We start from the raw sequence: 72089 nt of genomic DNA on the forward strand, positions 1-72089 counted from the left end.
CTCGCAGCAATAAAACAGAAGCTGAAGCCTTCTGCGAGTAGTTTAAGAATATTGTTTACTACTGTCGGAAAATAAGTGCCTGCGACTCTTACCGGGTAGCCAAACGTGGAGCTGAGGTCAGTACTGAGATTGCCAAGCAGCGAGATGTAGAGAGACCCTGGGACAGCTACCAGGTATGGAAGTGATAATAGAAAAAAGTTAGGACAAACTTCTCTTTGCTATATTTTAAGAGAATTATTCTCTGGGGCCTTTTGTGTGAACAATTGTAACAAGATACTCTAATTGCTAGGAATCCCTCTTTGGCTCCTGAGCTACTCTTTTAATGAGATCCCATATTGTGACTAGACCACTAAACTGCCTGTCTTCCTGGAAATAAATGTGCAAGGAAATCCATGAGGTTATTAAAATGAATAATTTACCTTATCATCCCAATAGACCCAGAGGCTTCCCTTCTAAGAAACTTCTATTTTTATTTTTCTCCTTCTACTGAAAATAGATTCTTTTCTCATGCAGTATGCTCCTTGGGCCCATTTGCATGGAATATCTTTTTCCAATCATTTACCCTGGGATAATGTCTAACCTTGATGTTGAGTGTATTTCTTGAATTCAGTAAAAGGACGGATCCTGTTTCCCCATCCATTCTGTTAGGGTGTGTCTTTTTATTGGGGAATTCAGACCAATTGATGCTGAAAGATATCAAAGACCAATGACTGTTGATTTCTGTTATTTTGTTGTTGGTAGTGGTGATGGTATGTACGAGTGTGTATGTGTGTGTCTCTTCTTTTGATTTTGCTGGTCTGAGATTATTTATTCCCTATGTTTTCATGGCTAGCACCTTCTGTAGGACTGAATTTGTAGATAAGTGTTGCTTAAATATGGGTTTGTCATGGAATATTTTATTTTCTCCATTTATGATGAATGAATGTTTTGCCAGGTCTGGGCTGGCACCCGTGGTCTATTAGATTCTCCAGGACATCTCTTCAGGCCCTTCTGGCTTTTAGAGTCTCCACTGAGAAGTCAGGTGTAATTCTAATAGGTCTGTCTTTATGTGTTACTTGGTCTTTTTCCCTTGCAGATTTTAATATTCCTTTTTGTGTTTGTTCTGTATGCTTAGTGTTTTGATTATTATGTGGTGAGGGAACTTTGTCTTCTGGACTAATCTGTTTGATGTTCTGTATGCTTCTTGTACCTTGATAGGCATCTTCTTTAGGTTAGGAAAATTTTCTTCTATGATTTTGTTGAAATTATTTTCTTGGCCTTTGAGCTGGGATTTTTCTGCTTCTTCTAGGTCTACTTTTCTTAGGTTTAATCTTCTCGTGGTGTCCCATTTCCATTTCCTGGATGTTTTATCTTTACCAATGTTTCCATTTCATATCTTCAAGACCTAAGATCCTCTCTTAGCTTGTCTCTGTAGAACCCGTACAAATGCCTAACTTTTTCATTCCCAGAATTCCCTCAGTTTGCATTTTCTCTACTGAGTCTATCTTCCATTTTCAGGTCTTGAACAGTTTTGTTCCTTTCCTTCTACTATCATAAATGTTTCCTTTTGACCTACAACTGACCCCATAGGCAGACAGACAGATCAACAGAAACACACACACACACATTGAACAGGACTGAGGACGTTTTTCATTTCAGTTTTGTTCTGTGCTATTGCTATGTTGCATTCTTGTAACAATCTTTCTGACTCAGTTTCCTCTACTAAAATAAACGAGATGTCAAGAGTCCACTGTGGACCCAGGGTTTTGCCGGTTGCTCTTTCCCTCATGACCACTAATGCTAATCTCTGTGACACTATGAGGAGTCTTTAGTCCCTCTAGGGAGACCAGAGTGCTACGCTCCCTGAGCTCTCTGGAGCCCAGATCAGAAGCAGGTTCGCAAAGGGTAGAGCCTGCTCTCCTGCCACATTTACCTGTCTCCTGAACACCTTTACTTAACTAAGGCCTCATTAAATTCTGTGGAGTCCTCTTTTTGGATGCTTTATGGGGAAAATGAGAACAAACCAACAGCCCAAATCATAAAACTACAGGTCTTTATTTTAGGTCGACAGGTTCCAAAGTCCTAAAAAGAAGGAGGTTGGAAATGAGTTCCCCTAAGCCGAGTTCCTGCAGACTTTTATACAACCTCATGCTTAACCTTTCTTGCCTGAGATGATGTAACTGCCCCATAGGAGTGAAGATATTCTAAAGAGAGACACTTCGGTGGATCCCAAGACAGTGCATGCTCAAGAAAAACTCTGTGACCTCCAAATTATGATAAAGTTGGTTATGCCCTTTGGGGCCTGCTCTAACTCTCTGGTCCACTTGCATTCCCCACATCATCATGCTCTTTCCTATTAATCTGTCTCTATCTTTATGGTTACCTATGCATCTCTGGTCCAATTCTTTGTTCCAGGATGCAAGAACCTGGAAATCTCAGTGAGTGTTCTCTGGAGTCAGGTCCATGATTATAACAGGACAGTTTTATTGCAAGTCTGAAGGGCTGGGAGCCTTACAGGTGAGTCTCAACTTAGGAACAGAAGGCCAGTGTCTCAACCCAAGCAGCTGAAGAGAGACTCCACCCTTCTTCTGCCGTCATATGTTCTTCAGGCCTACAGAGAATTGCATGGTGCCCATCCTCTTCAGGGAAAGCTGTCTACTTGACCCAGAGTCACAGTGCCAAAGCTCATCTCTTCCAGAAATGCCCCCACAGAACCATCCAGGAATAACGTTGAACCAGATATGATTGGTTATCATACTTTAAAAACCAATGAGCAGGGCAGCTATGCTCCACAAGAATTTCCAGGTGTGGGTTTTGTTGATCTCAGCTCAAACCGGAAGGCACCAAAGGGTACAAAATGATTTGCCATGTTCTGAGGACTGATAAAGATGAACCACAGCTTGTGAAACTGAACGGACCTGTGCTCAAAGATTTGAGCCAATTCCTCACAGACAAATCTTCTAAAATTAACCTGTTTCCTCTCTCTAACAGAGAAAACACAAATAAGCCATATAAAATAAAAAATAATTGAGAATAAATTCTGGAGGCTGAGAGATGTTAGTGGTAAGGAATACTGGCTGTTCTTCCAGACGATCCTTGTCCAATTCCCAGCACTCACATGGCAGCTCACAACCATCTGTTACTCCAGTTCAGAGGATCTGATACTCTCTTCTTGCATCCGTGGGCACCAGACAGACAGACAAGCAGACAAAACGCACATACACACAGCAATTTACAAATAATTTTTAAGAAAGAGTAAATCCTGTTTCACTTTAGGACTTGGTCCTAAATTAATATTAAAATTCTAGTTTCTATATGCATTCCAGAGTACTGTTCTTCATACAGATGTCTAGTCATTAGACTGGTCCCCTTAGTCTTCCACCCACATCCCCTACAAAGCATCAAGTGCTCTTAACCACTGGCCCATCTCTTTGCCCCTTTAATTGTCAGTTTTAATAAGGAACTCAATTATTGACTAAACATTCAATAGGAAAAATACATACATTTCAGCGTGATAAAGTGTGAAGAGACTAACAATAGCAAGAAAACATAAGTTACTACCATGCCCCTTTGAGAAATGAATTTCCAAAGACAAGAAGTAAAATACAACCACACCTTCATATTCTTGGTGGCTTAGCTCCAGGACTCCACCAAACCCCAGATTCTTAGGCCCCTCATATAAAACAGAGTCATGTCTGTTGATGGCATTTAGGCTGAATTATGGGTGAGGAGATAGGAAAATACGTGGGGAGAGGAAGTAGAGAGGGCAGACTAGAAAGAGAAAGGTTCTTACGTGGAGGGCTTTGGGGGGGGGAATGAGGGGGTGGAGGAAGACTTAAAACTGAAAGGCGAATGAAAAGGCTGTACAGAAACCTATGATCTTGCAGCCCAAGGAAAAGATACAATTAGAAGGAGCAGCAGGACACAGGGGGCATGAAAGAACAGCTGGAAGGAATACTGTGGGTTAAAGGGTTAAGTGTGGGTGGGAGCAGAGGAAGAGGAAAGAAGGAAGGGTGGGAATAGATTGGTCAGAATAAGGATATATGAAGAAGCTTCATGGAAATCCATTACTTTGTAAGATAATTAAGAAACATTATAAAACAAGGAAGTCTGATCATCAGTAGCTGCCTGGTGGACAATACTGCTTCCAGGAATAACGTGAAATTGAGATTCATGATCTCTGTGGTCAGAGAAATGTGAAGGACCATGGCAGGACTAATCCAAAGCTTGCTTCTCACCATCAGGAGTAAGAACAGAAACCACCATTTGATTCTCCTTTAGCTCATGTCTTTATTTGAGTGAAATATTTCATTAATAAAGAATGGATGATGGATGGAAGCTTCTCGTCAAAATGCGCCACAGCATTATAGTCGATTGTTAGAACATTAATTTACAGCCTTGATGGCACCAGTGAACGCGAAATTCAATCGGTCATTGGCGCCCCGGGAGACCTGTACAACAGTCTGCTGTCCCCTAACCCGAGGTTATACAAAGGAGTGAGGAACTCTGGGAGTCAGCCTAGCTGGGCTGCCTCTCCAGTCATGTGACACCAGCTCACACTGGTGACTCATGCTGTAGGTTGTCTTTATGGCCTGTACATCCTGTTGTGTCTACCCACACTTGGGATGCGGAGGCACGGGGAGTAAGAGCTGGTGGTCCACGGGCTCCCCAGAGACATCACTCAGCTAACACACCAGAGACTTCTCCATCTTCCCATGGCCAGCAGCTTACTTCTGGGCTGTCTCTTTTCAGCGCCTCTGTAGATGTTCATGCTCTTGCTACCTTAACATTAGAATGTTAAAATTCCTATCAGCGTTACAACAAGTTCCTTCTCGGTGTGTTTCCCTTGTGACTTCTGTTAGCTTCCCTCCATCTAGGATAAGAAGTCAGAATGCAGCTCTCTCATCCCCATATTCCTTGGGCTCCCATTTTCCTCTGACCGAGCCTCTATTTCCAAATGGTTTTCTAGGTAAAGAGTGAATTCTGGGTAGAAAGTGATCACAATGATCAGGTCTACCTGTCTCCTTTCCTAACTCACTCCCCACCCCCACTCACCACTCCCCCACTTCCCTTCCTTGCTAGTTCAATACCCTTTCTATTTAAGAACAAGCTGTTCTCAAATCCAAAGCCGCATTTTTGTTACTCAACACAGTTATAAAGAGGTGTCAGTCCAGTCCTGGCCCCCACTGAAAAAGCATTTACACAACAAAAGTCCTTTCTTCTACTTGAAGATTTTGTTTATTTCTTTGAAGAGACACCTAATCTCTCGAACAAAAAGAGCCTCAGGGTACCTGGCCTTCACTTTGGCAAACAGACTTCTATTTTTGTCTCTTTTTCTCAGAGATGTTTTACCCCAGTAAGCGGATTTTTCCTGGTAACCTTTCTATTATTCTTATTCCTTTAAAAATAGGAAAGTTGATTTGGAGGTTTCAATTTAATTTTATCTTAATTTTCATTTTATTTCAGCAGTATGCATTCACAAATTATTCAGTCTGGCAATTACTGAAAACAAACATCCCACCCTTCTCCCCGCATTTTCTCCCTAGCGCTAGACAGCATGCTGTGTGGCTGTTTATTGCTCCCCAGCTTTGGTTAGCATGAATTCTCCCTGGTGGAAGATGGCAAGGCTTCTCCCTACGTGCATTTCCACCCCACTCGTTTTCTGAGAGTTTATCCTAGTGTTTCTGTTTGCATCGTTCTCTGTGTAAATATTCAACTACGCGGTGAGAGCAAGTTATTATTCATGTTCCTAGCTAACACTTTTCTTCTCTAGTGCAATAGTGACTGCATTGTGCTGTTCATCTATGCATTTGCCACTATTTCATCCCAAGCTCTCCCTCTCCATGTGTGTTCCTCAAGTGTAATGCTCTGTCCTGTCCCTTTAAGAGACAAGCCCCACCCACTCCCTCCTCCCCACTTCTCCGCGGAGGCACCTTCCTGCTTGTAGCCCAAGTTCCTTCCTTTCTGTCTCTCTCTGAAGAGGCAGCTTCTGCCTCTCTCCTCTTCTCCCTTCTCCCCTTCCCCCTTTCACTTTCACTTTCCCCTCCATAACCCACTAAATAAATATCTAACTGTGTCTCTGTCTCTCACCCACCGGGTGGCTCCTGCCCTGGACCAGCTACCTTCAGAGACCTGCGGTGTGGTCTTGTGGCACGTCTATCCATCTCTGTCTCTCACCCACCGGGTGGCTCCCTGCCTGGGACTTGCCCTCTGCCCAGGACTGGCTGCCTTTGTGGCCTGCTGAGGTCTCAGTACCTGCTGCCCACTGCCTGCCGCCGCTGGGGTATCCGCAGCATTTTACTTAAACCAAAACACAGTGGTTTTTTATTCCTGGCGCTATCCCTCCTGGAGTCCCCTGGCATTCCTGCCCTAACCTATATGCGTTGCTTTCTAACCCTCCTAGGAGCTGTCTTCCCCTTTGTCGGATTCCTGTTTTCTTGGTTGCCTGTCTCCTCTCATCTGGGAGTAGCACATCAGTGCTTTCTGAGTCAAGTGTTAGAGTGATAAGTGCTGGGCCCTTTCCTACTGATGTCTCCCTCTGTGCTCTTCCTTTTTGGTGCCTTCCGTCTTAGGGGTTTTTCATTGGAGGTGTGTGGTCATTGACTCTCATGGTTAAGGGTGGGGCTGGATTGAGATAGCCAGATGCTTTCTGGGAATGAAGGGGGTCTATTTGATTATCGGCTTCACTGTCATGTAAATGATAGGGCAGATGCCAAGATTTGGGGTTGGAGGATTCCCAAATATCTGTTAGCCTTTTCTCTGGGATAGGGGAGTTTTCCTTTAGGCAGATGTTCCAGGGCCTCCTCTGACATCTGTCTGTCATCATTCTGGTAGCTGAATAAAGGAAGATCCCAGAGTCTTCTCCTTGTAGAGCCCTCTGACTCCAGAACCCAGCCTTCCTTTCACCCTCCACTGAGCCAGGGGGCAACAGCTGCAAGGAGATAACCTTAGCTTTGCTTTTGGGTGTTGTTTTTAAGAATTTTTACATGTATGAATGTTTTGTCTGTCTGTGCACCATGTGCACGCCTACAGAGGCCACAAAGAGGGCATTAAATCCTGTGGCGCTGGAGTGACTGATGGCTGTGAGTCTCTCTGTGGGTATTAGGAACCAAACCTGGGGGCCTCTGCAAGAGCAACAAGTGCTCTTAATCCCCAAACCATCTCTCCAGCCCCCAAACCTTGGTTTTCTTGTAAGGATGAGAATGGTTTTGCATGTGCCTGACCAAGAGACAGAATTTTCATCCACACTTCAGAGCAGGGTTTCTGGAGGTTCACAGGGGTGATGGGGGGGGAGCATTCGGTCAATATTTCTGTTTAAAGCTCTAATTAGCTGTCTAGACGTGGGCCCACTTCTCAATTTCTCTGAGCTTTTATTCCTCCATCTGTGAAATGTCTGTGCTTTCTTGTGAGTATGACGTGGTTGTAGAGCACCTGCTCAGGCTTCTCAGCCTGGGGATAGCACTTGACTGCTGTGGTCAACACACTGTGCATGTGATTAACTGGTAGTATCTGCAGCCAGTTTCTGTGGCTAGAAAGCGTCTTTTTCTGATATCAAGGGCCTTTTTTTTTTTAAATACCACTTCTCCTGTTCTGCCCAACACTTTTCCCCAAAGACCCAACTCAAACCATAGCACCACCTCCTGTATCTCAACTGTCATCCCAGGGTGAGGGGGAAGCTCTGTTAACCAATCACCTTTAAGAAGTGGAGCCTGGTTAAGGCGTGGCTACCTGGAGCCCAGGAAGAAAACTGGGACAGACCAGGTGCTCGTCCTCTCTGGGCAATTCCAGCCAGACACAGAGGAATTCAGACTTCCCATTCTTGTGGTGTGAGTTTCCCTTTATAACAATCTAAAAATATAATTGTTTATATTTAAGCTGGCCTGGTTATTTCCCCAGTCGAGCTAGCCCCAACACTTGGCACCCAACACCACGGCATAGAATTCCCACCAGCGGCCCTGTTTGGCCACTACTGGCTGATTTTGGGGTCTAGTTTTTCTGCGCTTGCAGAAGCTTAGGCAGGGCAGGGAAGCAGGAGGCAAGGGCAGAAAAGGCAGAGGAAAAGGCAGAGGAACTCGACCTATCCTAGCTTCGCCAATGCCTCTGCAAGGCAATGGCTGAGGAGCTTGCACCCAGCACCAAGCTCTGTAGCTGCCCTGTGCACTACCCCCTAGCGCACTTCCGAGACTGCAGACCCTGTCTATATAAATAATGCTTAAGTTTTCCACAATGAACAATGAATTTTTCTGCAGTAACCTTTGAAGTTTCCAGGAAGAAGATGGGGCCCCCACAACAACAACTCCACCTGATTGATATGACATCATGACACTAATAGCACTACTACAAGACCTGTTTTGGGTACCAGCGGCACAAGATGGTTCCAACTTGGTTAGCTGAAATAGTGCATATCTTTACAACATTCTGGCCAGACCTCCACAAAATACTTAGAGACTATTTGCAGTCTTACCAGACATTAATCTTGAAACTTAACCTTCATTTTACTTTCACAGAATCCAGTAGAAACGTCATCCCCATTACAGCTGGAAGTAATTCTAGAAGACGACGTCCCCTCTCCTAGGAAAGTTTGTCCTCAGGGTTAGAGACATCATTTAGGGGTTGATTATAATTGGTATACGGTTGAGGGTTGGGGTAAAATTTTATAAGCTCAGGGATCCTTTTGTAAAAAAAGAGGGGGGGAGTTGATGATGGGATAATAAATTGGTTTGTGAGTTATTATTTATAAACAATTACATCGGTATAGATTCTTGTATATTTATACAAAGTTAAATAATATTGTACGCATGCATGCTTCTGTTTAAAACATTATATATATATATATATACACACACACACACACACACACACAATATTACAGTGTATATTTCTACCTCTGATCAAGATACTTATACATTGTTTACATTTGGAGGTCATTGTCCTCATTTATTACGCAGTTGTTTATTGTCTTAGTCTTTAAGTTATATAGGTATTAAGAATTATAGATCAATAGTCATCTATGCTTGTCATACTTATAGTTAGACTAATGAAGTTCTTTAGATACATAGAGATTATATTCTGCATAGATAGATAATCCTCAACCACTTCAAAGAACTGTAGAAAATGGCATTTAAATAACTTAGAGTTCTATTGCCGTGAGACATAATTGCTCCTGGCAGCACGGACCTTTTCCAGAGAAAATGTTGAGCACCAAAGACATTCCACCCGGAGCTTGTTTTCTTCTTGGCAGAACTGGCCTTTGGGCAAAGAAATGCCCATACCTCAACCTCCAACAAAGATACATAGTATCCATAAATGGATAAAACAGGACTGTCAAATCTTGCCAAGACAGGGTAAGATAGTTTTAAAAAGTTTCTTGCCTTTGAACATGGTCTGTCAGTCATTTTAGGTCTTAGCCAAAGTTGGTTGCTTCAACATTGCAAATGAGACTTTGGGTGATTGCCCAGGTAGCCAGTTGTCTCTGTCATTTGTTGCACGATTTGGTAGTTGCTCAATTGCACTTCCTGCTTACTCAAGTAATATTATTTCCCTTCTTAGATCATTGATGGGGTTGAAGACTGGATAGTTGAAGTTACCTTCCTCATCGTTTAGCCAAGCTTAATTTCAATGCAAGATTTAGACTCCTTAAAATAAAATGTTTAGTAAAACTTTTGTTATGTGTTTCTTGCTTAATATTGTTTATATTGTTTGTAATTTTATATTTGGTATCTGTTCCTATTGTATATGGTTGTATTGGTTTTGGATAGATCTTGTTTAGACAAAAGGGGGAGATGATGGGGAAGCTCTGCTAACCAGTCACACCTAGTTAAGGCGTGGCTACCTGGAGCTCAGGAAGAAAAACTGGGACAAACCAGGTGTGCACTCTCTCTGGGCAATTCCCGCCAGACACAGAAGAACTCGAACTTCCCATTCTTGTGGCATGAGTTTCCCCTTATAATAATTAAAAATATAATTGTTTAATTTAAGCTGGCCTGGCTATTTCCCGAATCAAGCTGGCCCCGACACCAGTGGGTCAATAAGAGGGAGCGATGACTACATTGATGCCAATCCAAACCCAGGTCTAAAAGTAAAACTGAGATACAAGTCCATGACTCCACCTCTTTCCTTTTCCACACACGATCCCTGTATCCCCTAGAGAAGTGATTCCAGCCCACTCCACTCATTGGTCTTCCAAATCCCTGGCAAAAAAATACACAGCAGGCACATTCCTCTACTTGGTTTGCTCTTGGGGCAACATGAAATTACTCTTTACCTCTCTGTATCATTCACTCTCTTTTCTGTTAGTCCTTCTCCTCCTTTTCCTCTCACCAACCTTGTCTGGACTTGCTTTGTTACAGGGCAGTCTTCCTCTTCAAAGCAAAGTCTGCTCCTGAGTTCTTAGGATGTTCTCCATGCTACACGGAGGCCCCCAGTAGGTTTGGCTATGTCTCAAGGGGTTTAATAGGGGAAGGAGTTGAGAAGCTGGGGTGCTTGAGGATGTCTTAAAGTTGGGAATTTAGACTGCCTGGACCAGAGACTTAGCATAGCATGGCTAAGCTGACATGACTGTGCTTGGCCATTTTCCCCAATGTCATGTTTCAGTGTGCAAGATTCCAGGAGAAATACTTCCTCTACATTTCTCATTTAGTCTCAACTATTACAAATGCATCCAATGACATCTCTGAAATAGGCTTTATTCGCAAACGTTGTGGTCAGTTCAATGCTGGGAACCAAGATGTGTTGGTTATGATGTAAATACAAAGTATTTGGAGACCATGAGGGAATGAAGGTGAACACCAAGAGTCACGAGCACACCTGCATAACAGCTCCCCGAACTCTTATTTCTGCTCTTCAGCTATCTGAGGAAGACAGCACTTTGTCTTTGCCTTCCGTAGACAATCTTTGTTGACTACATCCCTTAATCGCTCTTTGAAATTCTCCCCAGCAAAGTAGTAGAGAAAGGGATTGAAGCAGCTATTGGTCGCAGCCAAGGCCAGCGTGATGACCGTGGCCTTATGCAACGCGTCTCCACAAGCACCTGCTTTCCATGTGACCAGGTGGAGGGTCCGCAGTGCATGGTAAGGCAGGAAACACAGGAGGAAGATGACCATGGCAATGATGATGGTGACCAAGGCCTTCCTGTGAGAAGCCCGCAGACCCGATTCTGGAATCTCCACCTTTAACAAGACCCGGATGATCAGTAGGTAGCAGATGGTGAGTATGGCAAATGGGAGCAGGAAGCCCGCCACCAACGCAATGTGGTTCATGATCAGTAGCTTCTTAAACTTCAGGGGACTCATCTCCAGGCACAGTATAATGTCGTTCTTCTTCTCAGAGCCATTCTTCAGAAGCATGGCTGAGGAAGCCATGATAAAAACCCATATGATCCCACAGAGGATCCAGGCGGTCTTGACGCTGGTGACGTGGAGCTGCTGGAAAGGGTGGACAGTGGCCAGGAAACGCACAACACTCAGCACAGTTAGGAAATAAATGCTAGTGTACATGTTGACATATAAGGAATAAGACATAACTCTGCAGGTCAGATCCCCAAATATCCAATTGGACTCTCTTAAGTAGTAGTCAGCCCTGAAGGGCAGGGTACTTATGAACAGGAAGTCTGAAATGGCCAGGTTGAGCATGAAAACATTTACAGACGTGGACTTCTTATAAGTCTGTAGCAAGACATAAATGGAGAAGCCATTTCCCAAGGCTCCCCAGACGAATATTACCAGGTATACGATGGGGTAAAATTCCTTCTTGAAGTTTTCTATTGTACAGTTCCTGTCACTATTATTGCTTGAGGCCTCAGTTGGTTCCATTTCTGATACGGAGTTGGACAGAGGCTAGGATATAAGTTTTCTCTCTATATTGGGTTAAAAAGAAATTAACATAAAAATTACTTTGTTCAATTTCAGTTTTCTTCCTGATCATTGATCAAACATTTGCAGCATTTATTCTCCCTTGGAGAGAAGCAAGTTCCTCTGACCCTCGCTTGTAACCTCTACAGACATCAGGCATACCCACGGTGGACCTACAGGCATGCAGGTAAAACATCCATACCATAAAATAAAAATATACAAATATTTTTTAAAAGGATACCTAAATAAAATTCCCCAAATAGAAAGCAACAAATAAAAAGTAACCTTAGAATATCAGCAAAAGGGAAAGAACATTTGAGCAAAAGAATGCAAGGACAGCAGCTTCCCTTTGCCTTTTCAACTCTAAGGTATATTTGATGCTTGAAATAAAAACGATAATACTGTTTGATGTGGTTTTAAATGGATGTAGAAGAGCTATTGACTGGTATATTCTTTATAAGGGAAAATAAGGATATATGAAGGGGGTTAAGATTCTATACCCCACTTGAACTGACAAAATTGTGCTGAGAGATTGTGATAAGAATATTTACATAATGTGATAGCATACACTAAAAAACTGTACAAAAGCTCATACTAAAACACTAAAGATGAATTAAGATGATAATTTAAAAAATTCAGGTAACCAACATGAAGACAGTAAAAAGAAACCAAGTAATATAGACAGAAAAAAATATTCGTAACCCCAATACATCAGTAAGTACACTAAATATCAATGGTCTAAATTTACAAGTAAAAAAGGCAGACTGAAAGTTTGAAATGTGAAGACAAAAGACCTATTTAGACATTGCCCTCAAGAAACTCACGTCAATTAGCCATATTGACATGTAGGAAAAGGAAATAAAGTAAGTTACCAAATCAGAAACGGCTTCAGATTTAAGAGCCAAGAAAATTACCAGAAAACAGAATATTCTCTACTGATAAAATAATTTCTCCACTATGAAGACATACGATTTCTAACAGGATACACCAAGCAACAGAGCTATGAATACGTGACGCAAGATAACAGACTTGGGGAGTGTGACTTTGATGAGAAAAAGGGACTACACTTAGGGGAGAGATGACCAATAAGAAGAGTGGGGAGCTAGGTCTAAGTGTTTCTGAGCCCTGGCTATCAGGAGAATTAGCATTTGTAAGCCATGAGCCAGTGCTAGCTTCCTATGGTCTCATAGGAACACCAGAATTTTTTGTTTGTTAATTCTGAACTTCCCAAAAGTAGTTTTGACAGGACATGAATCCCATGAGATGCTTCGTTAAAGGAAAGGCCATGGTACTCAACCCCAAATAGGATATCAGAGCAAATCCAGTTACATTAGTGACCTCACGACCCTCTCCCCTCTCAGCCACTGATAGGAAGCAAGGAGGCAAACACGAAGAACACCAAGAAACTGAAAGCATCTAAACCAACTGATGGAACTGGATCTACAGAACAGTTCATTCAACAAGAGCAGAACATACTCTCTTCTCAGGTACCCACGAAACATACACTTCACTCCCACAAGGGCCCCATCTACAGTCTTCCCATTTGTGACCCACAGATTTGAACCAGGATCTTTGTGTGACCACTGGGTTAAACCTGGAGGCTACACAACTGAAGACCACAGGTTCCCTCACCTCTAAGATCCACCAGTAGCTAATTGTGCAGCAGAGAGAGGTAGGCGCTTGTGCCCCTGTAGAAGCTATGGCTGCCTGTTGACAAACCCAATCTATTGCCCTGGGCCCGTTCACAGCTGCTGTAGGCTGGTGTTTCCAGTGGCTTTGTCATGCCCAGAAGAGAGTACTTTGTAGCCCTTCCCCCTTTCTTCCTACTCTCACATTGCCTCATCCCGTGTTCCCTCCTCTCCCCAGCTCCCCTCCAAGCTTCAAGTAGATGCTCTGATATCATGGACTCAGCTGTGATGTACTCTCGGCATCTAGAAGACATGGAGCCCTGCTTTTACTGCAAAGAGAAGCTTCTCTGAGTAAGGATGAGAGTAGCATCTCTCTGTCTAGCGCACGTGGCTGGTAGGGTGGTGGCAGTATGCCAAACATTTTCAAAATACCAGTTATTTGAATTTACATTTAGATAAATAAACATATTAAGAAAACATCTGTTGCCGGGCGGTGGTGGCTCACGCCTTTAATCCCAGCACTCGGGAGGCAGAGGCAGGCAGATCTCTGTGAGTTCGAGGCCAGCCTGGTCTACAAGAGCTAGTTCCAGGACAGGAACCAAAAGCTACAGAGAAACCCTGTCTCAAAAATAAAAAAAAAAAGAAAGAAAACATCTGTTGTAAATTGTTATACAGATAATGTACAAAGCAAGTCAAATTAGAATGTGGGTCTTTATGTAAAATAATTCTTATTTTATGCCCGTGAGTAATTTTTATCAATAAAACACTGTTATTTTTGTCTGTAATATCCTTTTAAGCTGTTTTCAGAAAGATCCCTTGCTTTCCCAAAATTCAAAGTTAAGCTCCTAGCAACTACTGCTAATTATGATTCTACAATGTTGTCAGAATTATTTCTTGATTCCAGTTAGGTAGGACTTACATCTTGTGTCTTGACCAACTCTTCTTGATTCTTGCTTTCCCAAATTCAGGCCTGAAAATCAGAAGAAGGTCATCATATGTCTTTTGCAGCTTAAACTGCCTTCAGGTTGCTACAAGTGGCCTCTAACAGATGGTCCCCTTCATCCTGTGACAAGGACAACATGGATAATCAGATTGCTAAATATCCTTTGACTTTTGATTAATTTAAAACTAACATGAGCTCTCTTTTGCCTATTGAACTTAGTCATAAAAAGATGATAAGTTAAAATAAAAGCTGACTTTTTTCATAGTTAACCATATTTATGTAAAATATGTTAATAAAAAAGTATTCCAAGGGTTATACTTTTGTTTTAGGTTGTAAAAAAGCATGCTTATTGGGAGGAGAAAGAGTTCACAAGGCCCCACTCCAGAGCTAAGAGCTACGGGCAGTTGATAGACTGAAGGAGGGGGGCTCAGTTTTCTTTTTAGGTTCCTTCTAAGTTGCCCAAGCTCTTGTGGATGGCCTTATATACATGTGCAGATGGTTCTAATTGGAGTTAATAGGCTGTAAAGAAAAAAAAATTGAAGTTGGGAGGGAGATGAGGAACTTCTGGGAGGAGTGTAAAGTGAATATGGTCCAAATACATTGTGTATGTTTATCAACTCCTCAAAGAATAGATAATCAAAATTAAATACAAAAAATAGAAGCATGTTTATGCTTAAACAACAAACTTATCATAACAGTTACGTGCCAAAAGATTTTTTTTCTTTTAAGAGTCTAGGCTTACAACACCACTTTTCTTTTCAGCCATACAAAGTCTGAGCAAGTTGACAAAGGTGTCAGCTCAACCATAAAGACCCGTTATGCACTTTGGTCTTTCCTTGGGTCTAGAGTCCCCTGTTTGCCTGTCTTAGTTAAGAGTCATATCCACCACAGCAGGGCTTTTAGAAGCCTTAAGCCAACTCAACTGAGTCAGCCCTAGAACCCCAACTAAACTCAGTAACTTCCCTGCTTCTTTTATTGATGGTGGCACTCAGCCACCCCTCCTGTGCAGCTTTCTTGACTCTCCTCAGTCAAGAACACTCTAAAGTCTGGGATCATGTACCCTCGTGCTTAGAAAAAGACGTCCGTGATCTGGTAATTTGGGTATGAGATCATCATACCCTCTGCAAACCTTCTAGTATTTTCTCTGATACTCCTGACTTAATTCTTATATGTAGCTGATTCAAAAGTAAGATGATAAACTAGAAACGGCTAATATTATATTATTGCCACTGGCTTGAATTTACTCTTGGAATACAAATTTTCTTCTAGAAATAAAATGTTTGGACGACTGAATAATCTGCCCTCAGTTAGATATGCCAGCTGAGAAAAGATAAAAGATATTTACGCTGCTATAAAGTGTATGAATTTGGGTGAATCCATGAATTCAAAATGAGATCCTTTAGGCTAAGATGGGCTATACATCAAATCTCAGATTCGGAAGGCTATACTGGGGTAATTTCAGGACAACCTGGGCTACATAGTAAGATAGTAGAAAAGGGTGGGGGAGAGGGGATGACAGGAAGGGGAAGAAGACTCTCTAGACACTCTAAGAACTTCCATAAAACAGCAAATGAACTGAAGAACTATGAGGTAATTTGCTATTATAGAAGGAGCTATAATAAAAGTTCTATTTGGGAAAATTGATTCCATATACTCCCAACAGCAGTGGTCAGTTAGCAGTGATGTTAAGCCAGAATGATGGGGTAATTTAAAGGATTGTCAAAAATACCCCCATGTGTGCCCTAACTACAGTAACACCCCCCTCATGCAGCCATAAGTGCAGACCGTGGACAGTCAAAGCCTTGAGATCTGAGAATCCATGCTCTAAAGGTCCATGGCATTACTCTGGTCCTTGTTTCTATCCAGATTGCATAAAGCCTTGTCTTCACAAGGAGAGCTTTGGCTATGACAATGGAGACTTTCCCAATTCAAGAAGCTCTAAGTCTTCTCTTCAGTCAGAGACACATCCTTCCCTGGTAGGCCTGCTAGTTTTGTCTGTTACATAGAAACTTCTCTGTTGTCATCATCATCCACAAACATCAGCAAAGGTACTAAGAACCAAGGGAATTCTAAAACCCTCAACCTGGTGGTGGTAATGGTGGCACACACCTTTAATCCCAGCACTCAAGAGACAGAGGTAGGTAGATCTCTGTGAATTCTAGAGTAGACCAGCCTGGTCTACAGAGCGAGTTCCAGGACAGCCAGGGCTACACAGAAAAATTTTGTAAAAAAAAAAAAAAAAATGCAAACAAAAAACAACAAAAAGAGGGCCGGACTTGTAGCTCAATCGTAGAGTGCCTGCCTAGCTTGCATGATGTCCTGGGTTTGAGACCCCAGTATAATAAAAGAAAAAGAAAAGAAAAACTAAAACTCTCCACCTGCAGCTGTCGCCTGCTGTGACGGTTTGAAGGAAAATGGTCCCCATAGGTTCACAGTGTAGTAAGAGGTGTGACTGTTGAAGTAGGCGTGATTGTACTGGAGGAAGTGTGTCACTAAGGGTGGGGTGAACTTCGAATGCTCAGAAGCTCAAGCCAGACCCAGGGGCTCACTCTCTTTTGCTCTCAGCTACTCTCCAGGACTATGTCTGCTTGCACACCCCCGTGTTTCCCACCGTGATGATAATGGACTAAACCTCTCAACTGTGAGCCAGCTCCAGTTAAATGCTTTCCTTTAGAAGAGTGGCTGCGGTCATGGTGTCTCTTCATAGCAACAGAACACTGAATAAGACTCCTGCCGTGCCACTGGCCTTCTCCTGAAGAGTAACTAACCACCTCCCTCCAAGTTCCTAAAAGGGGCTTATGTGGGGGTTGCTTCCAGCCCTGGAATCTATTCTTTTATTCCCAATGGAGGACTACAAGAAACTGGTGCCTTCAAAGGGTAGCTTCCATGTAATCTGAATGCTAGACATCTGGTCTTTTGGAAAAGGCATCAGGAAAAACACTCATGAATCTCTATGGAAAAGACCTCGGGTAACTGTGAGAAACAAACCCAGCCAAAAGACTTCATTTTAACCTCGCACCATGCTACTCAACGAAAATGGTGCTTGTAGCCAAATATTAGGTGTGTGCTATTTAAAGAATCCTTGCTGGGCAGTGGTGGTAAATGCCTTTGATCCCAGCACTTGGGAGGCAGAGGCAGGCAGAGGTCTGTGAGTTCAAGGCCAGTTTGCTCTACAAGAGCTAGTTCCAGGACAGGCTCCAAAGCTACAGAGAAAACCTGTCTTGAAAAAAATAAGACAAGAAAGAGGGGGGGGAGGGAGGGAGGGAGGGAGGAAGGGAGGGAGGGAGGGAGGGAGGGAGGGAGGGAGGAGAGAGGAGAGAGAAGAGAAGAGAAGAGAAGAGAAGAGAAGAGAAGAGAAGAGAAGAGAAGAGAAGAGAAAAAGAAAAGAGAAACAAACAAACAAAAGAATCCTTACCTTGAATGTTGTGGGAGTTCACAGTTCCTAAGTTTCAGAAGCAGGCCGCCTCTGCTATAACTGTGAACAGTCACTGGTTGTAGAAATAGGTAGCTTCAGACAAGATGTAACAAAACATGCGTTCTCATCTTCCGTAGTCACCCTAGAACCAACATGTCCATTCTTAATTGTGGCCACCTCTATTATCTGATTCAGTAACCCTTCTCTCCCTCTGTCATTCCGAACCAATATGGTCTTTTGCTGCTCAGGGGGAAGAAAGTTAATTTCTTTGTAATCTTTTTTTTTAACATACACCATAAATGCTGTTTTGAATTTAATTGATTGCTCACAAAGCTTAATAATTCTTAGGAGAAAAAGCATTCTAAAAATAAATTTTCTTTCCATATCCCACTGATGCTTAAGTATCTGTTGCATAATTAATTCCAGACATCAGTCTTTTAGTTTTTAAAATTACATGTATTTACTGTATGTGTGTACAACTGTGCAGTCACAAATGAGGATATATGAAAGTACCTACATACACACACACACACACACACACACACACACACTCACACTCACACACAGAGATGTCATACTGTGTGTGTACAAATCAGAGGGCATCCTGATGGACTTTGTTCTGTCCTTCTCCAATGTGGGTCTCAGGGATTAGACTCAGGTCCTCAGGCTTAGCTACAAGCATCTTCACCAACTGAGCCATATAAGCAGCCACAGACATCATCTTATAAACATCATACACTGACTTCACATCAGCAACATCCCATTCCGCCAAGGTCTTTACACCGCATCGGAAAACCCAATCTTCAGAAATGTAAAGCAAAAAATCCATCCTCTACTGGGGGAAAAAAAGACATTTCAATTCAACAGTACCCCCGCCCAAAGCTGATTTGTGTCATAATCAATGACTGTAAAATGCCCCTAATAATACAGTCTGTCCCACTGGGACAGTCATATTGATGCACAAGAACTTGTCCCGAGAAGCTCAGTTGGTCTAAATACCACCCCTCTGTGAACCATGTTTCCTCCTCTATTCCCAAAGGATTCAAAGAAACCTCCAGAAGAAGCAAACATGGGACACTTAAACAAAGCACTGGCGAAAGATTCAGATCCCTATATTATATATGATATGAGCAGCAGCTAGCACAGCAGGGATGACAGAGTTAGGGATGACTGTCCAAAATTAGTGTCTGACCCCAGAAGAAAAGGCATATTTTTTTCCTGTTCTTGTTTTAAATTTGACTTCATTAAGCAGACCTGTCACGAGGAACCACATTAACCTTAGTGTTTTCTTAGCTAGAATAAAAATTTCAGGTTGCATCTGCATAAATGACACACAACAGTCCCTGAGTGGGCAAAGGCCCCTGGATGATGAGGAAGAGCACACACACACACACACACACACACACACACACACACACTGATGAGGAAGAGCACAGGCACATGCATGTGCATGCACACGCACACACACACACACACACACACACACACACACACACACACACACACGGATTTGAGGAATGTATACATATTGCCTGGGTTCTAGCCTCCCTGCTCCCAAAGTCTATTACAGAAGTAATGACCACGTTTACTTCCAAAGACTCTTGTCTTCTTAACTCTATTCTCCAAAGACCTCACAGCAGCACAAAGCCTGTAATAGGTCCTTTCTCACACTTTCTCCCTGAGACACTCATTTTCCAGTTGTTTGCATGTAAGATCTTGAAGATGGAAGCACCCCTTCAACAAGTAAGAGATACACAAAAGAGAAATAAAAAGATTTTCTTACTCACAGGTCCTGGCAGGTACAGAGCTTGCCTAGAAGCTATACACACCCAAGTCGGAAAGCGTAGGTAGGGAAAGAGACAGGAACTCATGGAGGAGTGACTTTATTGGGGCCAGGCCTCCCATAGTGGAGCTATGGAATCAGACACAAGATCAGAAGTAGCGCTGTGTATCTTCACAGTGTACGTGGGGTACAGAGGCCAGGAAGGACAGCCAAGGAGGGTGTATTAGCTTTTCCACAGGAAGCTGTCTCCAGGAGGTGGGAGAATATGACAGCCACGTAGACTGAAGCCATCTGGACCAATCACACTGAGTACCTCTGGGAAGGTGCTAGCACCAGAAACTCTCAAGAGTGACTGAGTCCTAATTCTGGTATGAAAAAAAAATAAATGTATGTATTTATTTTTATTAGTTCAATTATGTGTTAGGGGTATAGATGTATGCACATGAATGCCCCAAAATCCCAGAGGTATCAGATCACCTGAAGTTGGATTTACTAGCAATTGTGAGCCACCCAACATGGATGCTAGGAATCTGATTCTCTACATAAACAGTATGTACTCTTAACCAGCTCTCTAGCCCTTGCAAGTGAATTTAAAATATATGCTTAGGCAACAGTAAATGATAAGAAGTCAGCACAACAATAATGTGCACTCACCCTCAATACAAATCCACTCACCCAACTTTGTTCAATTATAGGCATTTTCATAATGACTTTTGACTAGATGGCATTGCCCCTGAGAGTTCATATAATAATCCAAAGAATAAGAAACATAAAGCAAAGCACTAGTTTATGCTACCCAGCGATAAGGAAATCAATTTCAGATGCCACAGGCATGCTTTCCAATTTTCCCTCAGACACTCGTGTAAAAATATGACTCACAAAAATAGCTGGTTTATTATTTTTAAAAGTACATGGTATACATGGAATAAATTATCTTTATGAAACTCATCATCATGTGCAATGAATAAACACCAATAAACAAACTTAAGTACCAAGAAAACTATCTGATCTAAATATTGTCTTGGTTAGGGTTTCTATTGCTGTGAAGAGATGCCGTGACCATGGCAACTCTTATAAAGGTGGTGGCTTGCTTACAGTCCAGAGGTTCATGCAGGCAGACATGGTGCTGAAGAAGTCAGTTAAGAGTTCTTCATGTTGCAGGCAACAGGATATGGTCTGAGGCACATGGAGTAGTTTGTGCACAGGAGAACTCAAAGCCCACCTGCACAGTGACACACTTCCTCCCACAAGGCCACACCTCCTAATAGTGCCACTCCTATGAGCTTATGCGGGCCAATTACATTCAAACTACCTCAAATATAAAATTTTTAAAAATGGTTTTATTTTCCTGCTTGTTTAATTCTGAACTTCCCAAAGTAGTTTTGACAGAGCATGAATCCCATGAGATGCTTCGTTAAAGAAAAGGCCATGGTCAGATCAGCCTGGGAAATATAGTACTCTCTAGTCGTCTTTCCTTTGAGAATTCACAATATATTCCACGGGGCCCTCCAAAAACCACAAGACTGGTTTAGGCAGAGTTTCTCTCCTTCAGTTTTGTTTTGAGTTTTTTCCTATGAAATATTTCTTGAACATTCTCCAATTCCCACAGAACAGCTCGTGTTGTGGTGCAGCTTTTCTAGAGTGTGACTTTGGTGAGAAAAAGGGAGTACCACCTGGGGGAGAGTTCAACCCATAAGGAGTGGGGAGCTAGGTCTAAGTGTTTCTGAGCCCTGGCCATCAGGAGAATTAGCATCTCTAAACCGTGAGCTGGTGCTAGCTTCCTAGGGTTGTCTTAGTAAAGTACCATAGGCTTGGTGTCTCAAAACCCCAGAATTTATTCTTATTCTCTTATAGTCCTGGGGGCTACATGTCTGTACTCAAGTCGTCAACAGGACTATGCCTTCTTCAAATACTAGACAGAGGAATTCTTTTTTTGCTGTCTAGCCTCTGGTAGATACCAGCAATGCTTGGCAATTCTTGGTTCACAGATATGTCATTCCAATCTGTGTGATTAGAAGGAGTTGCTTGTTTTTGCTGTTTTTCTGTATCTTCAGATCATCTTTCCGTATGTGTCTATGCCTCCGGCTCTTCTCTTCTTTGAGAAGCTTTGGTCATATGGAGCTCACTTTACCTGGTATTTATTACCTTGTCCTAACTTACATTGTCAATGGTTCTATCTCCAAATAAGGTTGCATTTCCAGATAAATGGAGTTAAATATGTATGGATGCTGGTGTGCAGGACATAATTCACCCAACAACAGGGATCTATGACATCTGCCTCATGCAATGAGTGTAAGGAATTACAGAAGAGACAGAAAGGATGTAGTGCCGATGCCTGCTGGCCCTGGGTGAAGTGCTCCCTCACTCCTCCACCCTCGTAAATGGGTGTAGAAATGGGCTGACATCAATCCCCGTCATCTCACTGGTCACGTGGATGAACTGTCCGGCTCTCACGCCGACTTGGGATGTTGAGAGTAGATTCTCCTTGGTATTTTTAGAATGGTGAACTCCAGGGAAACACTGGTTAATCTCAGATTAGTCTCGTAAGTTTTCCAGAAGAAGTTTCTCAAAAACACTCCTCCCTTTACCCCAAGCCTATTAGGCTGATGCTGGAGTCAGGATTCGGCCAGAAACAAAACAAAAGCTAATACCTCAGAGACCAGATAGAGGTCTAAGAAGGTAGAGACAGATGTGCATGCAATTGAGTCCTTAAACTCCTTTACAATATAAACCTCATTCCATCTTACGTCCCATAAAGTTAGAGAGCATGAGGAGAAGTGCCTGGGTTAGGCCACAACCCTGGCCTCTTTGCTCATAGAAGTGAGGCTGGGCTTCCGGGACAAAACTAATTACAGTTGTTTCAGGGAAGAACTTATCATCGGTGTGGCATGGGAGCCAGCAAATGTGACCACCTGCAAAAGATCATCAAAAAAGATGGATCCACATTCTCTTTGGAGGGATACCTTGCTCAGCCTAGATAGAGGGTGGAAGGCATTGAGCAATGTGACTTTGTTGACTTTCCATGAGAAGCCATATCCTCTGAGGAATGGTTGGGGGGTAGAGTGAGAAGGTGAAGGGAGCAGGAGGAGGGAAGGGCGTGGGAACTGGGATTGGTATGTAAAATGAAAAAAAAAAGATAGTTTTAAAAAAAAAAAACAATGAGTCCACCAAGGAACAGAAGCAACAGATAGATTCACCATTGACCCTAGCCATGGGAACTCCTTGAGCATTTAGGAGAAAATGCAGAGCCCACAAGCAGACTTAGTATCATATCAGACCACAGTGGAAACAGCGAGTTAGGAAGAGGTCTGGTCAGTGCAGGCAGGCCATGAGTGCTAAAGGGTGTGCCTGTAGACAAAGCCTTAGACACAGAGATTCTGGCCTATGGTGGATATGGGGGACCATATCCACTGGTGAATTGGGGAAAACCATCTCAAGAACAAGAAAGAAGGTTACTTCTAGAACCATAGAGGGCACAATGTTCTCACACTCACAGATAAACACCAGGGAAACCAGGAATATTAAACATGCAGAGTTGTCTCCTCAAGAGAGGAGATGCATATCTGTTTTCCACCCAGAAGGCTGGCTGGAAAGGCTAGAAAGATGTAGTTAATAGCCAGGTAATCTGTGCTCTGTGTGGGGGCAGGTAATCTGTGCTCTCTGTAGGGCCAGGTAATCTGTGCTCTGTGTGGGGGCAGGTAATCTGTGCTCTCTGTAGGGCCAGGTAATCTGTGCTCTCTGTAGGACCAGGTAATCTGTGCTCTGTGTGGGGGCAGGTAATCTGTGCTGTCTGTAGGGCCAGGTAATCTGTGCTCTCTGTAGGACCAGGTAATCTGTGCTCTCTGTAGGACCAGGTAATCTGTGCTGTCTGTAGGACCAGGTAATCTGTGCTCTCTGTAGGGCCAAGTAATCTGTGCTCTCTGTAGGGCCAGGTAATCTGTGCTGTCTGTAGGGCCAGGTGATCTGTGCTCTCTGTAGGACCAGGTAATCTGTGCTGTCTGTAGGGCCAGGCCACACCTGAATCTCCCCCAGATTATTCTGTTTCTCCCAGACCTTTCCCCCTACACCTTTATCCTCACCATTGTTCCTTAGTCAATAGAACCCATTCTTGGAGGACTTGTCGCATGTACATCTTGGTGCCCTCTGTGCTATCTGTATGACCTTGGCCACACCAGGTCCTTCCCTAGGCCCTTAAGTTATAGAACCCATATTTATGGAAGCGGTCACATGTACTTTGCAAAAGAGTTTCGGTGCAGTTGTGCCTTAAGTTTGACTTGTCCACATGGGATTGAGATCATGGTTACCAGGAAACTTTTTCTCAAATTTGTCCTGGATTTAAATGTTTGCTGTCTGGTGTCAGACTCAAGAAGTCTGAACCAGCACTGGCTAACAAGTCATGTTGAACCGATTCCCTTTTTGTCTCCTGTGGGTTGTTGCTCTGCCATCATGGCATCTGCAGGGATGCCCACATAGAACCAGGGCACAAGACAGGATCGAATCAACACTAAGGGAACCACTGAGTCCCACCACTGCTCTGATTCCTCTGCCTGAATTGGGTGGGCTTAGAACACCACATTGCAATAACCTTTCACTATACTGCTAATAAAAATAAAGAGGAGAAGAGTGGGTGTGGGAGGATCCGCCTGCTAGATGTGACTGTAAAATCATCGTCGTTATCATCAGCCAGTCCAACAAAGTGACAGGAAGCTGAGAAATATATGAAGAGGTAAATGGAAGAGAAACTGGGAAATCATTTGGCAGCATAATTTCCACTTTCTCACCTGAGATAGTGGAGGGAAAGCAGGTCCAACTTATTCTACTGAGAGAAGAGATCAGAACTGAGAGAGAATAAAGCTGACTCCCACAGCCCCACTGGCAATAAAACAGCAAAGAGAAACTGGTCAGGACGGCAGCAGATCAGCAGACAGAGATGGCAGATATGGGTCAGGAAAACAATCAGACATAGTGGGTGGCCAGTTAAATGTTTATGAAGTTAGTAGCTTACAGAGGCATAGAGAATGTTCTCACAGACCTAGCAAAGCTGCAACTGTTCAAAAGCTCATAGAAGTTGCTTTTATTTATACATAGAAACTCTTCTACGTAAATGGAGTTTTCTCCCACCCACCTGTTCCCAAATACCCAATGGCCACTTCCCAAATAATTGACTCGAAGGTTTAATATTATTTATAAATGCTCAACTGATAGCCAGGGCTTATTACTAACTAGCTCTTACATTTTAGGTTAACCCATATTCTTTATTTACGCTCTGCCATAGGACAGCACATTCATCTCCTGCTCCCTCCGCATCTCACTGGTGTCTCTTGACTGTGCCCTTGTCCTTCCCATCATCCTTAGTTTGGTTGCCCCACCTATACTTCCTGCCTGGCTATTAGCCAATCAGCATTTTAGTAAAGCAATTTTTAGTGACAAATCTTTACAGTGTACAGAGGATTGTTACACAGCATTTCCCCATTTTTGTTTAATTAAAAAGGAAGGTTTTAACTTTAAAAAAGTGATATTATATACAACAAAACAGTTACCAAGTAATAATTATAGTTACAATATTTAGTCTATTTGTATTTGACAAAATTTGAGAAAATAATTCTCTATCTTATCTTGGTGAGTCTGTTTTTCTAATTTACTTTCCATTATAACTAAGTAAAACTATAATTATGACTATTTAGTCTTCAAGTCCATCAAAGACTCCAGAAGGATAAAGTGTTACCTAATGACAGGGACATCAGGTCACCTGGACAGTCACCATGGGTTCCTCTCCAATGTTGGGGTATCTAACTAGAATGTCTGACAGACTTTCCTGTGAAGCCGGGAATTTTGAAGGACTTTCCTACCTTGTCTTAGCCAAGTTCAGCAGTTGTGTTTCTTGTGTCCTGCTCGTCCAGTTTGGGCAGTAACTGTCAGTAATTGAGACAAGGGCAGTTTCTTTGTCCAGTGGCTAACTTTTGCCACAAACAAAATGAACTCCATATGGCGTTTCTTCAATGCCCATCATCTTCTTTGAAGTAGATTGTTGCTGCCAGGGCAACAATGAGACGTGTTTCACTGTCATGAAAAGCCTTAGGTTATTAAACATATTAAATGTTGTATTCTGTAGGTTTTTGAAATACATCTCTGTATGACCTTGAAAACATATCTAACATGACTATAAGTCTATTATATATGACTATTAATCTGTGTTTCTTAATTATACATTACATTTTAATGAACTACATAAACATAATACCTTAAACAAGAGTAGAAATATACATACAGTCAAACAAAATTAACATTAGATTTCCAACAAGAAACCAAAATCCATACCAATGTAAAAATATGTAAAATTAAAAGCTGGGTTTTGGATTAAAGTAGGTTCAATAATCTGTCCTTTTATTCTATTATTTTTATATCATATTGCCCTTTCTTCTTTTAGAAAGAGCTCCCTGAATTTAACTCTTTTGTTTAGTCTTTTTTTGACTATAGCCAATTGAAATTTGTAACCAAGCCCCTAAACAAAGACAAACACCCATAATCCATTTTTTGGGAATGTAAGCATAGTTTTCTAGACTACTTCCTGCTTATTGAGGATGCTGATATTCTTTGCAGGGCACTGAGAAAATTTAGGATTATGGTCAAGTCCTGACTGGAGTATTCTGTGAGGCTGGATCCACAAGACTCTCGGAGTGCCTGTGGATCCCTGCCTCGGCTTCCATCAGTTACTGGATAGAGTATCTTTGACGGCAATTGGGGAAGTCATCTATTTACAGTAGATGGCCAGTTCAGGCACTCTCTCTACTATTGCTAGGAGTCTTTGTTCTCTCTCAAGCCCACATATATTTTTAAACATTCTGTAACCCGTTTAGAGGTTTTACTTCTGCTCTTGTTTTTGTTTTGTATGAATCTGTCTCAATTGCCTGTCAGTATCTTTTCTCACTGCATGAGTCTTTAAACTGATAAGTGGCATAGGTTGGAACAAAGTGTCAGCTTTGGCCACTGACTTCATTCAACTCCTTGGTCTGTGAGAGTTTAGCTTCATAGCAAAGGTATGGCCTAGAGCTATGCTTACTGCCCCAACTCTGGAGAATTTCTGGGTCCATGCTGCCACTGAGTAGCATGCTACCCACTTCTCATAAATCATTTAGTGTTTGGTAGCAGGACCTCCCAAAAAAGCCACACCTGCTGCCAGCATGAATCAAGAAGTCACATCTCAAAGGAGCTATATTTCTGCTCATAGCCACCTAACAGACCCCCTAGAGAAAAGGTAGCTACCAAGGAGCCATGCTTGACTCTGTTCTTGTGTGTCTTGAATCCTTTTTTAAGCTTTGTCAGGTTTCATATGGAAATTTTGGCCCAACGTAGAATCCCATACATAGTTGGATGTTTCTCTCCTGCATTCCCCTTCCTAAATAACAAGACTTAGAGGCTGAATATGAATTATAAATGCTTGGCCAATTATAAATAGCTCAGGCTTATTACTACCTAGCTCTGACATTGTAAGTTGGCCCGTATTCCTTATTTATGCTCTACCATGTGGCAATACCTTTATTTGTATGGCATATTCACCTGCTCCCTATGCATCTTGCTGGAATATCCTGACTCTGCCCTTCTCCTTCCCATCATCCTTCAGTTTGGTTGCCCACCTATACTTCCTGCCTGGATACTGGCCAATCAGCATTTTAATAAGCCTATTCAAATGACAAATCTCTACAGTGTACAAGAGCATTATTCCACAACACTACTAAGTATTAAGTATTGTGAACTAAAAGTCACACCCCTGTTAAAGATTCTGCACAGCTAGTAAACTGATTAGAATTTAGTGATTGAAGAACTGGAGTATCACAGATTCAGAGTCAAGATTATCTTTGGCATAGCCATTAATTCTTCACCTCTGTGTCTGACCTAACAGTCTTTTGAGGATCATGTAAAACTTTCTGAAATGCATTAACTTAACAACAAGACTTACATTTTTAACACATGGTTAACTTAAATTTGTTAAAAGAACATGTAAGTGTCACCATGTTTTGAATATTTATAACTATACAATATTAAAGATATAATGTGATATTTTCAGCTCCCTAGGTTTTCATCTGGAGTGTGGTTATCTTGTATCAGCTGGATTTGTGTCAACTTGGCACAAGCTAGAGTCATCAGAGAAGAAAAAGCCTCAGCTGAGGAAACGCCTCTACAAGATTCAGCGGTAAAGCATTTTCTCAATTATTGATCACTGGGGGAGGGCCCAGCCCATGGTTGGTGGCATCACCCCTGGACTGGTGGTCCTGGTTTCTATAAGAAAGCAGACTGGAAAAGTCAGGGAAAGCGGGTCAATAAACAGCACCCCTCCATGGCCTCTGCATCAACTCCTGCCTCCAGGTCCCACCCTGTTTGAGTTTGTGTCCTGAACCCCTTAAATAATGAACAGCAATGTATATGTATAAGCCAAATAAGCCCTTTTCTCCCAAACTTGCTTTATGGTTGTGGTATTTCATTGCAGCAATAGAAACCCTAACTAAAACACTTGTCAAATCAGAAAAAGAAAAAAGGTGTTTCCTGAAATTTTTCAGGGAAAAGAAGGTGGCAGAACCTCAAATAAGAAAAGCGACACAGAAGGTGTATTATCAGTAAAAAAAAAAAAAAAAAAAAAAAAAAAAAAAAAAGGTTAAAAGAAAAAGTCAATACTTTTAGCTGAGAGAGGATTTTAGGTGACAAAAATAAAATTTTGTCTAGATAAAAGATTGCTCTGGCATAAAAAAATAAAAGATAATGACACAACAAGAAGGCCGAAGAATGCCATCAAAAGTTGGTGAGAGTTGAAATTAAAGAAAAAAATGGCAGGCACTTAACTGAGTTGGCTGTGATAAGTTAGCAAAATATTCTATGGTCAGTCTGATATTCCAAGGTAGAGCTGGTCTCACTCTCTGTATACAGAGAACATTTTCTTCTCTTAGTAATATGTATAGAAAAACTGGCTTAGGGAACAAGGACTTTATGTTTTACCAAATGAACAGCTAAAACCTGATGGTGAGATTCAATCACAAGCCAGATTTGCTCTGGGTAAAGCCTTCCCTTACCACAAAGCCACTGCTTGTACTTATAGTGGATGAATCCTATTAAAAGAAGTATTACTACGTGTGGCATTCTTACTAAGCTAAATATTAATCATAAAAGTAATTTAGGACAGATTGTAAACTTATAAAAATTTATCTTATCATAGAAACTGTTCATTGTGTCACGGCCATCAGCTGGTGTCATGGTCATCTGTGGGCTGGAGGTTAAATGAACAAATGACACTGACCAAGACTTAAGCTTCCTTCACCTGAGACTTTTCTGCCAGTTCTTCTAAATCTATGACTTGCACTGTTGGAAATCCTCAATTATCTTTTTATAAAATAAATGTGAGGTGTCTTATTAAAATGGACAGAGGAGGACTTGGAGAGAAAGTTCAGAAGTTAAGAGCACATGCTGTTCTTGCAGAAGGTACCTACATGGTGACATACAACCATCTATAACCCCAGTTACAGGGGATCCAATGCCTTCTTCTTGGTACACACTGCTTCCCAGACATATAAACATGTAGGCAAAACAAAACACTCGTAAACATAAAATAAGAAATTTCTACACACACACTCCCAAAAGGACAGAGCACTGTATAAGTCAACTTGGCTAAAGAGTGACATGATGCACGCTCACAAGGGACTTTTAAACATGATGTTTACAAGTTTAGCCTTGTTATACCCATTACAGAGTCTTCACATGGTGAGCTCCCAGGAGACAAAGAACTAGAGAAATGAGAACCAAATGCCGATGATTTCACCAGCTAGAGAAGGTTCCAATTAAAAACTCAGTTCAGCTTGGTGGGAAGGGACTCTAGGAGCTGCTTCTAACCACTCCCTGCCTTACAGAACTTCAGAAGACAAACTCTCAGAATGGTATTTCTCATCTCACATGTAACATCAGAGAGCACAGCATACATGCCCCCAGAAAAACCAGATATTTACCTCAACTGTGTCAACAGTGGAGCATCCCAAGTAGCAGGGCATACGGCCCCTCTAACACATGTCCACTAGTACTTCCATTTACGTTTTGAACCCTTTTATAGTTAAATATTTTTCAAAATCATTTAAGCTATCTGGAACTTTCTTGGGTATATTCCTAAGTGATAAGGTAATGCTAACCTTGGTATTAATGAAGCTATAAATAGAAATGATACTATTATGTACCTTTTGTTTTTGTTTTTCTGAGACAGGGTTTCTCTGTGTGACCCTGACTGTCCTGGATGGAACTCACTCTGTAGAACAGACCAGCCTCAAACTAACTCACAGAGATCTACCTATCTCTGGGCCTGAGCGCTGGGATTAAAGGCATGCACCACTACCATCTTGCTTTATGCACTTTTATTAATCACATTTTTTTCTACTGTAACTAATTACTTACCCAGACCACCTACTTTTCTTAAATCTTCATATTTTAAAAGTTTTTTTCCAACTGCATTTGTTAAGGAATTCTCTCATAAGCCATTGAAAATGTGACTACAATTAGCAGAACAGATCACCTTCAGTTCTGCAAAAGCTACAAAGGGTTTTCTGTGGAGAAAGACTGAGTTACAGAGGGTGGACCAGACCCTCTTCTGAAGACACTAGACTGATGATAATCTCATGGAGGGTGGACCAGATCCTGCTTCGGAAGACACCTAGACTGATAATCTTGTAACACCAAATGACTAACAGGAAGGTAGTTTATATACAGATGCTCACCAGAGGAAAGTGAGATTCTTATCATCTTGCTCAAAACATTTTAGTATTCAAAACATAGAGATCATTTCTGGAATTTTCCATTTCCTATTTATGAGCAACAGTTGACCACAAATAACTTAAACAATGGATAAGGAAAGATTTCCATACATTTCCCCTGAAATTCAGTAGGATGAGTTTGTCTTTTGTCTGTTTGTATAATCTTCACCCTCTGAGTTTGGGTCTCCACTTTTAAAATGAAGCTAATAAAGTTAGTTCCTTGGGACTGTTTTGGGTTTAAAGTAAAATGATGGGTTAGTTCTACAATGTGAGTTGCTAACCAAATGCTAACTTTTCTTGTTTATCAGTTCTATGGCCTGCTGCATGCACAGACACTCCTGAAGCCGAAGGCTAGTTCTTCCCTTGCTTTGATGAATACATCACATAGACAATATGATGCTGAACACGAGTTAAATATTCCAATGATAACATCGAATAAAGTATTCTAAGGTTTTTCTTTATTAAAAGGGAAAACTCACAGAACAGGAATGGGGGTCCAACCTCAAGGTGTGGAGCATGGGAAGAAGAGAGCGAACTGGCTTTTTGGGTACCCAAAAGATACACCCCAACCTGGTACAGCCTCTTAAAGGCCATTGGTTGAAGGAGGTTCCCCATCTCTTCTCCCTTTTGTCTAAATAAGAGAGTTCCAAACCCAATACAAAACTATATAGACTAAGAACAGATATCAAGTATAAAATTAGGATTACAACCAGCATAAACAATATTAAGCAAGGACCATATGCTAAAAGTTTTAATAATCATTCTATCCTAAGGAGTATAAGTCTTATATTAGAGATGGCTTGACTAGATCATAACAGGAAGGTGACTACAACTACCTAATCTTCAACCCCATCAAAGGCCTGAGAAGAGAAATTATATTACTTGAGTAGGCAGGAAGTGTAATCAAGCAGTTTCCAAAATGTGCAGTAGATGACAGAGACAACTGCCTACCTGGGCAATCACCCAAAGTTTCATTTGCAGTGTTGAAGCAACCAATTTTGGCTAAGGTCTAGCATAATTGACAGACTATTTTCAGAGGCAAAAAAAATTTTCAGAACTGTCTTACCCTGTCTTGACAAGGTTTGGCAGTCTATTTTCTTGTATCCTGCTTGTCCTGTCAGTGGTTGAAGTATAGGAAGTTCCTTGCCCAAAGGTCAGTTGTGCCAAAAAGAAAAAAAGCTCCAAGTGGAGTGTCTTCAGTGCTTCCATAAGCAATTGTGTCTCACATTAACAGAACCCTAAGTTATTCATGTTCTACAGATCTTTGAAGTGGTTGAAGATTACCTATCTATGTAGAATACAATCTGTATGTATCTAAAGAACCTAATTAGTCTGAATATAAGTGATGTGGAAGGGTCTTCTGTCTATGCACTGCTTTTATTGGTTAATAAATAAAGAAACTGGCTTGGGCTGATAGGGCAGAATAGAACTAGGTGGGGGAAACTAAATTGAATGCTTGGAGAAGGAAGGCAGAGTCAGGGAGAAGCCATGTAGCCCCACCAGAGACAGATGCTGGAATGTTACCTGATAAACCACAGCCTTGTGGTGATACAGAGATTAGTGGAGATGGGCAAAATTAATATGTAACAACTAGCCAATTAGAAGCTAGAACTAATAGGCCAAGCAGTGATTTAATTAATACAGTTTCTGTGTGATTATCTTGGATCTGAGCTGCCAGGTGACTAGGAAACAAACACTACTACAAATTGGCATCAGCATAGCCAACTAAAACCCACTTAAAACCTGAGAGAGTTTGGGAAGAAATTCTAAGGAAAAAAAAAACAGAGTTAAGCCATGCCTCCTTTAAGAGAGGTTTTTTTTGATTCAGTGATAGCAGAAAAAAAAAACAAACATGAGGTTTTGAAATGGTGGCTTCCTGAGCTGTGCTACCAGCATGAACTCTGGCTCTTTCAGGAGGTCGAGCATTTAAATGGGGTTTGTGGACAACATGCTGCAAGTTACTTGGTAGCAGCATGGGTCAACTGGTTACCAGAGTTGAGGTGATGAGTGTGGCTCCCACTTGGAAGTCTCAGAGGCAGTGAACAAACTTCTGCCATGTCAGACTGGACAGAGAAAGCAGGCAGGGGCATATTTGCCCTATCAATGCCATAGCTTAGGTTTTTAAGAAGTGCTTAGCATTTTATGAAGTGCTCCTGGAAAGAAAATAATTACAGACACACAATATTGACATATTCAGATATTTTTTTCAAAAGACCTCTAAATGGGTCATAGTGCTGGATGAATGCATATAGGCTTGGCAGAGAGAAGACTTAAGGATGGGAGGGTTTATTTGGGACCATGACTTAAAGGTATACAGTCTATCATAGCTGGAAAGCCATGGCAACAAGAACACAAGGTGACTGGTCACCTTCAATCCAGTCAGGAAGCAGAGAGCAGACAAGAAGTAAACCCCAAATGAAACCTCAATGTCTGTCCCCAGTGACCCAATTCCTTTAGCAAAGCTTCACTTATGTACATTGCTATGATCATCCAGAGCAGCACCACTAGCAGAAACCAAGTGTAACCACATGAGCCCATGGAAGACGTTTCATATTGAACCCGCAACTGGAATGTTCAGAGGAGAACGGTTTTGAAGGCTCCAGAGCCAAAACTGCGGCTTTTCTTCTCTGGGCCTCAGTTTCTGTATCTGCAAACTTCAGAACAGATGCAGCTAGCAGGAGGATGAGCATACAAAACCGTTCACTACGACTATTCAATTTCAAATGTATGACTTAAGAAAAGTATTCCGGGACTCAAACAGGTCTGAACCAGAGAGGGCTGCAAGCAAACCAAGAACACACTCTTCCACCATTGCTGTCTGAGGGTCAGAGGCATCCTGACTGCTGTCAAATTGCAGAGCTCCGTAGTAACCAAGCCCTAGTTCCCTACCCAGAGAAAGAGTGACCATTGTCACAAATTTCTAAGTTGTGTATGCTCTACACCATAATTATCAGGGTAACATTAGATAAGCCTGCTTCCTTGAAAGGCGAAACCTCCTCTTTCCTCCGAAGCCTTCAGGAGCAGACACCTTGTTTTGTCAGGCAGAGCTGAAGCTATGAACATCAGAATCGCTTCATACTTATTACTTCAGCATTACTGAATTAAGCTAGCTAGCTCAAAACTTTCTCTCCCATCTCTCTTCCCATGTCTAATATTAGGGAGGCAAATTTTTCCCCAACGTTGGTACAAATAAGAAAGCAAAGACAGATAGACGATGAAATGGTTTAGAAAGCATGAAAGCTGTGCTATTTTTTCCCCTCTGCAGCAAGAGGGAGGAAGAGAGACAGAGAAGAAGGCACAAACTAGGGATTTGAATTCTGTCCTTCCATTGACTAGCCCTACAGCCCTGGGCAGGTAGTTTTATCTCTTACCTCAGTTTCTTATGGGAGTGATGACAACAGCGCACACTTTGTGGATTTGCTGGAAGGATGCTTATGAATGACGCTGAGGCCAGAGCCTGTATCACAGAGAACACCAGAGAAAGGCTCGCTGTGTCTGCTCTAATTGTTGTACAGGCTCCCCAGAGTCACTTCCTGTTACACAGAGAGAATGTGGCCCTCCTGCAGAGTAGAAAATTCCACAAACGTGTTTGTCTCTCCAAACTGAGTGCTGAACTAGTAACTAATAGGCCCTTGAAACAGGGAAGTAGCATGGAGACTCTTCCGGAAGTCTAAACTTCAGAGGTATAGCTGAGCCTAAGAAGACTCCAAATTTATCTCGGAAATGCAAAGCGTTATAGAACCTTCAGATCGCTTTATTCAAAGGGTTTAAGCAAATTAAGTTATCGGAGACCAAAAAACAAATGAAAAATAATTGTGATTGTGATGGTTTCTAAATGAGGACCTGGGCTTCCAAAGTAGGGTGCAAGGAATGAACACCCTGGCTCCATCTCCACAGACTCAGCATGCTGAGGGATCTGATGTCCTTATTCTTCCATCTGTCACTGCCAGAGTGCGTCACAGATTCCCAAAGGGGAAGCCACTCCAAGGGCCACCAGACTAACGACTTCGCTTGCCAACATGCCATTCATATGTAGTCAACAGCGGGGTTTGTTGGAAAAAGATTTGCTGGCAGCTGCATTGGAAGCCTGAGCTCCTTAAAGAAGCATTGTGGCCCTGGCAGCCCTGGGAGGATGTAATTCTCCATGTCACAATCTCTTCTTCCGAGATTGTCAGTAGCTTTGGAGGGCCTCCTCCGGCGATGTCTGGGCCTGGCGTCACCCCTCAGTTGCCTGTGCAGTTTGCGTCTCAATTTTGTTTTGTCTTCCTCTGCAGAGAGCCACCAGTTCATTCCTCACATTTGAAAGTCTCAGCGCTCATCCCTTCCTCTCCTCTTGGATGAAAACCCAAGGGTACGCTGATGCACTCTGGCACTCAGCATAGACAAATTTGGGGTATTATTCAAGAGCTATCACAGGGTCCTTGTGTGACTTGAAGCTCCTGAGGAGCCTCCTCTAAACCCGTTCTGTTTTCCACACGGGGCTGCTTTGAGGGACTAGAGAATCCTCCAGGGCCAGGGGATGGGGTGACTTGAATATATTATTGCTCCAACAGGCCAAAGTCGCCATGTGGCTCCAAATGCAATGATAAATGTCCATCTTATAATGGTCTCCTCTAATGATTTGCTCTATTAATAGGATTTCTATCCACCTCCCTCAACAAAGGATTCCTCAGAAATCCACCAGGATTGGTGGGAGATGTTGAGTCACCTGATTTTTTTTTTTATCAAATTCCAGAATGCTAATGCTCTAAAAAAATAATTTAGAAAGCCCCCAAGATAACTTCCAAATTTCACCATCTTTCATATTTTAGTCCTAATGACCACGCATGTCAAATTGTATGATATTAAGCTTCCTACTTCAGGTTCTAAAAGTCATAGCAGTTGAGTGGTTAACATCAGTGACTTCTTCCAACTACTGACCCAGATGTGCCCTTCAGCTCTGTCTGCCTCTCCCTACTTTACTCCAACCCATGAAAATGTATAGGTGCCACCAGACCCTTCCTTTCCTAAGCCAAATGGCCTTCTTGAAACTACAGCCGCTAGGCCCAGGTTGTATGCAGGACCTAGACACGTGCACACCAGTGTGTCCATCTTCCGCTAAAAGGAAAACTTAGTCACAGAACACGCATGTGACATCCTCTGCTGCATGTAATACAGACAGACAGAAGAGACACCCCAAAGAGATGCATATTTCCAGAGTCACATTTAGGGCAAAGAACCAAAAGTGGGGGCTTTGAAATGCTCAGCAGGTAAACACACTTGCAGCCAAGTCTGCAGACCTGAGCTGGACCTACAACTGTGGGAGAAGAAACCAACTCCCACCTATTGCACTCTGACTTTTGCACACATGCTGTCGCATACACATACACACACACACACACATGCACACATGCATGCACTCACACACAAAATAAATGCAATAAAAATCTAAACTTAAAAAAAAAACTGTATGGCCACGAGGTAGTGATGCACATCTGGGCAATGGTGGCATATGCTTTTAATCCCAGCACTCGGGAAGCAGAGGCAGGAGGATCTCTGTGAGTTTGAATCCAGCCTGGTCTACAAAGCGAGTTCCAGTACAGGCTCCAAAGTTACACAGAGAAACCCTGTCTTGGGAAAGAAAGAAAGAAAGAAAGGTGGGGAGAGAAAGGAAGGAAGGAAAGAAGGAGGGAGGAGGGAGGGAGGGAAGGAGGGAGGGAGGGAGGGAAGAAGGAAGAGAGGGAGGGAAGGAGGAAGAGAGGGAGAGAAGAAGGAAGGGTGAGGGAAGAAGAAGGGAGGGAGGGAAGGAGAGAGGAAGGGAAGGAGGGAGAGAGGGAAGGGAGAGAGAGAAAGGAAGGAAGGAAGGAAGGAAGGAAGGAAGGAAGGAAGGAAGGAAGGAAGGAAGGAAGGAAAAGGAAATGAAAAATTGCATGGATGAAAAATACAGTTAGATATATGTACCCAAAAATGTGATATCCCATAATTACCCTTGCACATGGCATTGGTACTTTAACAATAGTCGCTCTTACAGAAAGGGAATAGATCCAGATGCAAGTGGAGCTCAGAAAGAACTAGGAGGAGTAGAAGGAGGGGAAACAGTAATCAGGACATATTGTGTGAGAAAAGAATCCAATTTCAATAAAAGGGAAAAATAGCTGCTCTTTGTGTTTCTCCTGCAGAATACCCCCCCCAAAAAAAACACACATACCCCTTATTGACATCATGTTTGGTCAGTTTGTACATTGTAAGTGATTTCTCAAACACTTTCTTTCTGCACATAAAAATACCTACCAATTGTAGAACCATTTACCGATAACTATACCCTTAAGACTAGAGTCTTTTCACAATTTCATTCATTTGTGTGTTGTTATTCTCAGGGATGAATGCTCCCAAATTACTACTGATCCCCAGGAACAAAGTAGGCATTAAAGCCTTTCAGAAGGCTGACATCCGTAAATGTGAGGGGCACGCTGACTCCAAGAACAATGGATAGCATTGGCTCCTTCATCTCACCACTCTCTTGGCTAAGTCCCCTTGTTCCTTCCTTTCCTTCTCGCAAGGCTGGCTTTCCTGCCCTGTTCATCCTAACCACTAACATTCAAGCACATGGTAAATAAATACACCAGTGCCCAGAAAACACATGTAGAAAGTTCTGACCTCCTGGAGATAAGACTTAATTTTGTAAAGCATCATTTTGACTAAGTGTTGCTTTCTATATGATTCTCGTAGCTTTCATTAAATTTGGTTAATATCATGTAATATCATGTGAGTCCATGGTACCTATTAAATCCATAGAGTTAATTATATTTTTTTTAAAAAAAACCTCAACTTTGGAGCTGGTAAGATGGCTCAGAGATAAAGGCACTTGCCAGGCAAACATGATGACCATGTTTGATCCCTAGAACTCACATAAAGTTAAAATAAGAGAATAGACTCCCCAAAGTTGTCTTCTGACCTCCACACATTCGCCATGGCCTGTGTGTGCCCCTGCCAAGACACATCTCTCTCTCTCTCTCTCTCTCTCTCTCTCTCTCTCTCACACACACACACACACACACACACACACACACACACACACAATAATTCTGCATTGTTGAGATCTCAATGTTCTTGTGTTCTAATCCACCCCATCGGTGCATTAAAGGAGACAGATGGTAGATAACCACTATAATCTGGCATCGGAGTAAGGCTGCTGAATTATTCTGCAGAGCCTCTCTTCCCGAGTGCTCTGACTCCTCATCGAAAAGCAGAAGATTAGAAAATACTGTCGGAGAGAATGCAATGGTGTACAGATTAGTTAGCTGCTTAACTGGGATGGGAAGAGAGTTGGAGGAGGGGATGGAGGAGAAGGAAGAGCAAGGGAAGAAAAGGAGGGGAGAAAAAGGGAGGAAACTCTCTTCTGAGTATGTACTTTGAGCTCTACCTCAAGCCTAGTTATCATTTACCCAGTCTTAAATTCCTGTTTAAATATCATTTATTTCACACAACACACACATGCACGCACACACACACACACACACACACAGAGAGAGAGAGAGAGAGAGAGAGAGAGAGAGAGAGAGAGAGAGAGAGAGAGAGAACTCTCTAGGTCTTGACTGCCTGTACTCCAGGGATTTCATGTCTTTGCAGTTACCCTAACGGGACACATCAGCCCTATTCCATCCTATCACCGAATGCCCTCTGCAGTCCCTCTGTCTGTAGGCCTAGCAGATATGACACACAAATGTGCTGAGGTGAATGACCTCTGAGTCATTCCTCCCTTGCTTTATGTCTCCCGGTAAATATTTGGGGAGGAGTGGAGAATTTCAATGAAATGCTGTTAGTGTTTCTCATTACAATTTTTTTTCTCCAAAATTTGGGTCAAAGATCTGTGAATAAGACTGCAAACACAGGCAGCCAGGAATCCGGTTCAGTGGTAGAATACTAGCCTCGCATGTGTGCGGTCGTGAGTTCAATTCCCAGCACTATCGAAGGAGAAGAAGGACTCTAATAGCAAGGACCCCGGGGTAGGGGCCAATGCAAAGGTTCTGATTCCAGCGTCGTAGGAAATGCTGCTGCTACACACCCAGGACAGCAAATTATCTTTCTGATTCTGTGCCCACAAGATCCCTGACAGAGATCTGTGCCTGTTCAAATGAACAAGGTAAGCCATTTCCACATCTTAGAATCTGCCCAAGCAGCAGACTTCTGCCAAGGCAAGAAGTGAGCTTACGGTAAAGAACCCACTTTCTCTAAGATTGTGCAGCAGAGGTCAGGGCCGTCTCTACAGGCTCATTGGAGAAGACATATGTGGGAAACAGTCTTTCAGGTTGTTTTTTTTTTTTACGTTTTCTCTGTTTAATTAAGATTTACATTTTCAACATGGACAGCCTCCCCTTCTCTCTCCTCCCTTCTTGTTCTTCTTCTAGTAGGCTCCCAGCATGTTTATCTATTTTGAGACAGTGTTTCAAGTTGCCTGGGCCAAAGATGACCTGGAACTCCTGATCCTCCTCCCCAGTGTGAGCTGACTGGTATGTACCATGGTAACCCAATGTCTGCAACACTGAGGATGAGACTCCAGGTTTCCTACATTCTAGGCAAGCACTCTACCAACCAGGCCCCAGTCCCAGCCCCCCATTCCCCCTTCAATCTCCTTCCAGGACCTTAGACTTCATACTAAAGATACAAAAGCTTCTGCTGTCTGAACTGCCTCTTCCTATGGACCTTCTGGCTTTGGGGTCCTTGAACTCACTCTTTATGGACCCCTCAGGTCAAAGACCACTCAAATATACCTATCTCTCTTCCAAAAGCAACACTTTTGAGGAGAGGAAAAAAAATCTTCTGGAATAAAATGACCAAATCTGTGAAAAACAGGAAAGATTCTATATGGCCCAAAAGAGAGAAAGTTTTAGTGTCTTATGTGACGATTTGCAGCTCTGATTCTGCAGAATTCATGGCAGCGTGGATAAAGCACCAACTTTAATGAAAGGGAGGACTATAAACTTGTCCGCATTTTATAGACACAACTATGAGAGGAAGCTAAAATCATATGCACAAGCAACAACAACAACAAAAATAAAAGTGAAGGAAATACCCCCAATTGCCAATCAACTCTATCTTGCTTGTGGTGGTCTTTTTTTCCTTCCTTCTACATTTCTTTGTACTTTTTTCTTCTTGCACATATGCGGTAGAACAAACACTGGTAGCTGAACAAATTAAGTCTACTTTCCACATGCCATTCCTCCATGAGCCACCAAAGCACAGCGCTCAGTAACAAACCAACAGATGAGATAACCTACCTGTGTGTTTGCCTTCTGCCTGCCGCTGCCCTGCCTTCTGACTCTGCCCTCATGCCTGGCTTTCTCCCCCATACGATGCAGCTTGCTCGTTCATTTAAAGCAAAAGTGAAACAGCAACTCTGTTTTATGAACAGTGCCAGCCAATAGCAAGGAAAGAAGGAGCTTGGGTCAGCAGGTCCTCAGCTTGGTGCCAGGATCGTGGGAATGGGTGCTGGCCTCCTTCTTGGGAAAGCAGAGAATTTCCAGTTAGTGACCATCTTACCGAGTCACCCTGCGACTGCCTTCCTTTAAGGACTGTTTGCTGTTGTTGTTCTTGCTGTTGCTGTTGGGGATTTTCTTTTTCATACTTTCTTTTTTTAAAAATGAGATGTGATGGGCAGGGATGGGGTGGGGGGAGGTTAAGTGGCTTTTATTTCTCCGAAAGTGTTTCTGTTTCCATGACAAGCCCAACAGCATTGCTTTTCACAGTCCCGCCCTGCAGATGCTTTAGACAAAGCACTCTCGCTGACCTCTGGCTTTCTCCTGCACTCGGGCAAAGGTCTTCTGCTGCTGAAAAGGCTCTAAAGGTCACCGCTGTTCTGAGTGCCCATGGAATATGCTCCCCTTTCCCTGGCTCAAACTTCATAATCTCAAAACAATACAGTACTAAGCAATCATAACAGTACAGTCGATATAATTACAGACACATAGGCCAATGAAATTGAATAGAGTGCCCAAACCAATCCTTCCATACATGATTGAATCATTGTAAGCAAGGTGGCATGATCATCATTTGTAGTTTCAACAAATTCTTTGGGGGAAATTGAATTTATTTAGCAAACAATGAAGTTAGAGTCTTACTCAGCATTGTATATCCATATACAAAATAAAACTCAAATTAGATAAAAGGTCTAAGTGTAGGAACTTAAACTATAAAAATCTTAGAAGAATATCTTATGAAACTTTAGGATTTGTAATTTGACAATGATTTCATGATTATGACACTAAAGTCCCACTCAACAAAATAAATAGACAAATTCAGTATTGCCTCAATGAAAAGCCTATAGATCAAAAGTTACTAATAAGCTGGGGTGGAAGGCAGCTCATGGCACATGGCTTGCCTGAGCATGTGAAAAGCCCTGGGTTCCACCCCTACAACACACACACACAAAGACACTGACATCATAATCAAAAGTCAATCTACAAAAGGGAGAACATATATGCAGCTCATATATAATACGGAAATATTATACAGGATGTATAGAAAACTCCAAAGTTTTAAACACCTAAATGTGAAACATAAAAACACTTGAGTAGCTAACTCTCCAGAAAAGTCATGTAAATATGTAAATATAGAAGTGATACCATCTACTACAGCCAGAGAAACAAGTAGGCTAACTGTAGATCTTCCATCTCCCTACTTTCCTCCAAGTCCAATCCCCAGTCTCATCCCAGCTCTGTAGTGCGCCACCTGCTTTAGCCTCTCCCTCTTCTCTGTCCCCATCTCCAGCTGATCATCAGTTCCTCTCCTTCTTCAACAACAACAATACACACACACACACACACACACATACACACACACAAAACACACACAGGATAGCTAAAACAAATTTGATTAAACAACCGCTAGAGGTATTGCTACTCCCAACCTCAAACTGTACTACAGAGCTATAGTAATAAAAACAGCATGGCATTGGCATAAAAACAGACATGTTGATCCATGGAACCAAATTGAGAACCCAGACATAAATACACACACTTATGGGCACCTTATTTTTTATAAAGAAGCCAGAAATATACACCATTATAAAAAAGGCAGCATCTTCAACGAATGCTGCTGATCAACCTGGATGGCTGCAGATCCAAACAGATCCACATTTATCACCCTGCACAAAATTCAGTCCAAACTTGGGGGCAATAAACCTCCTGGCATCAGACACCCTGAAGTCTTGATCCAGGCTGACCAAGCCTATCTGAATCACCTCACCTCTTCACTTTCCTGCCTAGCTCAAACACCTTCAGGGTCCCCTCCAGCTGATGAAGGACAGAATATGAGGAGAGACAGGTAAAATTCAGGGCCATTTCAGTGATAGTACGGAGACCCAATGCAGCAAAAGCTTCCTAAAATATATACATATGTATTTGTCAGGGTTCTCCAGAGGAAAAGTACTTATAGAATGAATCTATATAGATACATATATACACGTGAGTGCATGCGTGTGCGTGTGTGTGTGTGCGTGTGTGTGGCTTATTAGAATGGCTTATAGACTACGGTCTGAAAAACACTCCCTCCCAATCAGCAGGATCCTCACAGAGACTGAGGCAGCGTGCACAGGGCCTGCACGGGTCTGCACCAAATGGGCTCCTAGAGCTGGCACACGTGGACACCACCACCATCCCTAACTCAGAAGCAATCTGCAATTGATAATCACTTGCAAATGAAAATTGACTTTCCTCCAAGAAAGTCTCCCTGGGGAAACACACTGCTCTTAAGGGCCGGCTGCATGCCCATCAGTAGATGGCTAACCAAAAACGAACTCAAAGGCATCATTGGACGTTCTTGTCTCATAACATCACACCATGGAATTTTTCCTTAATTTTATCTTACTATTTGTTTTATTTTATTTCTATTTTTCTCTCTTTTTACCCTGCAGGTCCTTTACCTATCTATCATGGCTTCCACTCTAGTGTTCGTACAGGATTCTTGAATGAGCAAATGAGGAATTCTTTGCATCTCTATCTGTGTCTTGGTTTTTCTTAGGCTCTTTTCCTCTTGCTTGCTTGTCTTATTCCAATGTGTTTGGTTTTGTTTTATCATATATTTATTGTATATTGTATTATTATCCTGTAGAAGCCTAATTTTTTCTAATGAGAGTCAGAAAGAGGGTAGATCCTGAAGGGAGTGGAAGGGAGGAGAAACTGGGAAGAGTAAAGGGACTGGAAACTATATTAAGAATATATTATGTGAGAAAAAAAATCTATTTTCAATGAAAGGGGGGAAAAGACACCATAATTACTTTGTTGATTTGAGAGCTGCAAATCCAAACTACAATAAGACACTACTTTGTACCCTTTGACTATTACTTTAAAAAAAAATAGATCAAAATACTGAGTGCTGGCACGCCTGTGAAGATCCTGGAACTTGAGCTCGCTGTAAGATCATAACACAGTGTATCTGCCACTAAAACAGGATGGTGATTTCTTAAAAGAAAAATAGGAAACTTTGTTATTACCTCCACAGGACCTTCGGCCTCTTGGATATAAGGGGGGAAATGAGGACCCCACAGGGGTCAAAAAGGTTTAGCTCCAGAATAGGCCCAACATCGGAGTGTGGTTCTGTGCCAAATGGCACTACTCGTTTCTTCCAGGAAAAACAAAACAGTATGTTAGGCCTGCGAGAGGATGAAAATATAACATCAAAGAGGTCAGTTGTGCTGGGCAGAAATTAGCAAGCGCTTACTTCGAAAATAAACCCAAACGACTGTGTTTATTTTGCTTCTGTAGCCTCCTTATAGGACTGAGGGCAGGAGATGGACATCAAGAACCCCCAACCTCTCTTCATGGGACAGCTGAAGAAATGAACACCCGACTGTTGAGCCGGTTCACGTGAATGCAGCGAGCGTCTCCATGGGCCTAGCACCCAGGGCAGCGACTGTAAGGCTTTCTTTCCCACAACTTACTTATGCCGCCTTCCTGCCCCACGCTCCTCCGCCTCAGTTCTGACTCAGCTCTCACCTAAACCAGGCTCTCCTCCAACCCTTAAACCGCTCGTCATAGCTCCCATCTCCAGCCTTCCCAGTCGCTGCTGCCAAGGGACGAACCCAAGAAACCTTACTCACCCCGCCTGTGGCTCCTTCAATCATTTCAAAACTCAAAATTTGGGGGAATGAAAAGATGTCACCAGGCTGCTGGTGTTGTGATGGTGGAGGAAGAGGAGGCTCCTGGAAACATAATAAACATGTCTCGGCGCTCTATGGTAATGGTTCTGGCTAGGAAAACGCCGGAGCTTCCCAGCACCCTGGACCTTCTTCATACGGCCTCAGGAAAGGGGATGGAGCCAAGGCTGCCACTCTGGGAACAAGGTCCTCCCTCGACCTAGGGACTCTTAGCAGTTGATTGTCCCATTTGGAAACTCATAGTATGTACATTTACTAGTAAGTGGGGGGGGGGGAGCAAAGATGTTTAAGAAATACTTAACTCTGCAACAGTCACTAGGTTAGAGGCTTTTATTCCTGTGATAAAAGTCCAGGCAACTGACTGATGATCATGTGAGTAGAATAAAGTGAAGAAAAACTTCCAGTTCTCACTTCCCAGAGCTCCCTCCTGAACATGGAGTCATGTGTGTGGAGGTGTATATAAAACAGATAAGGAGAACATACCTCTTTGTCCATCACTGAGGAAAATCCGGCTGGAAACTTAAGGCAGAAAACTGGAGGCAGGAACCGAAACAGAGGCCTCTGGCTCTGGAGGGCACTGCTTACTAGTTGGTTCCCCCAAAGCTTCCCCAGCCTATTTTGTTAAACCCCTCAGGACCACCTCCCCAGAGGTGGCACCACCCATAGTGGCTGTACCTTCTATACCAGTCATTAATCAAGGAAACTCCCCCACAGGCTTCCGTACAGGCAACCTGATGGCGTCCACCCCTCAATTAAGATTCCCTCCTCCCAGATGACTCTAGTTTGGGTCAAATTGGCAAAAAAACAGAAACAACTCACCAACACAGAAGCCGTCACACACTAGGACATGCAGCATTTTCCAGCTGTGACATTTTGGCCAGGTGTGATCAATTGTTCCCTTTGAAGAGAAAGAAAGAGATGGAAAGAGGGGCTTCTGTTTTGTTTTGTTGGTGGTGGTAGTGGGGAGTAAACCCACATGCTAGGCAAGCACCCTATTTACTCCACCACTGACTCCAAAGGAGCTTCAAGTAACCAGAACAGCATCCCTTGGCGGGAGTAGGCCATACCCAGGACATGACTTAGGAAGTTTAGGGGGAGCTTGTTTTGTGGAGGGCACACACTCACGCAAACTCTCTAATCATAATCCCACAGAAGGACCTTGAATTCCCAGCAATGTGCAAATTAGGGAGATAAACTTTGCAGCACGTGAATGTTTGAGGGACCTACTCAAGCCATAGCAGCAGCATCCCAGAAATGAACCACACAGCTAGAACCTCAGCAAAATGCACACTGTGAAAAGCATTCTAGATGCACCACCTCGGTTCCAATCCTGCATGGGCTCATCCTTTGGGTCCTCACTGCGAGGTCATGAGCCCGATTATCAGAACCTCAGGTCTGCTCCTGAGTTTCTAGCTCTTCGGTTGGAACAGCTGAGTCTTTCATTCCCACTTCCTGTGACCCTCAACTTAGGTGCCGAATAAGAACAGGCAGAGCTGGATCAGAGCTCTGGGAGAGGCACAGAGACCCTTCCACAGACTTCTGTCTTCTGAGAGCCTTGCATTCTCTGGAAATAAAGAGGAAAAGTGGACAGAAGGATAATTAAGACCAGTTCCTGAACTCTGGAGCAAGCATCTTTTCTTTGCATGTAAACTAATCCTAGTAACATCTCCCAAAAGACAACATGTGCATGAGTACATGTCCCTGTAGACACTTTGATGAGCTGTCATTGGTTCATTTATTGCTTCTGTTGGACATCAATTTCCATGCAGCTTTTCCCATCTACTTTGTACTACAAACATTTCCTATGTCACCATAAATATTTTAGTGAATCACAGATTGGAACAACAAGACATGCTGAAGTTAGAAAAATAAACTGTTTTCATTGTTGGATTTTCCCCCATGCATGAAGCTTACCCTAAATTTAGGATGACGGCATGCATGGATGACTCCACGCTGTCCTCAGTAACGGGAAGCAAGCTTGCGGCACTGTGGAATGTGGCCGCTGGAGGAGGAGCTCAAGAAGAGCAGCACTTTAACTGTCCCAAATCCAAAAGTCGCTTTTCATCACTGTGACCAAGTACCCAACATAAACTTACAATAGGAAAGTCACTGATGGTCTCAAAAGCTCACAGTACCTCATGGTGCAAAGGGCGGGGCCGAACAGCACAGCTCCCTGTGGCGAGTCTGGACGGAGAGGACAAAAGGAATGATGGCAACTTCTCTGGATTTCTCCTTCCTCCATTCAGCAGCGTCCAAATCACAGTCCATGAGATGGCCACCCACGCCTAGGGTGGATCCTCCCTTCTGCGAATGTCAGGAGCCAATTTCCTCCTAAAATCATTACAGGAACCATCACCCTGGGGAGTCTGCAGAGAACCCCACACCCATAATTGTGTTAGGAATCAAAGCCTACCCCACACCCAAATTGGCTGTTTATGGAGAGCTATCTGTTAGCCGAACCCACCCCGCATTCCAAACTATCTAAAGATCTAGGTGTGTCGACTCGTGACTTCTTGGTGTACTGTGACCTGACTGAAGATAACCTCCTGCCTACGAGACCAACTCGGACCATGTGACCAACGTGAACCACGCAGCAAGAGCCCAGGCCCCTGTGCCCATCCCCCAACTCTTTACCCTATAAAAGTTGTATCCCGTCCCTAATAAACGGAGGCTTTGACAAGAACCCCCCGCTTAGCCTCCTTCCTCTTTCTTAGCCCATTTATCTTCCAGGTAGTGCCTCTCCGGGACCCTGGAATAACTGACTGCCGGGTGGGTTACAACCCCTAGACTGAGTAGCCCACCCAAAAGCGGTCTACATGCGAACCCATCCACACACCCAGAGGTGTGCTTCAGTCTAGGTGCTTCTCAAGCCAGTCTAGTTGACGATGAATATTAACCCTGCCATAATTCCCCTTCTCTGTTTTCTCAGGGTTGGAACTGAATTTGAATTCAGAATTTTAAGCATGAGAACAGAAGTCCCTTTCCAATAACATACTTGGTAGCCGGTCTTGGCCCCAGAACACCCCAGGTGCATCCTTCCCAGAGATTTTTCTCCCAGCAGTGGGTGGAGGACGTGCTGACAACGTTGCCAACATCCTTCTCTCTGGGTTTCAACCTGGTGCATGGAAGCAGCGATCACAATGGCAGCAGGGGTGGAAGCTGAAGTTTTGGCTGTCTTTCATCCCCTGCCTTCTGCAGGCAGTGTAAGCAGAAAATTTGGGGAATTAGAGACTTGGGGGGTGGAGTGGGACAATTTAGAAACATAGGCAAGTGAACAAGTGATGAACTGGAACCAAACTGTCACCTAAAGGAAGACTTTCCACCCCCAAAGGACTTCATTCGGTACTTCTGAGGAGAAGAGAGTGGCTCAGAGCCTGGGTCTGTTTGCTGTGAGTTCACGTCTTCACTTATCCTTATTCCTCTCTGCCTCTGTGTCTCGATCTTGTCTCTCTGTGTCTCAATTTCCGTGTGTGTGTGTGTGTGTGTGTGTGTGTGTGTGTGTGTGTGTGTGTGTGTGGTAAGGTGAAGGCACCGCTAAAGCTAAGACTCTTGTGTTGACTCAGCTTCTATCTGTACTGGGCACAGGTGGGAGGAAAGTAGAAGAAAAAAATGAGCAAAACACAAAGTGTTTGTCTCCATTAGCTCTAATGTCAGCATTTCTGGGGACATCTCTGTGGCCTCGGTGGCTCCAAACACTGCCCAGCTGGCTAGTCATGGCCCCATGATGAGCGATCACCTTTCAGTCTCCCTATGGCCCAGGTATGGTAATGGCTTCTGCTTTGCTAATCTTCGTCCCCGGTTGGTCTCTCAGCTCTTGCATCATCTGTGTGAGTCATTGATGTCTAAGTTTTGTGTATTCAAAATCTGTGGGAGGAGAAGAGCAGGCTGTTCTGATGAGAGCAATGGGAGAAGCCTTTGTCCACCAAGGTCAAACAGTGCAACAGCCACGGGGTGCCGTCATGTGCCAGTCCCGAGCTCATGCATACCTTGTTACACGTCTTGCCATGCCATGTGCGCTACGTAGATTTTATTTGACAATATGTAAATAATGAAGAACCTACGTATGCAAAAAAAAAAACTTCTGTCTTTAGAAAGCTCTAATGATAGGAACCACTGACATTAAGACTCATCTCGGATATTGGAGGACCAGGACTGAGCCAGCGACCTGGGCCAGAGCAGACCTGAGACTGAACGCATTGGCACAGCATACCACTTCCTAAATATAACCCCAGCAGCACAAACACTGAGAGAAGCAACTAATAAATGGGACCTCCTGAAACTGAAAAGCTTCTGTAAAGCAAAGGACACGGTCAACAAGACAAAATGACAGCCTTCAGAATGGGAAAAGATCTTCACTAACCCCATATCAGACAAAGATCTGATCTCCAAAATGTACAAAGAACTCAAGAAATTGGACACCAAAAGAACAAATAATCCAATTAAAAAATAATGGAGTACAGACCTAAATAGAGAACTCTCAACAGAGGAATCTAAAATGGCTGAAAGACACTTAAGGAAATGTTCAACATCCTAAGCCATCAGAGAAATACAAATCAAAACAACTCTGAGAGTCCATCTTACACCTGTAAGAATGGCCAAGATCAAAAACACTGATGACAACTTATGTTGGAGAGGTTGTGGGGTTAAGGGAACACTTCTGCATTTCTAGTGGGAATGCAAGCTGGTACAGACCCTTTGGATGTCTGGCAATTTCTCAGAAAATTAGTAAACAACCTTCCTCAGGACTCAGTAATACCATTTTTGGGTATATATCCAAAAGACGCTCAATCGTACCACAAGGACATGTGCTCAACTACATTCATAGCAACATTGTTTGTCATAGCCAGAACCTGGAAACAACCTAAATGTCTTTCGACTGGAGAATGGATAAGGAAAATATGGTACATTTACACAATGGAGTACTGCACAACAGAAAAAAAAATAATGACATCTTGAAGTTTGCAGGAAAATGGATAGAGCTAGAAAACATCCTTTCGAGTGAGGTAACCCAGACACAAAAAGACAATTATCACATGTACTCACTCATAAGTGGTTTTTAAACATGAAGCAAAGAAAACCAGCTTACAAATCACAATCGCAGAGAACTTAGACAACAATGAGGACGCCAAGATAGGCATACATAAATCTAATCTGCATGGGAAGTAGAAAAGGACAAGGTCTCCTGAGTAAATTGGGAGCATGGGGACCATGGGAGAGGGTTGAAAGGGAGGGGAGAGGGAGGGAGGGGAACAGAGAAAAAATGTAGAGCATAATAAAAAAAAAATTCATCTCACCACATTAGGAAATTTCTCCTTACTAGAAAAAAAAGAGAAGAGAAATAAAGCAAAGCTATGGCTCCTCTCAACTCTGCTGAGCATTTATATAAAGTTTGCATTAAATTGATGCATACATGTATACCATAATTAAGTTAATCCTGAAACAGAAACTGTTGATCCCTCTTAAACTGAGAATGTGCAATACAAAGCCCCCCCCACCATGTCTCAAGAAAACAGTATCAGAAAATGTATCATGCATTTAAGGTTTAAACATATTTTTGCAGTGACCTTAATAGCTGGAGGCTTCACCACTTCACAGAGCTAAGGAAATTGCATTATTTCTCCCAAGTCGCCAGGGAGGTCCAAACACCAAGCCACTTAGGGACAAGGCAGACAAACCAATTCACTGTGCCCTTCAGAGAGGAGCCAGGAGACTCCCCCTGGTGACAGACAGGCTGCGTTTAGCACTTCCATTTCCTCTGGAGAGGAGAGGACAGGAGTTGTGTGAGAAGAGAGCTCTGTCTGGGGCACAGCAAGTGCTGCCGAAGGACAAAGCAGAGAGCATCATATAAGCTAAGTCGTTCTGACAGCTTGGTTTCCCCACACTCCAGGACAGGACGGTGTTACCACTTCCTTCCTCGGGTACACACCAACCCCCCATGTTTTGGGTACGCTGACTCATTAGGAGCCTAGAAGCATGAACCCAGGAGAACTAGAAGGTGTTTCAAGAAGTCAGCTCATTGTAGTTTCTACCTAGGTTTTGAACTATATAGTCTTCCCTTTCTGTAGAAAGTGCCAGGGGGGAAAAATGAGGTTTATCTTTAAGGGTCAGAACCAAAGCATCTCATGTGTCTTATGTATCCATTATCTATATTGTTGTTTATGCATAGTACATGCTCAGTAAATATTTGCTGTGGATTAATAAAAGAATGAAATCAAGGAGCTGGAGAGATGGCTCAGCAGGTAAAAGCTCTGGCTGCCCTTCGAGAGGACCCAGCTTCAACTCCCAGCACCCACACGGCAGCTCGTAACTGTCTGTAACGCTAGTTCTAGGGCATCTGGGACCCTCACTGACACCAGTGCACATAAAAATAAACAAAAACTAAAAAAAGAAATTCTAGAGAAGAATGAAATCAGTTTTTCCACCTCAAGAGATACACAGAGAAAAAATAAGTAAATAAAAAAGATTCACAGAGGGTCCCCTCTTCCTTCATTCTTCTTCTGTACATTTGCTTCACAGACTAATGCAGAGTTGTCCCAGTACCATGCTAGATGAGGGTAGATATTAACGCCAAGGGCCCTTAGACGGTCACTACCTGGTAGAGAGAGGCAGAAGGCGGCCCTTCCCAAACACTTGTTACAATGAGTCCTGGAGGAAGGATGACCATTCTCGGGCCCAGATAACCTGCAGGTGCTTTCTGGGAAAAATCCTTCTGGGCACTAGAATTACAGTCACATGACCCTTCCTCCTTAGCAGGCCTCACCAGTTGCCAGAAAACTAAGGCAGAATTTCCACCCCTCTCCTGCCTTGGTCAAGGGCATCATTGACGAGCTGTCTAGGTAACCCTGGTTATCTCTTCCTGAGGAAGGGTGTGTTTGAAAAGGTGTCTTAGAGGCAGAGAGACAGTAGTTGGCTCCAGGAGAGAAGCGGGTACCCCAGGTGGAGGGACAGTCTGACGTGATCAAGGGGAACTGCAGGAAAATCATCACCATACCCAGAATGACTTACACTCTCTACCATAGATAGCATTTATGGTTTCCTCCCCTGACACCCCAGAATTCATGTATTGACACCTTCACCTCCAAGATGGTGGTATTAGAAGATGATGTGTATGGAGGATTGCTATCTCAGGGGGGTCAAGCCTGACACAGAATTGTTGTTACGCACAGAATTGGTGCGTCATATAATCTGCTCCAGGGAGCTTCCATGTCCCTCCCCCCATGGGAAGACACAATGAGACAACACATCGCTGAGTTGTCTACACACCAGTGAGCAAGCCCTCAGCCTCCACCAAATTAACGGCCAAGAACCATGAGGCTAAACCCCTGTTCTTTCTATCTACCTATCTGCTAGCACTTTGTTGGACTAGCCAAGACAAAATATGATTCTTTCTGAGCCCCTGTGAAATGTTGATAGTAAATATAGCAAGTGATAATCATCACAGCACAATGAGATCACTCTGAAGGTCAAGTCAATTTACACGCAAAGTGGTTAGCAACCACCTCATAATATGGCAAGTTTGGAGGCCGCAGACAGTAAGGAATTCAAAGTAAAGTTTCCCAACAAATCTATAATCCTTTTATAAAAAGTATTGCTAAAATATAAATCAGTACTCCTGTTCAGTAAAAATTGTGCTCCTCTTCAAAATATGAACAAGTAACTAAAATGATTTCAGAATCTGTTCTGGAAGCTGCACCATTTTCCATCCTTACCTCTTCTCGCCCTCTGGCGTCTTAGGGGCCAGGTCTGACTCTGGCAGATATGAATGCAAAGAGCCTGCATCCTCTTCATAGCTGTGTTCTAATAAAAGGAAACAGAGCCAGCAGCAAGGAGCTTAAAGCTTAGTATGACGTGTACACAGTTGCATGCTTCAGAAACAGGGTTCCACAGAGCTTCGCGTGTTGTCTTAAAAGCAGGTGTGATGTTTGATTTTATATATATATATATATGTATATAAAATCATATATATATATATATATATATATATATATATATATATACACACACACGTCATAGGGCCCAGTTTCTTGTTCCAACAGTAATAGCCATCTTATTGAGAAAGCATGTCAAATATTTAAACCAGTGGTTTTGGGCCCAACAAAGAACCCTCCATAATGCTCATGAGGCTCATCCAACTGGTTGGAGGTCTCGAGAACAAGGGCTGAGGTTTTACAAAGTGGTTCTCAAGACTGCAACCTGAAGTTTCCAGTCTAGTGCCTGTGGGATCTGCACTCAAGACAACAGCATCCGCTTTCCCCAGAACATTCAACTGACCAGCATGTCTGTTTGTTTGTTTAACTTGCCAGCTTCCACACTGCATGAACAGTTCCTTAAAGAGATCTACCTGGTAGAATGGGGGTAGATAATTACCGAACGATCCAACTTCGGAAGCTTCCAACGTGTGCCCACCTCTGCTCATGCCATGTGACACTGGGGCAAGCCTTTCTGAGACTGTAACTGCAAACATGATTTCCAAGGAATGCCCACCGAGCAGGAGGCTGTGGGTTTTACTTCCCGCATGGCACTTTGAAGCTGCCCGGGGTTATTATGTGTACTTTCCACCTTCTCTCAGGCCCCATCATATGCTCTTCCTCGGCGCTCTCAGGACCTAGCCCACCACTTGAGACGCAGTAAGTGCCCAATACTCAAATTGACATGATCAGAATATGTTCGCCTTGCTCCATTAGAAGATGTGGAGCCCCAGGGACAGAGATGATGGAGAGTTGGCCTCCACCCTTTCTGCTTCTTCCTTCCCCTCTTCCCATTAAGTCTCATTCCCGCTCTTTGCTCCCTCTGCAGCTGGCCTGGATTGACATTTGCCTAGTTATAACGGAGCCACTGCATGGAGAGTCCTGGGCTCAATGCTGGAAGAAGTAAGGAAGAGAACTCCAGGCTCTTTGTTCCTTGGTCTGGAGCACCAGTGACTACCTGCCTCATGTCTGTCTTCACCAACACCCACACCATCTCTGAAGTGTCTAGTCCCATCAGCCACTCGTTCTCAGCTACCACCTCCTCCTCGCTGGCAGCCATGATCCTATGCTCTGATCCCCCTCCAACACCTCAGTCTCCTCTCACTTCTCTGCTGCTGTTAAAGTGACCTGGGAAAATGCCAGTCCTCACGAAGCCTCATCTGCCTCCTTACTGCTCAGTCTCCGGTCAATGAAACAAGATGAAAAGCAAATGATGTTTCTCCCGTTAGTTACTTTAAATCCGTGACATTCCCTAAACTGGCACTACAGTTGCCTGAGAAATCCAATCCCTCTCTCGAAACCAGTGGTTCTCCACCTTCCTGATGCTGTGACCCTTTAATACGGTCCTCATGCTGTGCAGAGGAACCATAAAATTCTTCCATTGCTACTTCATAACTGTCATTTTGGTAGTGTTGTAAATTGTAATGTAAATATCTGTCTTTTCCAATGGTCTTAGGTGACCCCGTGAAAGGGTTGTTCAACCTCCAAGGGGTCTCCATCCATAGGTTGAGAACCACCATTCTTGGGAGACTGTTAGATCCCAGCACTGAGAGGGGAAGTTAACACAAGTTCCTATTCCTAACCCAGAAGCTGTCTCCAACTGATAACTACTCCAAAGGCAAAATAAGTTTTCTCCAACGGAGTATCATTGGGTATACAGACCACACGTAAGGACAGGCCCCATGCCCAGCAGTAGACAGCCAACACAAAATGAATTCAATATTTGGGAAAATGTTTTGTTTGTTAGATTTTTGTGTTTTGTTTTTTTATCTCATAATGCTTTGTCTGGGCTTTGATTGACCTTACAGTTGTTTTGCTTATCTATTGTGATATCAGATTCAGTTTTTATGGGATTTCTGTGTGCATCTCAGCATCTGAATGTGGTGTTTTTGTGTTTTCTTCTTTTTTTGTCTCTTTTTTCTGTTTGTTTTATCCTATTATGGTTGTTATTTGCTTTTATCTTATCTATTATTATTATTATTACTATTATTATTTTTGATACATGCCTATACTCTAATTAAAGAGATAAAGGGTATGCATTTGAGCAGGTGGGTAAGTGAGGAGAATATGGGGATTTGGGGAGAAAAAACTATAATCAGAATATATTGTATGAAAAGAATCTATTTTCAGTAAGAAAATAGTAATATCAGTAATGACCAATGTTTTATCAAACCCAGAGGTCAACTCTTGTAGGGGGTATTCACCAAAGATCACTGCTCAGACATGGGTTTAAAACAATGAAAAGACTTTATTGTCTGGGAAGCGACTACACACTGGGTGTTCAGAATCCCAGTGTAGCCCTGAGCTTCCTTCAGAATGAGATTTTAGCCACAAACCAACGTTCTGGGTTGACACATATCAGTTAACAGAACCGTTAGCCAGAGCAGGACTACAGAAGCCAAAAGGCAAGTTTAACACATTTAGAGACTTTCCAAGAACTATGGACTTTGGTGAATTAGGCCTTTGTTTCGTTTTAGCAGGGGGTGTGATCTACATGTTGAGTTTTACAACCTAAATGGTACTTCCACTGCAGAGTCAATTGTGCTAAGGTTTGGGGGCCCTGATACACTCTCTGTTGCCATCTCCCTTTCCTTCAGCACACTGGACACTGTCCCCTCCCTCTCCTCTTAGGTTTCATGACACCACAGTTCCCAGTAATCAATATATTTGAGTGACTACTCATTTATTTTTCTTTTGGATTATGAAGTTTGACTATATAGGAAAGTCTGCAGAGTGGTAGGATGAGCCTAAATGTTCAATTATTGGTGTTTTTTTTTTCAGCTGACTCTATGCTTAGACCTGACTCTCCTAAATGTTAGAATTTCAGGCTGTACTTGTAGATAGAAGTTTCTGTCCTGCCCAGTCCCACAGCCATTCAGTCCCCAAAAAACACAGAGAGACATATTAATTATAAACTCTTTGGCCTATTCGTTCAGGCTTATTATTAACTAGCTCTTACAACTTAAATTAACCCATAATTCTTGTCTATGTTTAGTCATGTGGCTTGGTACCTTTTCTCAGTGTAGTATTCTCATCTTGCTTCCTCTGCATCTGGCTGGTGACTGACTCTCTGCCTTTCCTCTTCCCAGAGTTCTCTTAGTCTGGTCATGCCACCTATATAATTCCTGCCTGGCTACTGGCCAATCAGAATTTTATTAAACTAATATGAGTGAAAAATCTTTACAGTATACAAGAGCATTATCCCACAGCATGTACCCAAAGTTCTTCTCTCTTTTGTACCCTTTAACATGTGATTGCATCCAATGATGGACCTTTAAGTGCAATTAGTATCTTGATGAGTCTTCTGAGTCCGTTTGCTATAATCAAAGGTTAGGCTTGAATTTCTAATCATAATTTAAATTTCAATATGGTAACACAATATTCCTTGTTCATTTCCACCAACATTATCTCAAAACCTGCTCCAATTCCAGTGTTACTCATCCTAGAAAACAGCACTTCTACGTATAAGTCTTGCCTTTACAAAACTTTGGCATACCCAATTTCTTGATTTCAGTTCTAACACTCATGTGATGGCTGTTCATTGTCTACTTTCTTCATAGTAACACAATTTTTACCGGACACGTGTTCTCCCATAATCAAAGGCTTTATTTCTCAGACTCTCATGGCTAAATGTGGACTGGTGGTGTAGATCTGGCCACTTGGGTATAAGCAAAAGGATGAGTGACACATAAAAAAGGCAGAACTTAGATCAAAGCCCATGTCTCCACTACCAATTACATTGTCTTTGTATTTACAACCTACCTTTTAAATTATTGGGCTCAGTTTTTCACAACTAGCTGTAATGGATCTAAAAGTAAGTCCATGCTGCTTGCTAGAAATAAATTTAAAAAGTTGACCCCATGGCAATCTGCACATAGTGTTCAACCAGTTACAGGCAATGGTGCCTGTGATGACCATTCTTGGCTATCAACTTGGCTACATCTGGAATGACCTAAAACCTAAAAATGTAGGGAACACCTGTAAGAGATGTTTGCTTAATTTGAAAAAGTAAAATCTACTTCTAATCCAGAGCTTTGAGAAAGACATACCTTTAACCCAGATCATTTGACCTGGGAAAACCCACCTCTACTCTGGGTCACACCTTCTGCTGGAAGCCTATATCAGGACAGGGAAGAAGGAAGCTTTTGCCTTCTTGTTCTTGCCTTATTATCAAGTCCATTCCTTCACTGGCAGTAGAGTCTAATTTTTTGGGATTCCAGTATATACTGAAGACCAAATGAGACATCCAGCCTCATGGACTGAGCAGTTACTAGATTCTTGGACTTTCTGTTTCTAGCCAGTCATTGTTGGATTAGCGGGACCACAACCTGTAAGTCATTCTCATAAATCATAGATAGATAAATAGATAGATAGATAGATAGATAGATAGATAGATAGATAGATAGATAGACAGACAGACAGACAGACAGACAGACATGGATATAGCTATATAGAAAGATTCATTCTCTAAGTTCTATTACTCTAGGGAACCCTGACTAATATAGTGTTTCTATCTAACAGGTGTTAAAACCTCAAACACATGAGATATGAGCAGAAGTATGTTGGGAGATTCTGGAAATGTTTCCACACTCTTCATAGAGTTCCACAGAGAAAGATCAAATGCTATGCCATGCAACTCCATGGGCCTCAGTCTTGTACCTGTCTTGACACCAACCTTCAGATGAATCATACACAGAAAAGAGAACAAAGCCAAGTGAGTCTCAGGGAAATGGAGGAATCTGTATGATCCCTATCAACCTCCAGACTTTTCCAAAAACACAAGTTACTAAATTCTATAGCATCCAAGCCATATCAGATTTTCTGCTTCTTGAAGCTACTCAGTGTTAAATGCCTAGTACTTTAAAGTTCTTAGATATTTCTCATTCTTTGGGACTAGCCATTAAGCACTACATGTTTTGGGGGTGTTGAACACTGTAGTGAGCTTTGGCAGGGACCTGGAGAATGCATGCAATTATATATTCTATCAGAGCAGTACCCCAAAATGCCGTTTGTGCCCTCGGTGCCTTAAATTCTACAAGAAAATCATTCTTTCTGTAATATCTATAGTCCACTTCCTTTCCTTCTCTCTCCTCTCCCTCTGCACATATCCCCCAACAGACCAGGACATGGAAGATGAAGTCCCAAGACAGATACACAAGATGAGCTCTCACGACTGTAGCAGGTCTACCTTGCCAGATCCTTAGGACAGTTCAATGTGAAGGGACTTGTCAAGCCCCTGAGGGATCGAACTTTTAACGGATCTGTCCTACCCAGCCTCTGAACTCGACCTTTTCAGATTGCAGTGGTAGATAAGACTTAGGATCCTGCTAAGTCTCCCTCCCTGTGGTATGAGAGCATTGTTGGCTCTGTCCTCATAAACACTGAAACAAAGGCTTGGGAAACTTGAGCGATTTGCTCAAAGAGTCATAATAATGCCTTGATCAATTTTAACTGTTTTTTTTGTTTACAATTAGGGTTATAAATTAAAAGATTTCAGAGCTCGTGACTCAGGGGTCAGCGTGTCTTACCACCCTGATGATGACTTGAGGAGGAAATAATGGCACATACTCCAATTCTGTGCCACATGGAAGAGGGATATGTGATTGATAGGACTTTTATTGCTTTTCTCTCTTTGGCTTGTGCTCTGAGTGAAGGACATAAAGTATATCTACAGTCATACATGTCTGCAGAAGATGCACAACGCCAAGGTCAGGAAGCACAGCCTCTGTTCATGCCGATGGGTCTGGATTGGGGACTCTAAACAGTGAGAGGAAGATATGCCTCTCTAGATAGAGTTTGTGTCCTGTTTATCCACCATCATCTGTAATTTCAGGTTACCAAGGAGGTGACAGGGCCAATTCTCAAGGTCTCAATCATCTTTTTTCTGGAACTTCCAAGCTATGCTTCTTGTTTGGTCTAGTTATTTTACTTTTCATTGTTTTCTTTGGAAACTTGCCATAGTGTCCAAATTAGGACACAGCTCCCCATTTGGAAAAGAGAAAAGGGACTGGGACCATCGGTTGATGCCACAGCAGAGTCCATCAAGGGAGCAGCTGTTATTCCCTTTTGTTCTTTACTGATCTTGGTGGCAGGCAAGAAGAGGGAGAAAAATCAAGTTAAGTCACACGGAGACCTGTGTTCTCCCCCAACTCCTTGCAGACTGGGTTTCTTTCCACTTTCATATCTCGGTCTAAGTGTCACTGTCTACTGTGGACATCCCTGTGATATTCAATTCTGTGCCAACCCCCGCCTGAGCCCAGATATTTGGTCAACTGTGATACTGGATGTTCCTGTGAGACTATTTGTGGAAAGGTTTATACTTAAACCTGTTGACTTTAAGTTACTCAGGCTGCCTTCCTTGGTGTGGCTGAGCCTCATCCAGTCGAGAATAAACACTGAATAAATGCCAGGTCTCCCCTGAGCAAGGCGAAGTTCCCCAGAAGATGGTCTTTAAACTTCATCTGAGACACAGCCTTTTCCTTTTTCCACAGCAGAGTGCCTCGGCCGGCTGTGCCTCTAGCCCAGCTCTCAGCCCCCAGCCCTTCCCAGGAGTCTGTGGGTCTCCTGGGCCTCCATAATGGATGAACTAATTCAATTCTGCATCCACGGGCCATTGAGTCTGTTTCTCTGGAAACGCACATTGGCATCCTCCTCTACCTCTGCCCTTGTTCTTGTCCTTCATAGACTCACCATTTCAATGCACAGCCTCTCACTCATGTGTCCTCTGCTCTAGGGTTAACTTCTGGAAGGTCAGGAGTCTCTGTTTGTGTCCCTGCTGGTATAGTTCCCATCCAAAACGTTAAAACTGGGTCTCAGCCTTATCACCGGTGGGAGACTATGGAAGGTTCAGAGTGGGAACTGGTGGGATATCTTTAGGCCGTTTGCAGTATGTCCACAAGGGGATTGAAGGGGCCTGGTCTCTTCTACTGTCTCTCTTTAGCACGAGCAGCTTCGCTGTGCACTGTGCACTGCCCACCACGCTATGCTGCCTCACCAGGGCATAAAGGACACAGGACCAACTGTGGACAAAATATGTCTTCCATCCCTTTTGTTGCTGGAGACACAGTCTCACTGTGTGACTCATAATCCTCCTGCCTGAGCCTCCCAAGAACCTGAGTGCACCCCATGCTCAGCTAATCTTTCTTTCTTTTCCCTTATTTTTTTTCTTTTTGGTTTTTCGAGACAGGGTTTCTCTGTGTAGCCCTAGCTATCCTGGAACTTGCTCTGCAGGTCAGGCTGCCCCTGAATTCACAGAGATCCACATGCCTCTGCCTTCCAAGGGCTGGGATCAAAGACGTGTGCCGCCACCACCCAGCCCTACCCTTTTCTCTTAATAAGCTGGCTACACTTCTTTGTCATAGCACTGAGAAGCCAGCTAACACACTAGCTCGTTCTAGAAGTGTTGGGTACCTAGAGAAGCTGGTGGATGTTGGTTGAGTGGAATAGTGGCTAAAGTTCTCCGGGGGACTATGAAGTGGGAGATTCCTATGTGCAAACCAGTGTTCTGACACACATAAGAACACAGAGAAACATTCACAGTCCAGCCAGTGAGATCGGCTCAGAGGGTAAGCAAGCTTGTTGCCAAGACTGACAGCCTGACTTCCTGCATCCCTTCCCTAAGACTTCATGAGGAAGAATGAGTGAACCTGCCTCAAGCTGTTCTCTGATCTCCACAGGTATACTGTGGCAGGCACGCACCCCCACATACATGCATACATACATGCACGTAATAAATAAATGTAATAAAAAATTCTTTCTTCACAGCTCTGATGAGCCACCACTTGCATCCACTAAGAAGGCAGGAATCACAGAAATGAACATACACTGACCCATAGGCACACAGAAAGACAAAGGACTGCACAAAATTAACAAATAGTTGGAGTCCCACACATTGTTGGTAAAATGCTACGGTTATAATAGAAAACAATTTCATAGTTCCTCAGAAAGTTCATTGTAGGGCTGGAGAGATGGCTCAGAGGTTAAGAGCATTGCCTGCTCTTCCAAAGGTCCTGAGTTCAATTCCAAGCAACCACTTGGTGGCTCACAACCATCTGTAATGGGGTCTGGTGCCCTCTTCTGACCTGCAGTCATACACACAGACAGAATATTGTGTGCATAATAAATAAATATTTTTTAAAAAAAGAAAGTTCATTGTATAGGCCCCTATAATCCAGCAACTCTACCCCGAAATAGGCACTCAGGTGAGTACATATGTCCCCATGAAACTACTGATTGATGTAAAATCGAATATTCATAACAGCACCATGCACAAGGTCAAAAGCTGGTGACAGCCTAAAAGGCCATCAACTGATGAACAAACTAACAGAATGTGGCATTTCCATGCCATGGCATGTTATCCAATAAATAAAGGGGAAAATGCTGATTTGTATACAGTGTGCACAGCCCTTGAAAGAACTGCGCTAAGTGAAAGAAACAAAACACACAAGACTACATGTTATGTGATTCCATTTATATAAAATGCAAATCCACATAGCTATAAAGTAGACTGGTGGCTACTGAGAGCTGAGGGGCTGCTCACTGCTTAGGGCCTCTTGGAAGGGGTGAAGAAAATGCTCTGGAACTACACACCGCCAAAGACTACACAACTGTGAACATGCTGAAGCCGTGAGACCACACACTTGCAGGTCATGATATGGACAGTATGCAATTGTATTAGTTCTCTTTTTATTGATTTTTTTCACACAATATATTCCTATCACAGTTTCTCCTCCCCCCAATTCCTCCCAGATCCTGGCCACCTCCTCACCCACCCAAATCTACGCCTTTCCTTTCTCTCTCATTAGAAAGTAGATAGGCACTAAAATAATAATTACAATAAAATAAAACAAACCAGAGCATGGCAAAAGACACAAACAGGAAAAAAAGAGGCAAAACCACATGAAATACATATAGACACTGAGATACATACATTCACAGAAGAGAGACAGACCCAGACACAGATATACATTAAATACAGACACTGAGATACATACATTCACAGAAGAGAGACAGACCCAGACACAGATATACATTAAATACAGACACTGAGATACATACATTCACAGAAGAGAGACATACAGACACAGATATACATTAAATACAGACACTGAGGTACATACATTCACAGAAGAGAGATAGACCCAGACATACATTCGCACACACATAGAAATCCCATGAAAACATAAAAGTCAGAATCTTTAAGGTTTAAAAAAAATGCCCCCCCCCCAAAAAAAGAAAAAGAAAAAAATGCCCAGACAAAGCATTATGAGGCAAAAACCCTCCAAAAATACCGTTGAGCTTTTTTGTGTCAGCCATCTACTGCTGGGCATAGGGCCTGCCCTTGAGAATGGTTTGTACACCTAGTGAGATTTCATTGTAGGATACTCATGTGCCTTTGCGAGTGATTATCAACTGAGACAGCTTCTGGGTTTGGGATGTGGGCTGTGTCCACTTCCCCTCTCAATACTGGAACCCCAACCAGCTGAGACCTGTGCAGACCCTGTGCGTGCTGCCCCAGTCCCTGTGAGGTCATGTGTCCGCCAGTCCTGTTGTATCCAAAGCCCTTGCTTCCTTAGCGTCTTCTACTCCGCGGATTCTTACAGCCTTTCTGACTCCTCTTCCAGAGAATTATATTTCAGCTATTTGATAATAAATCGAATGAGAGAGGAAGCTGGCGGGGAGCTTATGGACCAGTGACATTGCAGGATGCAGTCTCAAGCTAAATGGAGCAGGGTACGACATCCTTGCCACAACCTTGAAGAGGCTCCACCACCTATATGGAGTGCGGCCATTGTCGCAGGTTTCTGGTGGTTTGGGCCCTGTAAACACATTTGCAAGTACCACAGCATTCTTCAGACTGAAATGTTTTGTAATTTTAGGAACTTGCCCTTCCCGTGAGTCACAAACCTCAACTGATCCCAAACCATCTACCCAACCTTCCACCTTTTTGCGAAATTTTTTACCTAGGGAAGCATCGCTGGCAGCAAATGACAGACAAGGCTGCTACAAAAGTATAAGCCTCCCATGGGTCAGTCTCCTGAGGCAGCACTAAAGACAGCCCTTAACGACAAAAGGCCCTTGTGCCTATGCCTTCACAGACATGCGCACTGACTAACAGCTCCACTTTCCTCTCTGACACCTTCTCCATGCATCTATCAACGGCAGCTGAGTAGAAGCCACACTCCTAGTCATCATTCTCATCACAAGAGAAGCCACTGGCATGTCTCTCTTCAAGGACAGCCCTCTACACTTGAGGAAGAGAAAACAGAAATATCTTGAGGGTTTGCAAGGCCACGGGCTACATCCCGTGGGAAGCTTCTTCCCAGTTGTGACTGTATTTTATTCCTCCAGGCCAAAGACTATGGCTTCAACCTTCAGCCCTGAGACCCACTGTGGGGTTGTGACATTACTGGAGCCCAGGCAGGGTGGCCACACTGGAGACTCTTTGAGTCTGAATGGCCATAATGACTTGGCCCACCTGGAGGATGATGAGCCTTGAAATGACGGGGGAGGGGGGTATCCACTCTTTCAAATGAGAACTTAAGAAGAAAACAGTGATAGATTGCCTGGCTTCTATCTCAGGTACCCTATATAAGCTCAGTAGGAACCATCGGATCCCCGTCCTCACAGAGGAAGGTCACAGAAGCATGGTTAGGAGAAGTCCCCAAGTGCCATGGTTGGCACAGGAATACTGAAGCCCACCACAGGATAGGATGATAGAGTCCCAGATCTCTGTGGTCAAACAAAAGTCTATTCTTTGGAAATGGAAAAAAGTCAATGAGTGCAGTTTTCACTCCTGACAAAGGAAAGGTGAGTTCTAAATTCTCATTTTGGATTTTTTTTTTTGATTAAGCAGTAGGAGCCCGGGGTTTTGTGAGCAAATTAATCTTACATCATCTTCTGAAGTGTGACCAGCACTGTGGAGTACCAAAACGATGTGTAGGAAGATGGCCAGATTTACCAGAAATATTCTTGAAAAACAAGAAAATAGAAATAGACCTTCAATTCCACCCAGTGCTCTTAGCAGCTTCCTGTACAAGGAGACAGGAGAGGCAGAGACTGGACAGAAATTTGTACAAACGTGAATTAGGAGAGAGCCTAAGTAGTCACCAATTAGCAGAGGCAGGGAAGGTGTGGCTAGTGATAGCCCATGATGTCAGCTGAGGAAATCTGTCTGCTGTTCATGGGGCTGGTGTCTCCTGATGGGAAGGGCAGTTTCACATCGATTCACATGCGTAACTGAGATCCAATTGTCAGGAATGACCGAGCAAACTCAGTCAGAGGGACAGTCTACAAACTCACTGGTCTTTACCCCTAAAACATACGGACACACAAGTAGGTTCGTATCACAAAATATAAAAGCAAACTCAACGGAGATTGCTCATTTGTTTCCCAGCTGCCCAGACCCAAATAATCACACCGAAACTATATTAATTACAACACAACTTGGCCAATAGCTTTGACGTATTTCTAGCTAGCTCTTACATTCTAAATTAACCCATTTCTATTAATCTATGTGTCTCCACGAGGCTGTGGCCTACTGGTAAGTTCTGGCATCTTTCTCCTTCAGCAGTTAATGGCATCTCTCTGAATGAGTCTATTCTCTCTCTCTCTCTCTCTCTCTCTCTCTCTCTATATATATATATATATATATATATATATATATATATATATATATATATTCCAGCCTGGCTATATTCTGCCCTGCCACAGGCTAAAGCAAGAAATAAAAGCAACACATATACAGAAGGACATCCCACATCAGGTTCTGGATTAGTGGCCAAAGAGGCAACGACAGAGACAATTCAAGATCTTCATTTTCTTATGCTACAAAATCTACTACTGTGTCCACCACAAACACACAAATATTAAATGTTTATAGGTTAGAAAATAATGTGACATCATGTTAATTTCCTGGTTGGGGTCATTGTGTAAGAAAATTCTTTGTTTTTCGAAAGAACACGCTGAAATACTCAATAAAGCTTAGCATGGGCATACCTTACTCTAAGAGGATGGGGTCAACTATGAACAAAATCAAGATTCTGCCGTTGAGAAAAGTACTAGATACTAGACCACAAAGCAAGCACATAGATACTCATCAACATCTTAGTAAACATTCCTTCTTCAACATAAAACAGCTTAAAGTCACCCATGGGAAATGTAAGTATGCTAGCAGAAATGAGGGCTTGAGAGGAGCCACAGGTTAAGAATAACAAGTAGATCCACGATGGTTGTTACTAACACACAACCAGAGGAATCCAGGGACTACTTGAGCAATGCCCCTTCCTGAATGAGAAATATTTTTCTTGGATGGATAGGCCAAATTAATATGGACATTTGGGAGGTCATATCACATACTAGTCACCATCTCCAATCCTGCCACCAGAGAATCTCAGGATGCGGTCTCCACTGGAGAAGCTGGGTGTTTCTAGGAGAATCTCAGGATGCGGTCTCCACTGGAGAAGTTGGGTGTTTCTAGGAGAATCACCTGACAGTTACAAAATTAGGCTGTTTTCTTTGTAATGCCGGGGCCACAATCCCAATCTCAGAGGGCTTTGTAAGTAGTAACTGAAGGAATGTGTTAAAGGAGTCTAGCAGACAGCTAACTGTTGGCTGTTGTCCCAGTGGACCAAGTTTTTCTTATCTTGTCCATTTTCAGTGAAAAAGAAGGTGCTTTAGGGCCTACGCTAAGAAAACTGACAGATTCTTTCTTTTACAGTCTTTTCCAAGGTCAGAATCATTTCCAGATGTCCAGATGCTCAAATGAATATTTCGTGATTATGTGTCTACAACACAAACAGACAGAATGCTCGCCATTTATATACCCAGGACTCCCAGTTGTGGAATCAAAGGATCTTGCATTAAGTAACTCAAACATCAGAGTAGGTTGGGGTAGAACCAAACTCCTCTATCTGTCTATCTACCTAGCTATCTGTCTGTCTGCTTATCTACCTTTTTTCTCTCTCCCCTTCCCTCTCTCCCTTCCTTCATGGATAAATTCCTAAACAGACTCTAACTTCACTTGCTCTCAGTTGACCTAAAGATCACAGATTTGAAGTTCACAAACTGGACAGTATATTTCTAATTTCCCACCAGCTCTACAGAGTTCGCGTGTGTTGGGGACAGTTGTCAAGGTTACTTTTCAGGGCCCTGAAGGCTGACTTTGCTAGAAACACTGACTCTTCCCTGGGCCTGCAGGTGTCCCACAGGTGACTGGAGGAAGAAGAGAAGATTTCACATCTCTGCCTTCAAGTGTGTCTGCCCCCTGAGACCCTCAACCTTTGAGGCAGATTCTAGTCACCTGTGCACTTAGACATTTGAACACAATAACAGGCTTAACTTGACCCAAACTTTCTCAACCTCTCTCCCCATGTCAAGGTTGGAGACACTTACTAATGTTAGGTCATAAAAGGTTGAGGATATGAGCCACCTGAGCTTGTGGGTCTCCAAAAACACAGGAATATCTCTCTCCCTTATCTTCCTACTCTTCCCTTCTTACTCCTTCTCTCTATATGTTAGCCCTCAGTCTGCACTATTGGAGGTGAAGGGACTGATTTATAAGCAAAGATCCCTCTTTTCCACCATTCAGCCTCTGAATAAAGTCTTTTCTTCTTCCCCACACTCATTTCTTGGTAGTTTTTCTAGAGGGGGAAGACGCCTCCCCCTCTGGACTCAGTGATGAAGATGCCTTCCCCTCTGGACCCAGTGATGAAGATGCCTTCCCCTCTGGACTCAGTGATGAAGACGCCTTCCCCTCTGGACCCAGTGATGAAGACACCTCCCACTCTGGAATCAGTGATGAAGACACCTTCCCCTCTGGACTCAGTGATGAAGATGCTTCCCCTCTGGACCCAGTGATGAAGACATCTCCCCCACCTGGACCCAGTGATGGAGACGCCTCCCCCACCTGGACCTTTCCCTAGAAATGTCACAGATTTACAGATTGCTTCACACTTGTCATAACCATATGAATAATTAAAAAATATTGCCTGGAAAATGTTCAAAGTCAAACCCCTAAGAACTCCCAAGTAAGGTCTTCCTGAAGCCTTCCTCACTCCAATCCATGGCATCCACACTGTTAATGTCCAGGCGAACAGTGTTGGGATATCCGTAATGCCTCCTTTTCTTTCATACACACAATCTGATGGGAGCTGGTACTGATGCAGATCTGAAAACATACACAGAGCCAAACTACATCTCACAACTCTTCAGCTCCAATTCAGGTCTCAGCTGCCAATCTCTCTCATCTGATCTCCTGGCTTCTACGGTTGCCCCTTATTATGGGCTGGAATGTGTCCCCCAAAAGTACATGTTGAAGACTTAGCAACTGATACCTGTGGCTGAGATCGCATTTCAGAGCAGAGCATGTGCAGGTACAATGAAGATGAGATGGTGTACTAAGATGCAAAGCCCACTAGCCAATGGCTGGTGACTTTATATAGAAGGAGAGAGTTAGAGACATGAAGAGGGGAAACTACTTGGGGATGGAGACAGAGGCTGGATTTATCTGTTCACAAACCAGGGAGTATCTAGTGCCATCAGCAACACCCAGAAACTGCAAGTGGCCAACGGAGTCTCCCCCAGAGTCTTCTATAGGAGCATAGCTCTACCAACACACGGATTTAAAAAATTGCATCTCCCAGAACAGAGAACATTTCTAAAGCTTTAAGCTCCTTATTGTGAGCGTTTGCTATAATAGTCAAAGACAATTACTTTATCCTTCTATAATCTATGCCATCAAACCAAGAGTAATCGTTTTTGTAGACAGAGTGTCATGTAGCACAGGCTGCCTCAAACTCTATGTAGCTGAGGGTGGCCTTGAACTCTTGATATTCTTTCCACCACTCACATGCTGCCATTACAGGCACACATGACCATTACAGGCATACATGACCATGCCCAATTTATGCAGTGCTGAGAATTGAATCCAGGGCTTTGTACATGCTAGACAACCCACTAACAATGAACTCACCCTAGCCTGACAAGAGCAGTCTTTTAAAAACATAATTCCAGTCTTACTGTTTATAATCTAAACAGCACTAAGCTGACCCCTACCAAAGTCCTTCCAGCTGTTAATAAACCACCTTTGATCACCTTCTCGTTTCCCCTCACCTATTCCAACAGTCCACTACTGTCCCTTGAACTAAGGAAGCAGCCTCTCACAGTGGGCAGCTCCTCCTCTTCTAGTCATGTGACTCCTCTCTGGGCAGCAGGCTTTGCTCATTGTCACCTTCTAGGTGAGGGACACCTTGACTGCCTTCCTAAAATCGCAATCAACCGGTCTCTTCACTATCAAAACCCTTCACCCACCTCTAGTTTCCCACACATTAGTGCCCCACCATAGATCAAAGGGCTTGCTGATCGCTTGTGTCTTCTCACGGAGCTGAAACACAACCTGTTCGGAGTAGAAGTTCCTTTCTTGACCATTAAAGAGAGGCAACAGAAGGCACTCGGTGAAAACCTGTTGGCTGAGTGGATGAGAATGACTGAAAAGGATTCTGCCAAGGCAAAGCTGGTTCCTTACCAATAGGCATCTTCTGGGGGAAAATAATTCTCCTTTCTGGGGGTGCTAGTGAAGTCTAAGATCCATGGTCAATTTATTTTCAGGCATGTTCCCCAAATCCGATTTAAGCTGGGATCTAACCAAGTTACTTGGGTGAGGCTTAAATTAGAGAATGTAAGTAGATTCAGCTGCCACGGCTCCTGGCACTGCACAGGTGCCTGATAAATTATCTCTCCTCTGCAGCCATAAGTAGAGGATCCGAATATCCCGAAGGAGTGAGTGGCAGATTGCTCTCATATGAGCTGTATGCGTATATGTGCATCTAGTGACAGAGACAAATGGTCTGGGAACCCACGCACCTATACCAGAAGCCGCTCTCCCAGACTTGCGGGTAAGTAATGACATAGCAACGTGGTGACCTTATGGAGCGGCAGCGGGACAGCAATGAGTGATGGATTTCTGCCTTCTGCAGGCAACAATCCTCTCTCTGTTTGAGCAATATTTGTAACTATTGATGTCTTTGTGATTGCTCTCAGCAGCCTCTCGAAATCCATGTCAGTGCACCCCATAAACAGCAGAAGACCCAGAGGAAAGAAAAGCTCCATGGTGTTCACCATCACAGACGGAACCACCCTGTACTCAAAGGCTGATTCAATCTTATTGTAGGGGTTTTACCTTTCTAGACACCAATGAAATCACTAGGCAGTGTCTATCCTTAGTGCAAAGACATATTTATTTCTTAAGCAGAACCTGGGCGCTGACATTCGCTCCCTCCCAATTTTCCCTTTTCTTACTACTTCGCATTGAAATCAATGCAAACACCTTCCAGTAAGTTCCTGGCTATCATGTCAGTAAAATACAAACCACACCCTGGAGTCTCTAAAAGAAGTAAGACCACATTTGTAATTGCGGGATAGAGACGGCTCAGTGGGTAGACTACTTGCAGAGTAAGCCTGGGGATCTGAGTTCAGATAATCAGTCTCTATGTAAGAGCAGACAGTAGCAGGGTACCCGGCACTAGGGAGCATAGACAGACAGGTCCCAGGGACTCACTAGCCGGTCAGTCTAGCCAAAACAGGGAGCTCCAGGTTCAGGGACAGACCTCTCTCTGTGTCAGGTGGAGAAGCAATTGAGAACCACAGCTAGACAACAAACTCTGGCCTCTGTGAGCACCTGTTTGGGCATCTGCATGCACACACACGGCGCGCGCACACACGGTGCACACACATATGCAGGCACCCATACATGCGCAAACACACACAGGCATGCATTCACAAGGAAACAGAAATTACAAACGAGAAGGCCTCTTGCTCTTCTGCACACATTGTCTCATGTTATCCCCTCGGGGGGTGGACATCGCAGTGTTGTAGATGACAGATCTATGGACAACATATAATCACAAAGTGACACTCGGTCACTGTGTGACCTTGGCAAATTCCCACAAGCTTGGCTCAAAGAGACATCCTCTTGACCTTTTGCAAACCAGAAGTCTGAAATCACGAGACCGGCCTAAGTCCTGGTATCAATGTTCTGCCTCAACAGAACCATTCATTCATTCATTTAACAAACATTTATTGAATGTTTTCTATACGTTATGGGGATCAGGGGTTTCTGGGGGCTCTCAAAAGAGTTCTTCCTTGCATCTCTCCAAGTCACTAACCAGTCTTCCCCAGTGTCCCACGACTCATAGATTCACCATCCTGATCTTTGTGTGTGTGTTCCTGTGCATCATATCCTCCCCTCCGTTGTCTCAAGACACCTCTCATTGAACATATAGCTTAAATATAACTCCAGGCTGGTCATATCTGGGCTGGTTGGGTTCTGTCAACTTAGCATAGGCTTGTGTCATCTGGGAAGAAGATGCTCAATTAGAAAATGCCTCCATCAGATTGACCTGTGGGCTTGTCCGTGGGTCATTTTCTTAATTAATGATTGACGTAGGCGGTGGCACCCCTGGGAAGATGGTACTAGGTTCTTTGAGAAAGCAGGTTGAACATGCTATTTAGAGCAAGCCAGTGACCACCAGCATTCCTGCATGGTCTCTGCTTCAGTTCTTCCAGGCTCCTGCCCTGACTTCCTCAACGAGGGTTCGTAAGATGAAACAAACCCTGGAGTTGGTTCTGGGCAGTGTTTTACCACGGCAACAGAAAACAGATGAGGAAAACACCTTACTTATATCCCCAAGACCCTATTTCCCTAAGGTCATGTTCTCAGGGTAAGGACTCTGACGTGTCTTAGGTCCCTACAACCCACTACAGTCACTAAAACGGTGGAGAACCCAGAGCTCAGACCCAGCTCTGAGTGCAACATCCCAAATGCATGCGGCCTTCTCTGACGCTCCCACGGGAGTAGGACAAGACACTCTCGAGGTGTCACTGGCATGGGGACAAGTGCTTCTTCCCTTGTCTTTTCCTGAGAGAAGAGATGTTTCCCATAATTTACCTAAATTCAAATAGAACGTAAAAGTCTCTCTCCTAGAGAAAATATGAACAAAAAAGTCAGGCCCTCGAGGGATTGGTCCACCCACTGAAACTGTGTGCCTGAGCTAATGGGAGCTCACCAAATCCAACTGGACTGGGACTGAATGAACATGGGATCAAACTGGACCCTCTGAATGTGGCTGACAATTGGGGCAGACTGAGAAGCCAATGACAATGGCACTGGGATTTGTCTCTACTGCATGTACTGGCTTTTTGGGATCCTAGTCTATTTGGATGCACACCTTCCTAAGCCTGGATATAGAGGGCAGGGCCTTGGACTTCCCACAGGGCGGGGTACCCTGCCCTCTCTTAGGACTGTTGGGGGAGTGAGGAAGGGTAAGTGGGGGAGCGGGAGGGAAGAGGGAGGAGGGGAGGAAGAAGAAATTTTAAATGCTATTATTTATAAAGTAATAAAAATATTAGAAAAAATAAACAAAACACTAATGTGGTATTAAAAAATGTCTCTCTCCTAAAAGCACCATTGCAAACTTCCTTGGGAAGTGTGTAGGTGACTGCCCTAATGCACTGTCATTCTTCCTAGGATAAGTTAAAGCCGTCCTGAGGATTGTCACACCCTGCATAAGAGCTTCCAGGAACAACACCTAGGAGCACATTGCGTTGAGAAGGAAGGTATTTAGAAGTTGTGTGGTACACCCACCCATAGTGTCTGGATCCTTTTTAGCTGTACGTTACGGAGTGCTATTCAGTAAGCACAAGCTCAGCAAATCTGGGTGGTCAAGCCCTGCACATCTCAGAGAACAGTATGGCCCTTTCCTCCTCCTGGGAGATAACAAGGAAGTGCCTGGGAGAGTGTCTGTTTTCCCGGGAGCCTCGCCCATGCCCCAGACTTGATGCTAACAATGTGATTGATGATTGGAGCACTGGACCATGACATGAAGTTCACCGTAATGTCTGGAGGGGCTGGAGTAAAGACAATCACATTAGCAGTCTGCTATGCCTGAACACTCTCCCACTTAAAAGAAAAAGAAAAGGAAAGAAAATCTGCGAGCTAGAGAAACAGTTCAGTGGCTGAGAGCACTTTACTGCTCATACAGAGGACCCGAGTTCAGTTCCCAGCACCCACATCAGGCAGCTCACAACCACCTGTAACTCCAGCTCCATGGAATCTCATATTTTGTCATAGCTTCCAAGGGTCCTGTACTCAAGTGCACAAACCCACACATAGGTACATAATTAAAAAATAAAATAAAACCTCTTCTTAAAGAAGATCTGGAGGGGGCTGGAGAAATGGCTCAACAGTTAAGAGCATTGCCTGCTCTTCCAAAGGTCCTGAGTTCAGTTCCCAGCAACCACATGGTGGCTCACAACCATCTGTAATGAGGTTTGGTGCCCTCTTCTGGCCTGCAGGCATACATGTAGACAGACTATTGTATACATAATAAATAAATATTTAAAAAAAAAAGATCTGGAGACCATGACTCAGATGAGCTTCCCTCTTGCCACCACCGTCCCTATCATGGCTGGGGGAATTAAGCCTTGTCTACGTTTTCTCCCTAGCGTAAAACCTGGGCAATAGTGCCCTTCTTCCCCTTTCTCCATTGATGATGTTAATCTGTGTTTTTCCACTCTAATAAGCACAGCCACTGTTATGGGGATAACCAGCTACGTTCTGATGAGAGCTAAGGCCTGCTTCCCAGGAGACACTTCGTGTCTAGTTCTGTAAGCCTGGTCAACAGCCCCAGGGCTGAGGAGCTCACAGGACCTAGGAGAGAATCTAGCCATGCTGTTTCACTAAATGGCCACACTGTCCATACCTTCTAACTTGTATGTTGTACAGAGACTCATGCTGTTCTTACCCTTGGCCAGAGAAGCGTGTTTGCAGTGGGCAGCAGTTAGTGCTGAAAATCACACCTGGCCAAAATGCTGAGGGAAAGAAGTGATGATGGAGAGCTCAGCCTTCAGTGGGACAATATCAGTTTCCCTCCAACCCCAGGCTCAGAGATTGTCACAAAAGAGGGATCAGAAAGAATACAGGAGCCAGAGCACATAATGACATTCTACTCTAATGATGTTCAGCCATCATTAGAGAAGCTTCTTCCTGAAGCACATGGGAACGAACACAGACATCTGCCAGACATCTGCAGAGAGTGAGAGACTTTGGACCACTCAGCCCAAATGGGATGTCTCTATCAAATCCCTCCCCTTAGGTCTCAGGGTGCCCTGCAGAAGAGGGGGCAGAAAGAGTATAAGAGCTGGAGGGATGGAGGACACCAAGGAAACAAGGCCCTCTAAACTGACATGAACAGAGCTCATATGAACTCACAGAGACGGAGGCAGCATGCATGTGGGCTGCACGGGTCTGCACCACATCTTCTGCATATATATAATGGAATCCAGTTGAGTGTTTTTACGGGATTCCTGAGTGTGTAAATGAAGGGTTCTCTGACTCTTGTGCCTTCTCTTGGTTTCTTTTTCCTCAGTTTGTTTTGTCCAATTCTGATGTGTTAGTTTTTGTTCTGTTTTTTTTTATTTTTTAGAAGTCTGTTTTCTAATCAGAGAGACAGAAAGAGAGTAAATCCAGATGGGAGGGGAGATGGGAAGGAACTGGGAGGAGTAGAGGGAGGGGAAAATCATAATCAGGATATATTGCTTGAAAAAAATTGTTTTCA

At 43.3% G+C, this 72089-nt stretch overlaps 1 protein-coding gene across 5 annotated transcripts; it reads right to left on the reverse strand.

Moving 5' to 3' along the window:
- Positions 1-5004: 5004 nt before the first annotated feature.
- On the reverse strand, positions 5005-39866 carry Cysltr2 (cysteinyl leukotriene receptor 2). Of its 5 annotated transcripts, none has more exons than XM_075949698.1 (6): positions 39636-39866; positions 33750-33835; positions 25447-25628; positions 17815-17956; positions 14376-14426; positions 5005-11833 (listed from the first exon to the last, which is right to left on the reverse strand). In XM_075949698.1, the coding sequence occupies exon 6, from the start codon at positions 11787-11789 to the stop codon at positions 10809-10811; it is 981 nt and encodes a 326-aa protein (XP_075805813.1). In that variant the 5' UTR covers positions 11790-11833; positions 14376-14426; positions 17815-17956; positions 25447-25628; positions 33750-33835; positions 39636-39866; the 3' UTR covers positions 5005-10808. The 5 variants fall into 5 exon arrangements, 4 of the variants coding, with proteins under 4 accessions (XP_075805813.1, XP_075805809.1, XP_075805812.1 ...); XM_075949694.1 differs by having other exon boundaries at positions 14376-14519; XM_075949697.1 differs by lacking the exon at positions 33750-33835 and having other exon boundaries at positions 14376-14519.
- Positions 39867-72089: the final 32223 nt, after the last annotated feature.

Source organism: Microtus pennsylvanicus, chromosome 15 (assembly GCF_037038515.1).
Source record: "Microtus pennsylvanicus isolate mMicPen1 chromosome 15, mMicPen1.hap1, whole genome shotgun sequence".
NCBI lineage: Eukaryota > Metazoa > Chordata > Mammalia > Rodentia > Cricetidae > Microtus > Microtus pennsylvanicus.

Excerpts from the sequence above, each read along its gene's own strand:
- Cysltr2 (XM_075949697.1), bottom strand. The coding sequence starts at position 11,789 with ATGGAACCAACTGAGGCCTCAAGCAATAATAGTGACAGGAACTGTACA.